Source organism: Solanum dulcamara, chromosome 11 (assembly GCF_947179165.1).
Source record: "Solanum dulcamara chromosome 11, daSolDulc1.2, whole genome shotgun sequence".
Lineage (NCBI taxonomy): Eukaryota > Viridiplantae > Streptophyta > Magnoliopsida > Solanales > Solanaceae > Solanum > Solanum dulcamara.
In genome coordinates, this window is record NC_077247.1 from 10438748 (window position 1) to 10510836 (window position 72089).

Here is a 72089-nt window from a genome sequence, read left to right on the forward strand (position 1 = left end):
AAAGCATCTGCCACCACACTGGCTTTTTTGGGTGATATAAGATAGTCATAGTGTAGTCCTTTAGCAACTCAAGCTATCTATGTTACCTCAAGTTCAGATCCCTCTGACTGAATATATACTGAACACTCCTATGATCGGTGAAGACCTTTCAATGCACACCGTATAGGTAATGATGCCTCAAATTAAGCACAAAGACCACGGCTTCTAACTCTAAATCATGAGTAGGATAGTTTTTCTTGTGGGACTTCAACTGTCTCAAAGCATAGGCCACCACTTTCCCCTTTTGCATCAACACTCCGCCTAAACCAACACCTGAAGTATCACAGTATATAGTAAATCCCACACCCTCCTCGGGTAACATCAAAACTGGAGCCGAAGTCAATAAAGTCTTGAGCTTTTGGAAGCTTGCCTCACACCCGTCAAACCAATGAAAATCCACGACCTTTTGTGTTAATCTAGTCAGTGGAGCTGCAATAGTGGAGAAGCCCTGCACAAACCGTCTATAATAATCGGCTAACCCCACAAAACTACGAATCTCAATAGGAGAAGTAGCCCTTGTCCAACCTCTAACTGCCTCAATCTTAGCTGGATCGATTCTAATCCCCTCTTTGGACACCACGTGTCCTAAGAATGTCACAGAATCAAGCCAAAATTCACACTTGGAGAACTTTGCACACAACTTTTCTTCCCTCAACTTCTGAAGTACCAACCTCAAATGGCGTACATGATCTGCCTCAGTTTTGAATACACCAAGATGTCATCAATGAATACTATCACAAAAGAATCTAACTACGAGCGAAACACTCAGTTCATCTTGTCATTCTATACTTTGACGAAACCTATCGCCATAATGTAGACTTTAAATGAACAACTTAAATTTTGAATTCCATCCATGTAACCCAATTGTATTATCTATCAACATTTGCTCATACATTGAAGACCTTTATAAATTCACGTATCTTAGCTACCATTAATCACCTCTCCATTGATCTTATTGTATTCTTCGTTGAAATTTTATTATACCAGTTACCAAACTCTAAACCACAAAAGAACTTATTACCACACTCGAGTCAAATACCTATAAAGTTATTTCTCAAATCTTATCCAATAATTGTTAACCCATATGAATAACACATAACACTACTACCATAAATAGAGAAAAATAAACAGAACCACATGTCACTAAATTTAATTCTCCACTCTCTCTGAAGATACATTCGGCCCTTACAACCATGGTAAATATAATTTTTCTTGCCTTGTTTTGAAGGCTAAACTACATTTCACTAATTATTTTCATTTATGAATCTAGATTCTTTCAATTCTATCCTAGTGATGTCTCAACACATTCTACGACTTTCCATACAACCACACCACTCACCAAATAGTAGAAAACCGCAACTTAGATACCTGCAAGTCATTATTATCATATCGAATCTATTTAACCAAAAATTCTTAAAGTATGGTTGTGTCCTGATTATAATCCATCACAAATTCTTATTACCATTATGCTCAATAACCATTACCATCATCTCGTAGTCAACTTTCTCAATCGACAAGACACCTTAAACCCAGTAATACCAACCAAATCCAATAGAATAACCAAATTTTATGGGCATTCTCACTAAAATTCTTAATTTCCTTCACACAAGTATACTCACTTCTACTTTATTTATCCTTAATCTTATCATTCTAATATCGATCCACTCACTTGGAGTTTATGGTTAAATTATAAGTCCTCACTTAGAATTCTCAAGATACATTTCACAACCTAAATGCATTAATCATACCAAAATCCACCAGTAAGATCTTTCTTATAAACAATGCTTACCCCAAGCATCCATAGTAGAAAACTAGTTGATTTTTCAAATATGAATGCAATATCAAATCTCATCATATGAGAAGATGATACAACTGGTAACTCCTTAAGTAGTTACTAATCACACTTGATAATCAATGTATTTGTTTTTGTATACCAATAGTACCACACCATGAAAATTTGATAGATCCACCACTAGAATACATCATACCTACCGTAAAGATCATACCTAGATAGTCTACACCTTTCTATCCATTAATTAACTGTCATACATAACCAACGTATTTCAGTCTCCACTCAAAATCGATATCACCCTTCAGTAGGTAAGGTCAATAGCAGAAGTAACACAACCCATAACCCTAACCAAATAATCACAAGTACTGCGGTAGTAGACTTATAATAACCCTTCCTAATATACATCCACCTTATCAAACCGCTGTAGAAATTCTAATCTCGATTAGCGCAGATTCAACCTCATCACACACTATGTAACTCATTCTCTCATGATGAACTTCACTATCTGTAGTTTCCGAGGGCATAGTGCTCACAACATAGTCATTTCCCCAATTATACCATTCTCAATTATAGAACCACTTCAAATATCGGGTAGGTAAAACAAACATCATTCTCGATGCTTGACCACTATCCAAAAATATAAGACGTTCATATAATCCTCCAAACCATTGTTCCTCTTCCTATACCATATCCTCAAAGTACATTATTGAACCATAACCTTACTCACTCTTTTAAAATCACCGTGCATTACAAGTCTCACATACACCCTTTCCATAAGTTTATTACTTTCACCTCCAAATTAGATCTAGACTACATAATGACATTTCAACTATAGGCACATAGAATCAGGCAAGAGTCACCACTATATGTGAGAGAATGGAGTGAGGCAATAGAAAATAGATCGGATCAAGGATGCATGATAGAGAATCAAAAGGTAAAGATATTTCTTAACAGTCTTCATAGCCTCTCGAAAATAAGTACAGATGTCTTTGTATCGATCCTTAAGACTCTACTTAGACTCGGCTTGTATACACATGAGATCTATGAACCTGGGCTCTAATACAATTTTTTCATGACCCACATATGGGTATGATGGCACTATTCTCAACCCACCGAGATAAGTCAGCCTAAAACTCAATGGAAAGTGAATACGGAAGTAATTGAGATAAAATGAGGTTTAACTTATTCAAAGACAAATAAATAATCTCAAATTCCCCAAGACTGGTTGTCACGTATACAATCCACTAATACATTACCGAAGTATGAAAGAAAATACAGTCACAATTTCTTTGTCTCTAGAATAGGACTAAAAAATAATAAAAGAGTAAGAGATGTCCTCTAGATGGATGTAACAGCTACCTCAAGCAGGTCCGGGCTCATAACCTATACAAGTGTAGAAGCAAGGGGTGAGTACCAAACAACATGGTACTCAGTAAGTGGACAACTAAAACTAAGCAAAGCTCAATAGATACAAGTACTCCTGTCCTCCCAATCGAACCTCCTTGACTACAACCTGCATAAAACCAGCCTAACTCTACATGTGTACAATAATAGCAGTAACACAGTCCATGAATACTCATCAATAGTCGCATCAATGAATCATATCAAGTCAATTTTAGCATATACAAATCAAAAAAGGGGTAAACACGAATTCACAAACATCAACAAAATATGATACAATGCAATGAGATGATGCATGTCTGTCCTATCGGTACACATCCGCTGAATTACAGTCTGAAACCAATGGAGGATATTTCTGTCCATGTAACCTGCCACGGAGCGTGTAGCCTGTCCCCTTAATATATATATCTTGTCACGGAGCGTGTGGCCTAACCCCTTTGTTTCATAATACCTGCCATGGAGCGTGTGGCCCGACCCTTTTTATTTAATATTATTTTCAATCTCAACACAATATGTCAAAACCAATGCAATCAATTTATGTTCATATAATTCACAATAATAACATGACAACAACAATAATTTTTCCTATCTCACATCAACCTAGTTATTTCACATGTCCAAAATAAACTCATAATCACAACATATCAAATCCACCAATACATGTCAGTAGATTACCATTTTATACCCCGCATCTCCATTTTTAAGGCCAATCATACATTCAATAACCCAGTCCAATTCTCAGTACTTCCCAGTACACATAACACGGAAATACAAGCATCTACAAGCTTAAACTGAGGTTTAAAAATTAACTTGCCTCAATTAATCAAGCAATCACTCCAGGACTTGAGCCTTCCCTTTTCGTTAGGCCTCCAAATCAACGTAATCTAGTCAAATAAATAATCGCAATAAGATTTTCGAAACTAACAACACCCTTATTACCATATGTCTAGCCTAGACATAAAAATTTAAGCAAATCTATAAACACGTTCCTAATCTTGATGCCACTTAACATGTCAACTCCCATATTTTCTGAATTTCAAAACTAGGGTTAAACCTCAATTAAATTGAATAATCACTTTAAAACTTGAGCCTTGTGTAATTCTTCCGAACGATCAAAATATGTTCAACTACATCATCTTCATAAGAATATGAATCCAATGACATCCATATTGCTATATTTATTTTCGAATAAAACAAATTGGGTCAAAAAGTCATCCCGAGTCATTGAAGTCAAATCTAAAATTTTCTTTCCGATTAGTTCACTAATGATAAAAAAAAACTCACATGTCAAATTTCAGCTAAAACGGATCGTTATTCAACCTCCAAATAATGATTTTATGTACAGAACCCTATAGTCATATTTTCTTAGTTCAGTGTTATTTCTCTACCAATATACCCTAAAAATATGTTCATTATCGCATAAAAATTTAATGAAAAGGATGAGAATAATTACCTTGATGCTTTGGAATGAAAATCTCTATTTTTTTCTTCTCCTTTATTTTTCTTTTCCCCTTTCTTTTCTTTCTTCCTCCGTATTTTTTTTCCAGTTTCTGCGGGTTTTTTTTCTTGTTTATGCCGCCGCTACACATCTGATGGCTTAATTCCATCAGATTATATATATATATATATATATATTATTTTTTTCTTTTCTTTTATTATTATTTATTTCCTTTTTTTTCTTTTCTAAATTAATAATATTCTAAAAGTGACAAACCCTACTAACCTATTTTATTAAATATAAGAAAAGTGGTATAAGTATTAAATAAATTAATACTTTAGCCCACTAATTAAATTAATTCTCTAAAATTATCCTCAACTAATTAACCGAAGTTACTGAAAGGTCCAAAATTTTCAACTTAAAGGGTCTTCTATGAAAGGAGGGGGGCTCATTCTAAAAATGACCTAACGGGTTATTACAATCATAGTCGGAGATTTCTTCCCCACCATAGTTCAGAAACACCGCTGCTAACGACTCCCCAACATTAAAAACTTTTTGTGCACTTACCACAGCTTCATCCACAACATCAATCACGGAGATGACATAAAGATCACTAGGTTGTTTCATCAACTTACAAATATTAATTCCTCACTGTTTACCCAAAATTTCAATTCACCACTCTCCACATCAACCAAAGCTTGTCTGATAGCTAAAAATGGCTACCAAGAATAATGGGCACCTCCAAATCAATTTCACAATCAAGAATTACAAAATCTGAGGGAAAATGAGCTTTCCAAGATATCATAGAGAATACCAATGTGACACTTGATTATTCGGTCGGCCATGAGTAACGTCATAGTAATTGGTTTAGGTTCACCCAACCCAAGATATTTGAAAATGGCATAGGGCATCAAATTTATGCTTGCATCCAAATCACAAAGTGCCTTAGCGAATTGGTACAGCCCTATAGTGCATGGAATTGTGAACCACTCGGGATCATCCTTTTTTACCATAATATTGCTCGACATAATTGCACTACAGTTGTGAGACACTTCTGTAGTTTCAAAATCCATATTACACTTTTTCATCACAAAATTCTTCATAAACTTCATATACCCGAGCATCCCCAATAGCACTTCGATCAATGATAAATTTATTGAAAGAGGCTTGAACATCGAGAGGAACTTTTAAGACTTGATATCCTCATTTTCTTTTTCAAACATTAAGGAAAATGAGGTTTCACTTTTGGCAGTGGCTTTGGAGACAACACCGGTGGAACAACACCCATGTTAGAATTAGGAGACACATCAAAATCAATCTCCGTCGATGCATCTTTCATTTGGTAGGACTGATCATTATTGAGTCCTTCGGCTATCTCATCACTTTTGAATACTTTGGTATTCCTTTTGGCTGAACTTGTAGCTTCATTACTTGGAACATCCTCACCAAAAACTTTCCACTTCTTGTCAAAATAGTCATGCATTACACGTTGCCATTCTTTGAATTAGAAACATTATCACTTGGGAGACCTTCATTTGGTATTGGGTTAATATGAGCTGAGATTTGACCCATTTGAGCTTCCAATTGCTTATTTGACACTGAATGCAAGGTGACTATTTTTCTTAAAGAAGAGAACCAAATTTCATCTCTTTAAACACCTTATCCGAACTTATGACTTTTTTTAAAATTTTAGCAAGCATATCTTCTGTACGAAAACTTTTTGGGTCAGCACTCACCTCCTTATGCTTTTTATGAGGAGGAACATATCTTTCACGATCACCATGAACATACCTCCAAGTATTTCCTCTATCGCGCTAGTCCCTATCTCTCCAACTACTATCGCGCTCTTTGTTCTAACCTTGGTTCCCACTCGGCCTTGGAAAGGTCATTTGAGAACCTCCCACCTGATTTGCTAATTATTGCACCTCTTTATTGTACATGGAATCGAAGTTGGTATCTTTCGGGTCTACTGGAACATTTGCATCCACTGCATTCACCTCTTTGTAACCTCCCCCCATAACATGTTTTGATACCAAATCTAGTCAGGTCATCATTTTAGCCATGTTCTCATCCCTTGCATGGTCCTTCTCAAGCTGCTCTTTATTCATCCCAATATGAAGAGGACATACATGATCTTCTCGGGTATGCCAAGCATGATTAATTTTTGTCATTTCGTCAAGCAAAGCTGAGGCAATGGCAAAGGGTTGGCGCATAAGGCCACCCCTAACAAGATGATCTACTATCCCCTTGTTTACTATATCAAGAAAATGGTAAAAATATTGTAATAGCACATCGTCAGGCAGCTCGTGTGTTGGGCATTTCAGCAGGAACTTCTGAAATCTGAGCCACGTTTCATGTAGTGGTTCCCCATTAATTCTTTTGAAGTTATGAATACTGTCCCTAAGTTTCAACATCTTGGACGGTGGGAAGAACTGATCATAGAATGCTACAGTGAGCTCATCCCACAAGGTAATCGAATACTGTAGTAATTCCTCTAGTCATTTTGGTGCCTCCCCCATAAGAGAAAAGGGGAACAACCATAATTGGATAGACTTTTGTGATATATTTTTGAATAAGAAAGGGTTGCATACATCCATAAAATTCTTGATGTGATCATGAGTATCCTTGTGAATGAGGCCTCCAAAGAACCCTTTCATTTGCAACAGCTGCAACATAGTACCACTAGCATGATAGATAGAGTTACCCACAGTAGGGGGTAAGCTTATAGCAGCAATACTACCTAATTGATCAATATTCACGTCGTGCAAATTTACAATGTCATCATTCACGTCTGCAACAATACTTATATTAACACTCATTTACTTACCTATCAAAGAGAAAAATGAACAAATGATAGTAAATTAGTCCTACTACAAATAACTAGATCACAAACCACTTTACTAAAAGAAATCTAATCACCGTTCCCCGACAACGATGTCATTTTTGATAATGCTTAAACTACACTTCTTATGATTCAGATTGTAGGCGATCGCTAGTAATATAAATTCAATGTGTGAGGTCGGGGTAGATTACCACAAGGATTGGTTAAGAATATACTTCAATTATGAAGTAAGAACGTGATCTAGACTTTTGTAGCGTAAAAACAAGTAAATTGTAACATAAATTAAATCTGTGAATTTCATTATAAAAATTCTGAGAGTTAGCAAGATTCAATATTAAAATTATTTCACCAATTTGATTTGTAACAAGTTAACAAAGGCTTCTAGGGGAGGTGCAAAGTTAAGATTGAGGTTCTAATAAGGGTCAATGTGTAGCTCAACATCATTATTTCTCAATGGATAACCAAATGTTAATCAATCGTATGAGATAGTATCTATCGATCTCTATTCATTTCTACATGCAAGCACGTTCGAGCCTAAATATGCAATCTAGCAAAACTAACATGATCCTTAGCAAAACTTTCTCTCACGAGAGACGTTACAATTGATAAACAAGAATCAACGACCATTTGATAATTTAGTCACTTCAAATCACAATTTCTAGCTGATAATAAAGATCTAACATAGAAATATATTGGCAACCATAATTTATAATTGATTCCACACCAAATTAATAAAATCTATTTCAAATTAACAATTTATGAGTTGTAACAAAAACCCAAATGTAGAACATCAATCTAACTCAATAGAACACCCCCCCACCTCCCTAGAAATAGGGGATTTAGCCACACATTATAGAAATTAAAAAAATTATAACAAAGTAATTATCATCCATTTGATTCATAAAAGTTTGAAAGCCAAAATCCAAAGCCCAAAGTTAAAACCTCTAAAACAAATTCAAAACCACAAGATAGCTTCAAAACAATTTGGTGTATCGCCGAATTCCCCTTCTCTCGCAAAAATGTTGAAGCTTTTAGCCTAGATTTTTGATGCAATTGGAGAGCTGTTGAGGAATTTGGCAACTTGGAGAAAGCTCTTTGCGAACTTTAGCTTCCATTTTTCCCAATTTTGCCCTTTTTTTACTTCTTTTATTCATGTTTAACTCATGATTGATCCTCAACACCTTGCACCTACATTTCACTTTGAAGTTAGTTTTGAGAACAACAAAGGCAAACAAGACACTAATTTCTTATGTTTTAAGCTATTAACACTCAAACTACACTTCTTACGATTCATAGTATAGGTTATCTCTAGCAATATAAACCCAACATGTAAGGTCGGGGTCGATCCCAAAAGGAACAGTTAAGAATACACTTCAATTATGAAGTAAGAACATGCTCCAAACTTTTGTAGCATAAAAATAAGTAAATTATAACATAAATTAAATCTGTGTATTTCATTATAAAAATTATGAGAGTTAGCAAGATTCAATATTAAAATAATTTCACGAATTTGATTTGTAATATATTAACAAAGGCTTCTAGGGAGGTAAAAAGTTGAGATTGAGTTTCTAATAAGGGTCAATGTGCAGCTCAATATCATTAGTTCTAAATGGATAGCCAAATGTTAATCAATCATATGAGATAACTTCTATCAATCGCTATTTATTTCTACATGCAAGCACTTTCGATCCTAAACATGTAACATAGCAAAACTAACCCGATCCTTAGCAAAACCTTCTCTCACAAGAGAGGTTACAATTGATAAACAAGAATTATAGGCTATTTGATAATTTGGTCACTTCACATCACAATTTCTAGTTGATAATTAAGATCTAACATAGAAATATATTTGCAACCATAATTTATAATTGATTTCACACCAAATTAACAAAATCTATTTCAAATTAACAATTTATGAGCTGTAACAAAAATCCAAATGTAGAACAACAATCTAACTCAATAGAGCCCCCCCTCCCTCCCTAGAAATAGGGGATTTAGCCACACATTATAGAAATTAAAGGAATTATACCAAAGTAATTATCATCCATTTGATTCAGCAAAGTTTGAAAGCCAAAATCCAAAGCTCAAAGCTAAAACCTCCAAACCATAAGATAACTTCAAATCAATTTGGTGTATCACCGAATTCCGCTTCTTTGGACAAAATGTTCAAGCTTTTAGCCTAGATTTCTGATGCAATTGGTGAGCTATTGAGAAATTTGGAAACTTGCAGAAAGCTCTTTGTGAGCTTCAGCTTCCATTTTTCCCAATTTTGTCCTTTTAAAAGTTTTTTTCTTTATGTTTAACTCATGATGGATCCTCAACACCTTGCATCTGCAAATGATCACTTTGAAGTCAGGTTTTTGGACACAATAAAGGCAAATAAGACCCTATTTTCCTGTATTTTGAGCTATAAATGCTCAAACTACACTTTTTAAGGTTAAGAGTGAGGCGATCGCTAGCAATATAAACCCAACATGGGAGGTCAGGGTTGAATCCCATAAGGAACGGTTAAGAATAGACTTCAATTACGAAGTAAGAACGTGCTCCAGACTTTTGTAGCGTAAAAACAAGTAAATTATAACATAAATTAAATTTGTGAATTTTATTATCAAAATTCTGAGAGTTAGCAAGATTCAATATTAAAACAATTTCACTATTTTGATTTGTAACAAGTTAACAAAGGCTTCTAAAGGAGGTACAAAGTTAAGATTGAGGTTCTAATAATAGTAAATGCGCAGCTCAACATCATTAGTTCTCAATGTAGAGGCAAAGGTTAATCAATCCTACGAGATAGAATCTATCAATTGCTATTCATTTCTACATGCAAGCACTTTTGAGCCTAAAAATGAAACATAGCAAAACTAACCCGATCCTTAGAAAAACTTTCTCTTATGAGAGAGGTTACAATTGATAAACAACAATCAATAGAAATTTGATAATTTGGTCTCTTCACGTCATAATTTCTAGCTGATAATGAAGATCTAACATAGAAATATATTTATAACCATAATTCATATTATCGAAAAGAATGAGGGAAAGAATCCACGAGGCGAGTGTTCTCGAATAGAAAATCGTGCTAAGGATATTTCCAATACTGATAGCATCTCTCGCTGAAGCAATTGTAACAACTTCTGTAAGCATTGATTTTTCACCTTCTTATCTCTTTACTCGTAGAAGTCTCTCTTGGAGCTATTCCCTAGCGGTGTGTCTTCTTTCTTTTTACTCTAGAATGAAGCCATCTAATTCTCTGCTTAGTGACTCAATCTCTCTCTTTTTCAAGCTCATGCAAAGTGGTAACTACTGAAGGCCTCACACACTCCCTAGAAGTAGGAGATTTAGCTACATATTACAGAACTTAAATTAATTATACCAAAGTAATTATCATCTATTTGATTCATCAGAGTTTGAAAGACAAAATCCAAAGCCCAAAGTTAAAAACTCCAAAACCAATTAAAAACCCCATCATAGCTTCAAATTAATTTGGCGTATCACCAAATTTTGCTTCTCTCGGCAAAATTTTCAAGCTTGCACCCTTGATTTCTAATGCAATTGGCAAGCTATTGAGGAATTTGGCAACTCGCAGAGAGCTCTTTGCCAGCTTCAGCTTCCATTTTGCCCAATGTTGTCCCTTTTTTACTTCTTTTCTTCACGTTGAACTCATGATTGGTCCTCAATACCTTGCACCTACAAATGATCACTTTAAAGTTTGTTTTGGACATAACAAAGGAAAAGGGGGCACTAATTTCTTCTGTTTTGAGCTATAAATGAGTCAAAATTCTTAAATCATCAGTGATCAACATTTTGATAGCGTGGAGGAATTTAGAGTCATTTATGGAGCAAAAATCTATCAGAAAGTAGATTTGGACCATGTGTATTTGGCTTTGAGGTAGGCTAAGGTCTCCATTATTTTGATTGATCTTTATGAGGTATTATTTAGTATAAATTTCTTGTGCTTTAGATTGTATGTGGTGGGTTAGGTTTGATTCTTATATTTTTGGTTCCTTGTCCCGGTGTGATCCTTAGGCTTAGTTGCCTTTATGAGATCTCCAATATAGTTCGTAATATTATTGATGATGCCTTAGTTTGGCCTTTATTAGCCTATTTGAGGTGACTTATTCGATGTTTATGATGGTTGCGGATTTATACCTTAGACTTGAGTTGTTGTTTGATTCGTAGTTGTTGTAGCCATAGTTGGTAAGAGTTTATGAGACTTAGTATTCTTGAATATTGTAGCACACATATATTAGATCCCTGCTGTAGTGGTTTTCACCATGTTAGGCTTGTAAATTATTGTTGGAATCCATTTCTGGATTTAGAGTTAGAATTCCCTATGCTTTCTTATTGTCGTTTGGTAGGGCTAGCTGTGGTTGTATTCTTAAGGATATATTCCTAGTTGGATCTGGAGGTTTTTATTAACTAGCTGAGCACCATTTCCTCAATTTCCTCTTCCTTATAACCCGGTTAGGGTTGATTTTCCTTTTTGGATTTATTATTGAGTTAGAGGAGTAGATTTGAGCCATAGGCCTTGGTTAGAGATCGGTTGTATGTGCTAGTCCTGTTTCTATGCTCTAGAGGGTAAGGTGCTTATGGAGTTGTTACTGTATGTGATTGTGCATGTTGTTTGGGTGTTGGTGATGGCATGCATTGCATTGGATCATTGTTTTCTCATAAATGTAGTCGAACTGGTGCATGCATTAGATCTTGGCATTGATTTGAGAAAGATGGGTTATAACCTAAACTATTTTATATTGATTTTTCTTAAATAAGGGTCGTACTACCTTTATTACTATGACTTTCTGTGGACTAGAGGAATTGAGGATGCGATTATCTTACTAGATTGATCAAGACATTGAGGATGCGCTCATTTTATGATACTGGCCTAGTCGTAGAGATTTTCGATCCTTTCTATACATATTTGACTTTTTATCTGCAGTCACCCCATTAGAGCGGACTTTGATGATCAAATATACAGATTGATGTCCATAATTATATAAGACCTAGATCGAGACCAGGTAGTATATAGGGGTATTCTCGAGCCCTCCATAACAATCCCAGAGAGGCGCATGGGTCCTATTAACTAGCTGGATCTGGAGGTTTTTATTAACTAGCTGAGCACCATTTCCTCAATTTCCTCTTCCTTATAACCCGGTTAGGGTTGATTTTCCTTTTTGGATTTATTATTGAGTTAGAGGAGTAGATTTGAGCCATAGGCCTTGGTTAGAGATCGGTTGTATGTGCTAGTCCTGTTTCTATGCTCTAGAGGGTAAGGTGCTTATGGAGTTGTTACTGTATGTGATTGTGCATGTTGTTTGGGTGTTGGTGATGGCATGCATTGCATTGGATCATTATATTCTCACGAATATAGTCGACCTGGTGCATGCATTAGTTCTTGGTATTGATTTGAGAAAGCAGGGTTGTAACGTAAACCATTTTATACTAATATTTCTTAAATGGAGGTTGTACTACCTTTATTACTATGATTTTCAATGCACTAGATGCAAGGAGGATGCATTCATCTTATTATATTTATCGAGGCATTAAGGATGTGCTTATTTTATAATATTGGCTAGGTCGTAGATATTTTTTACCCTTTATATATAGATTTGACTTTTTATCTCTAGTCACCACAAGGGAGCAGACTTTGATGATCGGATATATAGATTGATATATATATTGATATAAGACCTAGATTGGGACCATACAGGAATATAAGGGTGTTCGTGAGCCCCCCATAGTGATCCAATAGAGATGCATGAGTCCTACTTCCTAGCTGAAACTAGAAGTAGGTGTATATATCTTAGTATGAGGCACTTTGCACAAATAGTATTACTAGTTTTATTGCATGACTTTCATTCGTATATACATTTTCTATCACCACCATTGTTGTTTGTACCTATCGGTAGTATGGGATATTGGGCAATTTTACCTATTTGTGAGTGAACTTCCTGGCACACAAGGGCTCAGGAAGTGTTGTCTTACTATTTGCGAACTTGTGGCGATATAAAGGGTGGTGTTTTGTCTTAAGGTAGTTACTACCCTTGTTCTTATTTATCTAACTTTTTGTGCAGGAATTTAGTTGATACGCTCCTTTGGGCCTTTATGTGATATCTATGTTTACTTCAATTAGTAGGTTTTCACTTAGTGGTTCCCCTTTTCCCAGTGTGTCATCGTGTTTAGGTCTTGAGCTAGCGCTACTAGGTATGTTCTTGGTTTCCTTTCTTGTTTCCTATCTTTCTCTTTCTTATATCTTATGCTTGTTATTGTAGTCTTTTGTATTATTCTTGTTAGTTACTTGTGATATATAATCTTTGCTTAAATGTTCTTTATCTTTTATGCTCAGTCGGCCGATGCCTGTTGAGTTCTACTTTTTGATACTCATATAATACTTCTTCACCCTGCAGATCATAGTATGGTTTTTCACTACAAATTTGGATATCGTGTGGAGCAGCTTTTGGATTTTGGAAACTTGGGTTATCTCTTGGCATTTCGAGTTGCCTATCTCCTTCTATTTTAGGCCTTGGACTAGTCTTTAGTTGGAGTTGGAGAAAGTTTATATTTCTATTACTATTATGGTATCTGTATAAACCTTGTACTCTATTATTTATACCAGGTCTTGGGGGTTATCTTTTTGTACTGGTATTATTCTTCTTTAATTATTATTATTCTTATTCTTCTTATTATTATTATTATCATTTGCTTCTTTCCTTTCGCTTGTGATGGTCTATTGTATATGGTTTTGGACTATGGGGTTAGACTTACCTACTGGTGGATTGATAGTAGGTGTCATCATGACTTGAGAAATTGAGTAATGACAGAGTGGTATCAGAGCTTAGGTTCACCAGTATTGTCGGTATAAGAGCAAGTGCCTAGTAGAATCCTGCGGATCAGTGCAGATACATCCTCATCCTATCTTCGTGAGGCTATAAGGCATTTTAAGGAAACTCTATTCTTGATTCCTTATCATTTGAAATTATTTGATCAATCTCCAAATACTTTTTTTGGAATTTAGTTCTCCTTAGATGGATAGTACGATCTTTTCATTAGGCATGGTTGGAGCTTCAGTATATACTATTCAGGCTTCGGCAGTATCTATGACCACTTTAGCTCTTGTGGATCCTGCATTGGAGATTCCACATCTTGTTGAGCATACACTATAGGCAGGAGTATTTTTGGGAGCATCGAGTAATTCTCATCCTAGAGTTGGATCTGTTGGTCCTCATAAAGGTTCTTTGCCGATTTCCTAGTATATGATTGAGTTTCTTGAGTGGGCCGAATAGACTCCCCCCATGTTGCCTACCAAGAGAGAGTTGATTCAGTGGTTTATTGATGGATTGAGCTTGCCTCTCCATTTAGCATCATAATATTTGATAGAAGTTAGGTCTACCTTTTCCCAGGTGGTCAGTTATGTGAGGTCTATGGAGCATGAATGTGTGGGGACTTACAAAGGTGGAGGTATGAGATCCCGTCATCATTGCAGCAAAGGTAAAATCTCACCTTGAGGCAAGCATCATCCTAGTAAGTGTTTGCCTAACTCTAGACCTACAAGACCCATGGCAGGAGCACCTCAATTTCCAGGCATTCTTATGATAGGCTATGGTACCCACCATGAACAGAGCTCACAACAGACATCTTAGAGTTTCCTATTTGACCATTCATATTTTGAGGCTCATACTAAGTTAATTGGCTCATCTTAACAGGTTGTGTTTTATGGGAAGTGCTATACATGTGGTGAGTTTGGGAATTTGGCTAGAGAGTGTCCTACAGTCAAACATTGCAGACGACAGGCTCGGTAAGACTAGGCTTATAGAGCCCAAGGCAATAAGTTAGAGGTAATGCCCTAAGTGTTGCAATTACTGGTATTGGTGTTCAGTTCATGGCCAGGCACATTCCATCCCATGCTTATGTAGGCCAGACAGAGGACGAGGCTCCAGTATTAACTGCATTTGTGCAAATTTTGTATGTAGGATCTTCCTTGCTTGTAGTGCTTGGGTATTGGGGTTTTTGTACCCATTATTGATTACTTGGCTAATTAGATTCATCTTGTGATTCTTGTGGCTACTTTACTTAGACTTATGTGGGCATTCCTACTTAGCCTGATTATATGCATATTATATGTTATGACAACTTTACATAAAACTATATGTATGTGTTTATCTTTCCTAGGTGATTTCTTTTAGTAGTGGATCATTTTGGTGCTACTGTTATATTGCAGTAGTCGTAGAGTTATACCTTATAGATATTGGGCTTAGTTGATTACTCGAGTGGATCTCCATTTAGCCCTCTTTGAGTTTTCTTGGGTTATTCCTTTTCCCTTCCTAGTTCCCCCCCCCCCCAATGTGCTTAGCCAGTGTGAGGTTGCTACAGAGAGAAGGGTGTGTCAGTAATTATGGCCTTTATAGTCTACTATAGATCTGATTCATGATTCTTCCTTTGTTCGATTCATGTTCTTAGTTCCTAAGGTGGCGAAGTTAAGGTTTGCCCTTCAGATTTGGTTGGGTTGCCTTTTCATGGTAATTTGGTGTTTAAGTATCAGTTCAGTTGTATGTATGATATAGTCTCAGATGGATATGTGTGAGTTGGGAATGCTGGAATGGAATTTGACCTTGTTATTCTAAGTATGGGGATGTTTTAGCTTGAAGTGTCATATAAAGAAGGTTCTATTGGGTTCATGGAAATGGTGGTCTTCTTATGCTTTTGACCGACCAACAAGTAGCAGGAGGGGATGCTTGTGGAGTGAGAGAGTACATATTGATGAGTCTTGATTTATCATAATTGCCTTAGTGTGCTCTTGTGACTTACGGATTTTTAGGTGATTAGTCAATACATTTTGGAAATTCCAGTTACATATTTGTTTTACCTTACATCTAAGGCTACCTTTAATCTTAGTGATTCTGTGTTGTGCCTTGGTTCTACGAATAAACTATTTTTGGTATGTCGATCATTCAAGAGTCAAATTCTTAATTTGGGTCTTCTATTGTAGAGTGCTTTGATTAATTCAGACCTTGGCTTAAATGGATGAAAGAAAATTCTCTTAGAAGGCTCAGCCTCAAGATGGAGTCAAAGTAATTCATGGGATCATCTCTTGGTTTCTTGTCAAGGGTGCAAGGTTCGCGTGTGTCATTGTGGTTAGCAGGCAGTGTTTCTTATGATGTACCTTGCTATGGTTCAGCTTCATTTGAGTCACTTTTGGTGGGTTGATCTACTTACTCGCTACTTGACTGCTTAGCTTTTCTTGTGTTTGAGTGGTTAGCTCAGACTTGCACTAGCAGATCAACTTGTGTTATTTGCTATGATGGTTTGTTTCTATTGGGTCACTTTTGGTAGGTTTAATATGCTAATAAATTGCTTATTAGGTCGGTTTTTCTTCTAGGTTGGTGGGTTACTCATATTTACACTCATGGAGTGGTATATAGACTCTTGGCCTTAGTTTTGATTTCTTTTGAGGTTATATTCTCATATTGGTTTGGTTTTCTAGGAGTCCTGTTGGCAATAGGGTGATATTAGAATTGTCCTAAGTGCAGCTTTTCTTTCCACTCGTGGATTGGTTTTCCCTTAGAGTTTTTAGTTTTGAAGGATAAATTTCAGACTAAAGTTATTGGTGTTAGGAGTCATTGGTTAGATCTTTAGTTTGTGCCTTGAGCTGAGTTACTTATTATGAGTTATTGCCGCTCTTCGATGCTCAGGTGGTGCTTGCATTTCTTGTGTACTTATTTGGGCAGTGTTTAGATGATGCGGGGAATTATTACTGTGGTTTAGGATGGGTAAGATACCCATGATGACTAAAGAGTCTTGAGTATGGAGTATAAAGAAAAGAATTCGACTTGGGAGTTATTTAACATCTTCTCTTGTCTGTTTGTTGCCTAATTCTGAGGTATCTGTGAGGTTTTGGTTTATCTCGGGTTACTCTGTTGCATTTATTTGAGTTTTTTCTTGCTCTATAGAAGTCAATACCAAAAGAGAAGAATTGGAAATTGGGTTGAGTTAAAAAGAAGAAAAGTGAATTTGGGAGTTTTCTATTAGCTTGAGTTCTGGGTTGGCGTTGTCCGACCCGAGAAGGTACCTATAGGTCTGGCGAAGCTTACGGGCCTAGCTTTCTAATATTTTTGTGCCCTTGGGTTCCTTTCTATTCTTTGACTTTAAAGGATGAAAGTCCTTTTAGTAGTGGATGTTTTCATGACCCTCCAGATGATTTTCTTCCATTTTGATCTTTTTCTAATTTAGAGCTTTTCTATAGTGACCCAAGCCATTTATGACTGTTGGCTCTAACAGTTCGGTTGTCTGATCATTCATTTGGGTTTTACGCCCCTTTCCCTATTTTATAGTTCTTATAGTTTGAATGGTTGACTTCAGTCAAATCTCTAAAAAGCGACCTCAAAATGGGATTCTGATGATTCCATCAACTCTGAAATGACAAAATTAGGCTAGTAACATGGTCAGCACGAGCATTGGGGAAATCAGTGCAAGTTTGGGGCTACTTGGAGCTTTAGTCTTTGAAATTTAGCCTAATGATGACCTTGGTCAACATATTTGGTAAACATGCTCAAATGAAAATTTTGTCAGTGCGGTTAGCTCTGAAATGTCGAGTTTGGTCTAGAGCGACCTTTCGTTCATGTCCCAAGGCTTTCGATCTCATTCTGAGCCTCCTCTTGAAAATGGAAAATATTATGCTTGGGTGTGGGACCCACATCATATTGAAATGACCTTGGATGGAAATTTTGACTGTGCCATTGAGTATGAAGCATCAAATTCCATGGGGTAGCATAGTCTGTTTGCATCCACAAGGTTTTGAATGAATTCTGAGCACTCCACAAGAGTTTGGAAATTTACCAAAACCAGTTGATGTGCATCAGCTGGTGCAAACCCATTTTGGTCTCTACATTCGCACTACATAGGCAGCGTTCACGGAAGCCAGGGACCTTGGCCTCCACGGTCAAGGGCATTAGGTTACATTCGCGAAGGCTTAGTGGATTGTCCTCCGCATTCGTGAGGCCCATGCCGCGTTCGCAAAGCATTGAAGTCTTAGCCTCCACATTCGTGGAGGGCAATTCACATTAAGACTAGTGACGGGAACTCAGCCATTTCTCCTTTTTCATTCTTCGATTTTTTCAGCTAGGGAGATCTGTTTTGGGCAATTCAAAGTTCTTAAGATTCATAGGAATGATAGGTTCATGTTGGTATGATTGGGGAAGCGTGCAAGACGACATTTTGAGGTAAATGCTTCCCCAAAGGAGATGCCCTAGCTCGATTTAAGCTTTAATGGTGTTTTTAAATATTAAAGTTGATTTAGGTCATTTTGAGCATTGATTTGTGCCCTATTTTGAGGTACATGCTCAATAATACATTTAGAACCGTTTCACGGAGTCATTTTTTGGATTTCATTCACGACTCCCACAATCTCCATTTTGACCCAATTTTTAATCCATCTCTGAAAAATACGATTTTACTATCAAAACGTTCATAGTGATGAGGTGATCAATATTGTGTTAGCGTGGAGGCATTTGGAGTCATTTTTAGAGAAAATGCTATCAGAAAGTGGACTTGGAGTACGCATGCTCGGTTTCGAGGTAGGCTACGGTCTCCTTTCTTTTGATTCAGCTTCACGAGGTATTGTTTAGTGTAAATTACTTGTGATTTGGATTGTATATGGCGGTTTAGGTTTGATTCTTAGATTTTTGGTTCCTTTTCCTGATGTGATCCTTAGGCTAGGTTGCCTTTATGAGATTTCTAGTCTAGTTGGTAAGATTGTTGATGATGCCTTAGTTTGTCCTTGATTAGCCTATTTGAGGTGACTTATTCGATGTTTATGATGGTTACAGATTTGTACCTTAGACTTGAGTTGTGGTTTGATCCATAGTTGTTGTAGCTGTAGTTGGTAGGAGTTTATGAGACTTAGTTTTATTCAATATTGTAGCACACATATGTTGGATCCCTACTGTAGTGGTTTTCACCATGTTAGGCTTGTAAATTACCTATGGAACCCATTTTTGGATTTAGAGTTAGAATTCCCTATGCTTTCTTATTGTCGTTTGGTAGGGCTAGCTGTGGTTGTATTCTTAAGGATATATTCCCAGTTGGATCTGGAGGTTTTTATTAACTAGCTGAGCACCATTTCCTCAATTTCCTCTTCCTTATAACCCGGTTAGGGTTGATTTTCCTTTTTGGATTTATTATTGAGTTAGAGGAGTAGATTTGAGCCATAGGCCTTGGTTAGAGATCGGTTGTATGTGCTAGTCCTGTTTCTATGCTCTAGAGGGTAAGGTGCTTATGGAGTTGTTACTGTATGTGATTGTGCATGTTGTTTGGGTGTTGGTGATGGCATGCATTGCATTGGATCATTGTTTTCTCATAAATGTAGTCGAACTGGTGCATGCATTAGATCTTGGCATTGATTTGAGAAAGATGGGTTATAACCTAAACTATTTTATATTGATTTTTCTTAAATAAGGGTCGTACTACCTTTATTACTATGACTTTCTGTGGACTAGAGGAATTGAGGATGCGGTTATCTTACTAGATTGATCGAGACATTGAGGATGCGCTCATTTTATGATACTGGCCTAGTCGTAGAGATTTTCGATCCTTTCTATACATATTTGACTTTTTATCTGCAGTCACCCCATTAGAGCGGACTTTGATGATCAAATATACAGATTGATGTCCATAATTATATAAGACCTAGATCGAGACCAGGTAGTATATAGGGGTATTCTCGAGCCCTCCATAACAATCCCAGAGAGGCGCATGGGTCCTACTTCCTGTCCAAGACGAGAAGTAGGATATATATCTTGGTATGAGGCACTTGGTACATATTATATTACTAGTTCTATGGCATGACTTTCATTAATATATGTATTGCCTATCACCAGCATAGTTATTTATACCTATCGATAGTATGGGATGTCGTGCGGGTTTACCTTTTTATGATTGATCTTTCTAGATATACAGGGGCTCGGGAAGTACTGTCTTACTATTTGTGAACTTCTGGTGGTGTAAAGGGTGGTTTCTTGTTTGAAGGTAGTTACTACCTTCGTTCTTATTTATCTTAACTTTTTGTGAAGGGATTTAGTTGATACGGTCCTTTGGGCCTATATGTGATATATCTGTGTTTACTTTGGTTAGTAGGTTGTCGCTTAGTGGTTCCATCTTTTCCTAGTGTGTCGTTGTATTTAGGTCTTGGGCTATCCCTCCAGGTACGTCCTTGGTTTCCTTACTTGTTTCCTATATTTCTCTAACTTATATCTGATGTTTCATATTGTAGGCTTCCGTATTATTCTTGTTAGTTACTTGTGATATAAACTCCTTGCTTACATGTTCTTTACACTTGCTTTATCTTTGGAGCTCAGTCAGTTGATGCCTACAGAGTCTCACTTATTGGTACTCATACTATACTTCTGCACCCTGCAGATCATAGTATGGTTTTTCACTACTGATTTTGGATATAGTATGAAGCAACTCTTGAATTTTGCAGAATTAGGTGACCCCTTGCAATTTAGAGTTGCCTATCTCCTTCTATTTTGGGACATGAACTAGTCTTTATTTGGATTTGGAGACAGTCTGCATTACTATTACTATTATGGTATATGTATAACCCTTGTACTCCATTAATTAGTTTAGTAGGTCGACTACCGACTGATACCAGGTCTTAGGGGTTATCTTGTTGTATTGGTATTATTCTTCTTTGATTATTATTATTATTATTATCATTCGCTTCTTTCCTTCCGCTTGTGATAGTTCGTTGCCTATGGTACTGGACTGTGGGGTTAGGCTTACCTATTGGTGGTGTCATGACCCAACCTAGGACCTAGTCGTAACACGCTGATCGAAACCCCGAAGAGCTCCAACCAAGCCTCTTATAAATATCATAAGCATACATAAGGTAAATTAAAAGTGGAAACATAATAAGAGAGTCTAAACCATGAATAAAAATTAAAGAATATCATATGACAACATAGACTCGAAATATTTGTCCAATTAGATGACTCTACTCATGAGCATAGACGGGGGATAAGACATGTCTCTACCTCAACCTCATAAAAAATGTCTTTGAAAACAATAGCCAATTCGATGACTAGTCCCTGATAAATGAGGACTCACCACAAACACCGCCTGATAGAAAAGCTTAACTAGCCTCATGGATGAATATGATCTTAAACCTCAACCCCTACATTATGAGATAATGTAGGCAAAAGTATGCATTAGTATGTTGGAATGTACTAAGTATGAGGGAATGACATGCAACGTAAATTATGAGATGCAATGGTCACTAAAACACATGATAAGATGAGATAAGTGAAGTCATGAGAAAACCATAATGACCAAAGCATTTAAAAATCATGGCATACGTAAGAGATCATACATATGTGGGATAGGAACCATAACTGACAATAAGATCATGCGAGCTATAACATGGAATACCGTTGTCTCCCCATAAAATGAAGAAAAGGGGAATCTACTAGCCAAGGTAGACTCTACCCCGCTAGGCGGGTCATCCATACGTTATATGTAGATCCAATAGCTAGGCCATGAAGGAAACTTATGGTGGCACGTAGTTTAAGAGACATGAGGTTGCTACTAGGGCTTTTGGTAGTGCCCCCACCTCAATCCCACTTTGTGCTAAGTCGAATCCCACATAATTCATACATAGCATAAAATCATAATTTCATATATCATAGTCATGATCATAGGTTTGAAATCATAGAGTAGCTCATTTTCATATCATACTTGTAATGTGAGAATTGTCCTTTCATCATTATAATGATATTTGCATAATTCATATAGTTAGGCCCTAGGTCACCACATAAGCCCCTCAGTCACCTTACTTCATAATTTGCATGAAATTCATACCTTGAACTTAGAGTAAAACTCAATTGCATAACCAATTGACTTGAAAACATGCATGAACATATACTTTCTATCATCCCATACATAATTGATATAGATTGTTTCATTAGGAAGTATAATTTAAAATACTCATATTTTACATTATGAACCCTAGAGATTAAAATAGGAGAATTCATGGGAAAACTCTTCAATTTAATGCAATAACCATCAACTTATATCAAAATAAACTCATAATCATAATTTGAATCATAATTCATGAAATTGGAATAGATTTCATAAAATTCATAAAATACCATACTTTATTTTGATAGAAAACTTGAGAAATTGATTGGGCTTCATGGATGAAGAATCCATGAATCAATACCCACATACCTTAAGTGAGAAAATCAAATGATTTGGAAGAACTTGAGAGTTTTGATGGAGAGCTTGAGTGAATTAACTTGAAATCTTCAATGGAGTCCTTGAGAGTCTTTTGTAGAGAGAGAAATACTTGAGTAGGTGAATTGTAGAAGAATGAATAGAATTAAAGGTTTAGGTTAATTTATAGAGCTGAATTAGGTCCTAAAAAAATCTAGGTTCATTCGCTAACAATTAGAAAAAAGTCTAAAGTTCCCTTACTAAAACCTAAATTTGGCCAGAAAACCATTGTCAGGTCCGCGACGCGGAGGCGAGCAAGTCTACGATGTGGACTTGCCGCACACTTTACTATTTTGCGTAGTTTCTTTGAAAAATCTATGTTTCGATATACGGGTCCTCAAAATCCACCGAGACTATTTCCCCATAGGTTTTGACCCTCTGATCAATATTCTGAACTCGAATTTCTCAAAAAAATTAAGGATAATGCATTACATGTACGGCCTATTCCTATGTCATTCTTAAGGTACTTTTGATTATTTTGAGGGATATTACTGTACCTCTCCCTTAGGAATATTCGTGCTCAAATGAGATCCAACTAATCTAGGAAGGACATGGAAAAAGGACTTAGAAACCCGACATGGACATGAGGACACTTTGAAAAATGCATAGAACATGTAAGCCTCATACTTAACATAAGATATAGTTCTTCAGAATAATTATTTTCATGAATCATACATGTATATGAATGACATATGCAACTGAAACGTAGGAGTTTAATCGATTTGATCATGAACAACTTAGTACATTTAGGCTTGAGTGGAAAGAAAGAGATACAGACAACGCTTCATCATGTGCAATTCTGCTTCCCATGTAGCAATTTCTACTTGTTGATTCCTCCATAACAATTTGACGGACACAACGTATTTATTACTTAACCTCTTCACTTGCCAATTTAAAATCATAATTAGGACCTCCTCATAAGTCAAATTATCTTCAATAATCATATTTTTTATTGGCACAATATAATTTCGATCACCCACAAACTTCCAGAACATTGACACATGAAAAAATGGATGTACCCAAGCCATCTCAAGTGGAAAGTATAACTCATATGCTATTTTGCCAATACGCTTCAATATCTTATTGGGTCCTATATATCTAGGACTCAACTTCCCTTTCTTACCAAACTGCATTACCCCTTTCATAGGGAAAATCTTCAAATACACAACATCATCTACATCATATTCAAGCTCTCTCTTCCTAGTGTCCGAATAGGATTTTTGACGACTTTGAGCCATTTTCAATCTTTCTTTTTTGAGCCTTACTTTCTCTATTGCATTAACTATCAAATCTGGACCAATCAATGCCATCTCACCCACTTCAAACCACCCCATCGGAGACCTATATCTTCTCTCGTACAAGGATTCTAAATGAGCAATTTGGATGCTAAAGTGATAACTATTATTGTAGGCAAACTCAATCAACGGAAAATGCTAATCCCAACTTCCTCTAAGATCAATCACACATGTCCTTAACATATCCTCCAAGGTTTGGATTGTTCTTTTAGCTTGTCTATTGGTTTGAGGATGGAAAGTGGTACTTAGCTTGATTTTAGTAACAAGACCTTTCTGAAACAACTTCCAAAAATGTGAAATGAATTGAGTAGCTCTATCCGATATAATCGACAAAGGGACACCATGAAGTTTCACAAGTTCACGAATAAACAACTTAGCATAGTCATCAGCTCCATAAGAAGTCTTGACCTATAGAAAATATGTCGATTTGGTGATTTTTAACCCAAATAGAATCATGTGGTCTCCTAGTACGAGGCAAACCCGTGACAAAGTCCATATTCACATCTTCCCACTTCCATGTAGGAATTTTGATTTCTTAAGTTAGACCTCCCATCCTTTGATGTTCAACTTTCACTTGTTGACAATTAGGACACTTAGCCACAAACTTTTCTATGTCCTTCTTTATGCCATTCCAGAAATATACTTCCCTCAAGTCACGATACATCTTGGTGGATCCCAAATGAATTGAATACCGAGAACTATGGGCCTCATTCAATATCAACTCTCTTAATCCATCAATATTTGGAACACACAAACGCCCTTGGTAATATAGTACCCCATCTCCTTCTAAGGAGAAAGCCTCAATAGCTTTTTCGGCAACTGACTTCTTCAATTCGACCAAAATCGAATGATTGTCTTGTTTAGCCTTAACGTCTGTCGTAAGAGATAATTCTGAACCATTATGTATAAGGACTCCACAATCATTGGAATCAACCAAAGCACACCTAAACGTGCTAATCTATGGGCCTTTTTAACTAATTCCCTCTTACCTTCCTCAACATGTGAAACACTATCCATATACAACCGACTAAGAGCATCGGCTATAAAATTTGACTTACCCGGATGGTGCAATATGCTTATGTCATAGTCTCGTAGAAGTTCAAGCCATCTTAATTTTCTAAGGTTCAAGTCCCTTTGACTAAACACATATTGAAAGCTTTTATGGTCGGTAAACACATCAACATGCACCCCATAAAGATAATGGCACCAAATTTTCAAAGCAAACACAACCACCGCAAGTCCAAGATTATGAGTTGGATAGTTCCTTTCATGCACTTTAAGTTACCTGGAGGCATAGTCTATAACCTTACCATGTGGCATCAATACACAACCCAGAACAACACGTGAAGTACCATAATAAAAAAACAAACCCATCTAATCCTTCATGCAATGTCAAAATAGCAGCCAACGTGAGACGATCCTTCAATATTTGGAAATATTTCTCATATTCCTCCAACCATTGAAATTTTGCCTTCTTGTGTGTCAACTTAGTTAAAGGCAAATAAATAGACAAAAACCCTTCAACAAACCTTCTGTAGTATCCGGCTAAGCCTAAAAACTTCTAATGTCCAAAGGAGATAATTGTGTAGACCAATTCTTAACCGCATCCGTCTTCTTTGGGTCTACTTTAATCCCATCACCGGATACCACATGGCCAAGAAATGCAAATTCCCTTAGCCAAAATTCGCACTTACTAAACTTAGAGAATAATTGCTTCTCTCTCAATGTTTGCAACACAATCCTCAAGTGACCCATATGATCTTCCTCATTTCGAGAATAAATCAAGATATCATCAATGAATACCACTACGAACATGTCTAAATATGGCTTGAAAATATGATTCATCAAATCCATGAATATCGCGGGAGCATTAGTCAAACCAAATGACATTACTACAAATTCAAAATGACCATACTTTGTCCAAAAAACCATTTTGGGAATATCACACTCCCTTACCTTCAATTGATGATAACCGGAACGAAGGTCAATCTTAGAAAAGTAACTTGCTCCTTGTAATTGATCAAACAAGTCATCTATCCTTGGAATTGGATACTTGTTTTTTATGGTGACCTTATTCAATTGCCAATAGTCTATACACATTCGGAGTGACCCATTTTACTTTCTAATAAAAAACACAGGAGAACCCCGTGGTGAAATACTCAGTCTTATTAAACTCTTATCCAACAAATCATTCAATTATTCTTTCAATTCCTTAAGTTCCGCTAGAGCCATATTGTAAGGAGGAATAAAAATAGGTTGGGTATCAGGAAGGAGATTTATGCCAAAGTCAATTTCCCTTTTGAGAGGAATACCAGGAAAATCATCGAGAAACACATCGAAAAACTCATTAGATATAGGGTCCGACTCAAGAATAGGAGTTTTAAAATCGACATACCTAACTCGCACAATGTGATAAATGCACCCCTTGGAAATCATTTTTCGGGCCTTAATACATGAGATGAATCAACCTATAACCACTGAATCATTACCCTTCTATTCAAGAATAGGCTCATTAGGAAAGTGAAACTTAACCACACGAGTCTTACAACATATACATGCGTAAGCGGCATATAACCAATCCATACCAAGAATGACATCAAAATCAGTCATGTTAAGTTCAACAAGATCACATAGAATAACTCTATGTAAGACCCATACCATATAATTTCTATAAGCTCTGTTGGCTATTACCAAATCACCAATGGGAGTATAAACCAAAAAAGGTTCTATTAACACTTTGAGGCACACATCAAATCTCACAGAAATGTAAGGAGTAACAACAGACAAGTTGGAACTCAGATCAAGCAATGCATAAAAATTAAGGTTAAAGACTTGTACCATACCCGTGACCACATCGGGAGTCTCATCAACATCTTCCCTAGCGTGAAGAGCATAGAAGCGATTGTTACATTGGCCTCACCTAGGTTAAACTTCAGCGCCTTGCAGCACTTGGCCTCTTCGGGGAGGACCTTCTCCACCCTTGTTGGCAATAAGAGGGTACTCATATTGCTTATAGAATATCTTACCACATCCATAGCAAGCACCCATTTCTATCAAGCACTTTCCTCCATGATTCTTTCAACACTTTGCACACTTAGGAAATGAAAAGTTACTAGCATTCGCGCCTCCTCCTCCTTGAGCTCTAGGGTATGGCACCCTGTCTTTAGCAAACTTCTTCCCTGAGTTTTTGACTTCTTGAGAGCGTCCACTACTACCACCAGTCCTAGCATTAGAGAAATCACCTTCATAATGGGCCCTATTAGAATCTCTCATCCTCATCTCCTTGAGCTTTTTTCCTTTAATTTGTTTGGAAAAAATCATGAGCTAAGATATATCCATCTCCTTAACAAGCATAGTGGTAAGACATTCCTTAGCAACCAAGTCGGACACCCCCGATATGAATTTACTCATTTGAGAACGTGGATCGACAATAAATAAAAAAGCATACTTGGTGTCATGACCTAACCCCATAGGTAGTGATTAGTGCCTGAGTTGGATACTCGTGTACATATGTATTATACCTCATTAAATTGAAACCAAATACCATATGGAGACTTTCTGAAAACATGATGTCATCTCAAGCGTTACCTACGTGTATCAAACTAACCTATCTCCTGAGGAGGCACAATTAATTTAAACATCATAATACACGAGCCGATAAGGTTGTCACTGCATACAACATCCCAAAATACAAATCATACAGGTATAACCAAACACATATACACACAACCCATACATACATCTATAGACCTCTAAGAGTATCAACAGTATCATATGGCGTGACAGGACCCCATCGTACCCTGGATTAAACATATATATATATATATATATCAAAAAAGGGGTCTATACCAAAAGTCTTGTCTCTGAGATAAAGGAGCACTCCAAGATAGTTAAATAGGAATCCTAGGCTAGCGGATCACCACCTGTACCTGCGGGTATGAAATGTAGCCCCCCCATTGAGGAAGGGGGTTAGTACAAGATATGTACTGAGAATATAAAGCATAAAATATAATAGGAAAGATCATAACTGAAGTTGAGAGACTAGGAGAAAAGTATGATATCAAGAACTCAATGTACCTGTGCCTTAGAAAGCAAATCATGCATATCATTATCATACACCATACCCGGCCCATTTTGGGACTCGGTTTCATAATTGTATCATCATATTGCGTACTCGTCCCTCTAGTAAGGGACTCAGTGAATAAAGTTGTGTACACGTATGTCGTACCCAGCCTATCATGGGTTTCGGTGCCATAACCATATCATTGCATCATTATATAATCATATAATGTACCCGTCCCTCTAGTGAGGGACTCGGTGAAGATATAACAAAGTTGTACATGATAACATACCCGACTCGAGACTTGGTGAAAGAGGTAATAACAGTATGCACGAGTAGAATATCATGAGCAACTATATATAATTAGATTATCGTCTGAGACTCAATAGAATAATCAAAATGAACCATCATTTGAAAATCAAGACAGTAGTCATCTCAAGTACTTTTTCAATGTCACTATGGACCATATCAAATGGAGCCTCAAGAATCATAGACATATATCAAGATAATGTGAAATATATCATGGAATCAGAGACATTTGTCATCATAGAGTCTTTAGGAATAGGAGCTTATACAACCAAATACTATTCAACATGGAGAAGGCTCGAGGGAAGTAGCTCAACTACTTTAAGAGTTTTAACATCCAGAAGTGAATAAGGATCATAAATCATGTTCAGAACTTATGAATGGAATTACACCAAAGCTCATATCATTCATCACTTACGTCTAAGACATGCCAAAAAATAGAAGGGATAGGCTTTACATACCTTACATCATCCAAGGAACTCAACTTAATCACGAACTTTTCACAATTAGTATGCCAAACCTATAATCGTAAGAATATGCATGTAATTTAAGAAGGCTATCATATATAATATATATTTATAAATAACTTAATTCTAAAATGAAACGGGCAGCATATCCCCTATATCATTAGGATCTTCCAATTTGGTATATCACCACAACAGCCCAACAATAATTAAATCTCAAAAATAAAATAATATACTTGATTTACTACAATAATCTATCCATTATATATCCCTAAAATCAATGCCTTAAACTTTTATTTCCAACAGAATTTCGACAGCATTTCCTTTCTATTCTAAACAATCCCAATACCTCAATTCAGCTAACAAATTATTAATATCAACATTAACAAAAATATCCAACATTTATCTACAATAATTTAACTAAATCCACCAAAGAATCCATTCAAATCAACATCTAATCCTCAACTACTTAATACAATATATACGACAATTACATCAAATTTCCAACATTCTAATCCATCAAATCTATCAATAAATATGTAGATAACATCACAGACAACTTAAACATACCTTATGTAGTCCATAAACAAGAAATAAACACCATTCAAAGCTAATTTTTGGTTCAAAATGATGACAATAACTTTATCTTCACTTCACTCTTTACGGGCATCGGGATTTGAGGCCTCGAACTTGATCAAACTCCCGTTGTCTCTCTCTAACCTCTACTATTTCTCTCTCTAACCTTCCATAAGCTTCCTTAACATTTTCATGCTATTTTTACCTGTTTTGAGCCTATTTTTAGTGACAAAGGGCGGTGGAGTTGTCCTGCCACGTGTCTACCATGTTGGCTCTCTACTTGGCCAGTCCCTTTGTTCAGTAAAATAGTCATATCTCTTGATCTCGATATCCAATAAATTCCCACGACCTATGGTTGGAAATCTAATCCAATTATATACAACTCTAATTTTATGATTTTTCCCAAATACCCAAATAATAATGGGGTTATGGTCTCTCCAAGTCAGATCACTCAAAAACGTAACTTAAAAACATCTTTTTGGAGGCCTTACACTTGGATTTGGCTCAAGGATCCTTATTGAGTTATATTTAGATTTACATATATTGTCCATATAACTTATCATATGTCATTTTTATAAAAATCCCATCATGTGGACCCCACCTCATGCTATTCTAATGTTACTACAGTAGAATTTCATTCTTTAACTTGTAATATTTGCTCCTCCTCGAGCTCACATTAAGCCATTTGTAGCTTTAGTAACATGAAATTTTCTAGGGTATGACACTTGGATAGCTTAGTAAACTTGAGGGCATAGTCCCTCCTCCCCATATTGGTTTGTTGAAGATTTATGAACTTCAACACTTTAGCCTCCCTTAGTTCAAGAGGGAAAAAATGATCAAGGAAAGAAAGTTTGAATGCTTCCCATTCAATAGGACCTTCATCCACCCTCTCCAATTTCCATTGAGTGTACCAAACTTGAGCAACATCCTTAAGTTGGTAAGCTGCCAACTCTGCTTTTTCTTCAGAAGTCACTCCCATAATGCTCACTATCTTGTAGACCTTATCAATGAAATCTTGAGGATCCTCATCAACTTTTGATCCATGAAACTCCAGAGGATTCACTCGTGAAAAGTCCCTCACTCTTGATGATGGAGTAGAAACATTAGGAGTAATCGCAATACCTTGGCTGATTACCACTTAGGCTAGCATAGTAATGGAAGTTTGAAACTCTGCATTAGTCACTTGGTCTGGTATAGAACTATTTTCTTGAGTAGCCGGGGGATCTTGTGCATCATTAGCATTATTTCCCCTTGGAAATTGTGGCTTTCTTAGAGCTATTTTTCTGAAAATTGCAAATAAAGAACGTTAGGGAAAAGAACTCTTTTTAGCATGACATGGATCATGAAAGAAGTGAGAATTCCTAAAACGTATGTGGCGCGCTTCACAACCATGAATAAGACTCTACTTGATGCGGCATGTTGGACTTCCTAGGATACTTGAAAACCTTGTTCTCTGATACCAAGTTTGTTATAATCCAACATAGGGCCTAGTCGTAACACGGAAATCAAAACTCCGAAGAGCTCTAACCAAGCCTCTTGTACATATCATAAGCATATATAAGGTAAAGTAAACGCAGAAACATCATAAGAGAGTCTAAACCATGAATAGAAATTGAAGAATGTCACATGACAATATAGACTCGAAATATTTATCCAATGAGATGGCTCTACTCATGAGTATGAGCAGGGGCTAAGACAAATGTCTTTGAAAACAATACCCAACTCGATGACTAATCTCCGATAAATGAGGAATCACCACAAACACCGCCGGATAGAAAAGCTTAACTAGCCACGTGGACGAATATGATCTTTAATCTCAACCTCTACATTATGAGACAACGTAAGCAATAGTATGCATAAGTACTTTGGAATGTACTTAGTATGAGGGCATAACATGCAACGTAAATCATGAGATGCAATGGTCAGTAAAACACATGATAGGATGAGATAAGTGAAGTCATGAGAAAACCATAATGACCAAAGAATTTAAAAATCATGGCATACGTAAGAGATCATACATATGCCGATAGGAACCATAACCGATAATAAGACCATGCGAGCTATAATATAGAATCCTGTTTTCTCCCCATACAATGAAGAAAAGGGAAATCTACTTGCCAAGGTAGACTCTACCCCGCTAGGCGGATCATACATATGCTGTAAATGCATCCAAAAGCTACGCCATAAAGGCAACCTATGGTGGCACGTAGTTTAAGAAACATGAGGTTTCTTCTAGGGCTTTTGGTAGGGCCCCCTCCTTAAGTTTCTAAGTCAATTCCCATGGAATACATAAATACCATAGAATCATAATTTCATATATCATAGTCATGATCATAGGTTTGAAATCATAGAGAAGCTCATTTTCATAACATACTTATAATATGAGAATTGTCCTTTCATCATTACAATCATATATGCATAATTCATATAGTTAGGCCCTAGGTCACCACATAGGGCCCTAAGTCACCTTACTTTATAACTTGCATGAAATTCATATCTTGAACTTAGAGTAAAACTCAATTGCATAACCAATTGACTTGAAAATCATGAAATTGACTGGAAAATATGCATGATCATATAATTTCTATCATCCCATACATAATTCATATAGATAGTATAATTAGGAAGTATAATTGAAAATACTCATATTTTACATCATGAACCCTAGAGATCAAAATAGGAGAATTCATGGGAAAACTATTCAATTTAATGCAATAACCATCAATTTATATCAAAATAGACTCATAATCACAATTAGAATTATAATTCATGAAATTGGAATAGAGATCATAAAATACAATACTTTAGTTTGATAGAAAGCTTGAGAAATTGACTGGGCTTCATGGATGAAAGAATCCATGAATCATTACCCACGTACCTTAAGTGAGAAAACCAAATGATTTGGAAAAACTTGAGAGTTTTAATGGAGAGCTTGAGTGAATTTACTTGAAGTCTTAAATGGAGTCCTTGAGAATCTTTTGTAGAGAGAAAAATATTTGAATAGGTGAATTGTAGAAGAATGAATAGAATTAGAGGTTTACATACCTAGAAAGAAGATTTTTTAAGCTAAAATTAAAAATTAGGCTTGAAATCCTTGAACCCTAGCTTCTCCTCTTCAATTTAATTCTTGTTCTCAAATGGTTTTCGGTGTTAATGAGAGTAAAATCCCTTTGGATACTAATAAGGGATGGATTTTTGTCCCAAAATATATTGGGTTAAGTTTGGAAAATGTGAGAAAAACAAACGATGGCCACAATTTAACATCATGAACCTGGTTTCTAGATCTATTTTTCCTAAATTTTCTTTTCCACGATGTGAACACATAGCGCACTCTACTATCTCAAAATTTTATCCTGAATAAAATACCTACCCAGGTCCACAACATGGACGTGGTCCCTATTTTTTTTCACAATTTTTCTATTGGTTCTCAAAATAATCTAAGTTAAAATGATATAGGGTGTTATAGAGAGATATATTATAGACTTTGTTTCTAAGTGCCCGAATTTTCAAAAAGTTAAAGTTGAACATCAAAGACCTTGTGGAGTAGATCAGAATATAAAGCTTCTAGAGTGGAAGTAGGATATGGTCAACTTGGATTTTGTTACATGCTTACTGCGATCTCCCGACAACATGATTAAATTTGGGTAAATGTACACTACATGACTAAATCAGCCTACTTCTTTCCAGTTATGTCTATAGATTTAGTAGAGGATTATATCATATTATACATTTATGAGATAGTCCGGCTTCATGGATTTCCCTTATCCATCATCTTGGATAGAGGTGCTCAATTCACTTCTCAGTTTTGAAAGTCCTTTTCAGAAAGTTCTAGGTTCAAGGGTGAATCTTAGCACCGCATTCCATCCTCAGAGATCTAGTCAAGCAGAGCGTATAATTTATAATCTTGAAGACATGTTGAGATCTTGTGTCATTGACTTTAAAGGTAATTGGCATAATCACTTGCCTCTTATAGAGTTTTATTACAATATCAGTTATTACTCAAGTATTAAGATGGCTCCTTATGATGATATTTATGGTAAAAGATGTAGATTACCAATTGGTTGGTTCAAAGTTGGTGAATTTGAGTTAATAGAGCCAGACTTGGTTTATCAGGCTACGAAAAATGTGAAGATTATCTAAGAGAGGTTGAAAACCATGCAAAATCATCAATAGTCCTACACTGATGTTTTTGAGAAGAGACATAGAGTTTGAGGTGAATGATAAGGTATATTTGAAGGTTTTTCCCATGAAGGGTGTTATAAGTAGATTACGCATTCAAATTCTCGATCGTCAAGTTAGCAAGTTGAGGACAAAAAGAGGTCGCATTAGTCAAAGTTTTGTGCAAAAATCATTTTGTTGAAGAGGAAATATGGGAAGCCAAAGAAGATATGAAAGCCAAATACCCTCATCTATTCGTCCCTCCTAGTGTTGATGTTGAAGGTAACATTTTTTTCCTATCTCTGAGTTAGTGGCTTTTCGAGTGTTTGAGTATTTATGTTATTGCATTTTATTCGTGCCTTGTATAATTCCTTAGCTTTGTCATTATTCGAGAATGAATGATCCCAAGGAGAGTTATTCTAAAACCCTAAAGAATCCTATCTTAGACCCCTTGGAATAGCCTAGAAGAAATCGAGCAAGACCCTTCAAAACTGTGACCCACCACTAAGACCTTATGGAATGTAGAAAGAGCTACAGATCATAGGTGAGGTTCCTAGGTCACTCCTATACTTAATGAAATTCGAAGTTTGAAGAGACTCTCCTATAGATGGTTTCAGTGGCCTGTAGAAGTTTCTACAGACCGTAGGAAGCATCCGTAGAAGGAATCCCAAGACTTAGACCTAAGCCCTTTTCCACGAGCTAATCCTATGACCCGTAGAAGGGACACATAGACTAGATGTCACAATTCTAGTAGCTACTAGAATGTGCAAATTTTCCTACGACCCATGTTTACGATCCATCAAAGGTTCTATGGATTATAGAAGGTCCCATAGACATTACGCATTAGAATCCTTAGTAGGATTCTATGATACGGCATCTACAGCCTACAGAAACTGCTATGGACCAAAGGACAAACTTGTAGATGGCCATTGAGAGTTTTAATGAAGGATAGTTTGGTCTTATGCCACTTTCCAAACATAAAGCCTGTCTTTTGGGACTAATTTAGGTATCTTATCAATACCCTACAAGTGTTTTTCCTCATTAAATCTTAGAAGATTCAAAGCAAGGTTTGGAGAGGGGAAAAATCTAGGATTCAAGTTCATTAATCAAGTTCTTCGATTTTTGCCAAGAACATCATTCCTCTAGGTATGTATGGCTAATCTTAGTGCTGGGTTGAGTTTGTCCTTGTTCCCTACTTCTAGATTCCATTCTTTTGAGTTCAAGCTTGAGTTTAAACTTATTATATCAAGTTTTAGAGTGAGTTATGATACTCTACGTTGAGTTTTTGTATATTATTTATATTGCGATTATTCCCATTATTTAATTCTTGAGGTTACTGTTCATGTTTACATTCATAAGAATTCTAATTGATTACTTATAACTTTTTTTGATTATGCATTATTTGAGTTGAAGAATGATACATTTTCATGTCTTAATTAAGAAAGGAGTTTTGAGAATGTTGGATCACTTTAGTTTTGAAGTTTTTCACCATCGATTTTTTATGCATGATCCCTATCAAGTCTAAATTAGTCAGAGTAATTAAGCAATTGTAGACTGAGTTGAGAAACCAAAAATCTATATTTTAATGCATTCACTGAGTTTGAGAACTATAACTATTTTAAAGAGAATGTAGTGAGTTTGAGAACAATTGAGTTAAAGAGAGTAAAGTCAAATGAGACTCAAGGAGATATGATTTGAGAATTTTCACTGATCGGAGTATATCTGCATTATTGCATATTTTGGGAGTAGTATTAAGCATTGATTTGGGTAAGAGTTTAGATAACTTGAACCCCATAAACTATATAGACAGCATAAGATAGGATTGTTCTATTGGTTCAGGCGACTCCTCACTTTAGTCCCTGATATGAACTTTATATGGGACCCATGAGTTGAGATTGCATCTTCTATCCTTGCAAGGTATTTTATGGATCTAGCAATGAGAGCAGTTTATTGTATCATCACGATGCTCATAGTGATAGATGTCGGTTATAGAAACTCTCCAAAGAGTATATATTATTTTTATATTGAGTTGCATACACTTACTTATATTTTGCAAAGCATTAACTTATTCCATATTTGCATGCTTTATTTGAGTTGAGTTACTTCAATATTCATTCTAGTTAGTATTTAGTTAGTATATTTTCCTTCACCTATTTTACATACCATATATTCTATGTACTGACATTTTTTGATGCTATATCATATCATAATATAGATACAAATGTTAGATATCCTCAATAGGTGCATTGTTGAAAGTCACATCCCTCCAGGTTTTGATGAAGCCTCCCTACTTTCGAAAGAAATCCTTTAGTTTCTTCATTTCCCCAATATTATTTTTTGAAGTAGTCATGGGCCTGTCCTGGTTCATATCCAGAGTCATTAAAGGCTTCAAAGACTGAATAGTGGTTTATTTTAAATTTTTCTGAGATTATTTTTTAAATATTAACTTATATTATATTTAGAGTATTTTTAGACTATTATTTAATAAGTAATGTTTATTCTTTCGAATTCCCTATCTGTGTTAGCTTTTGCTGTGAGTTAAGTCTTCCAATTTATAGTCTGTCAGGCTAAGGCTTCAATTGGAAACCATCATGGTTTTTAGTGCCGGCCACACATAGTATGTAGACTTGGGGCGACATTATGAGCGAGAAATATCTTAATTTGAGGCAGTGCATATGGATTTAGCTACAGAATGACTATCACCTCTCTATTCTATACCACTCAAGTAAGGAGAATGTGGTAGCAGATGCCTTTAAATAGAAGGTGGTGAGTCTAGGTAGTAGTCAAGCCTTCATTTGTTCTTCAGAGTGACCTTTTGCTCTGGACATTCAGTCTTTATCCAATAAGATGATTTTCTTTGATATTTTTAGATTCTAGGTTGTTTCTAGGCTATGTTAGGGTATAGTTGTCTCTATTGAAGCAGATTCATGGTCAGCAATTCGAGGATGATGCCTTGCTGGCTATTCGAGATTGGGTTTCATGAGGTGACTGGACAGGCCACCTCAGATGCACACAATATTATTAGTTTTGATGCCAAAATTTGTGTTGCTAGAGTTGGAGACTTTATACAGTTGATTCTTTGTGAGACCCATGATTCAATATTGTATTCATCCAGGCATAGAAAATATGTATCGTGATTTGAGGCAGCACTACTAGTATAGTGGTATGAGGAGGAGAATGGATTATGTGTCATATTGCTTGTGTCGCCAGTAGGTGAAGGCCGAGCATTTGAGGCATGGTGGTGAGTTTCAGAGATTGCCCAGTACGAAGTGGATCACCAAGGAATTTATTATGGGGCTGACTCATACTACTAAATGTTTTAATAGCATTTGGGTCAATCGATTGACCAAGTTAGCACATTTTTTTCCTGTTAAGTATTCTTTTAGCGCCGACATGTTAGCTTGTGTCTATATTTGGGAGGTATTTTATTTTCATGGGTACCTGTGTCCATTATTTTAGATATGGGTTATCAATTTATTTGTAGCTTTTGGAGGACCTTTCGGGATGAGTTGGATACCCGTGTTGATCTTAGCACAGTTTTCCACCTGCAGTACAACAAGCAGTCAGAGCGTACTATTCAAATTTTGGACTTTGGGGCTAGTGGGATGAATTATTAGCATTAGCAAAGTTTGTGTAAAACAACAACTACCACTCGAGTATTCAAATGGCTCCATTTGAGGGATTATATAATAGGTTTTGTCATTCTTCAGTTGGTTTGTTTAAGGTGTCGAAGACTAGACCGTGTGGGACTGATTTACTTCAGGAAGATTTGGACAATGTTTGGGTGATTAAAGATAGTTAGGTCCACAAATAGAAGGCATAAGATTTATGCTAATCATAAGCGCTGACTCTTGAGATTTGGAATTGGAGACCGAGTATTCCTTTGAGTATCACCCATGAAGGGCGTGATAAGATTTAGGAGGTCTAGTAAGGGAATCATCCAGTTGAGGAGTCTAACTAGGAGACCAAGTACGAGATGCAAGAGTAGCTTCCTCACTTGTTTGAGACTTCACTTATTTCTTGACTCTTTACTTTTGGGGACAAAAGTCCTTTTAGTAGTGGATGTTGTAATGACCCTTTAGGTCAATTTCTCTTTATTTCATTATTTTTTATGTTTAATGCTTTCCTCTAGCGATCCCAAATTATTTATGACTTGATGGGAATGACAATTCGATTACCTAGATTTTGTTTGGCTTTATCTGAGTTTGCATGTTTTGGATTATTTGAAACACGAATGGTTGATTTCTATCAATACTTCAGAAAAATGGCCTTAGAATTCAATTTTGATGGTTCTCTTAGCTCTGAAATGTCAAGTTTTGTCTAGTAGGACCTTTACTTTGGGTACAAAGTGTTCTGAACTCATTTCGAGCAAACATATGGCTTTTGGCCAAAATTGGGCTATGGCACCCACTTTTTGTCGGATGACCTCCGTTGGAAGTTTTGACATCACAGTTGAGTTTGGAATGACTAATTTGGTTTGGTAGCATAGTTTATTTAAGTGCATGAGGTTCCAACTGAATCTGAAGAGTTTTCTAACTTTGTGATCTAGCTGATGCAACAACATCAGGGCACCTCAATTTGGCCTTCACATTTGTGGGCTTGGAGTCGCATTCGCAGAGACCAAGAATTTGATCACTGCATTCATGGCCTCAGTTTTGCATACGCGGAGAGTGTGGGGCTCCACCCTTTGTATTTGTAGAAAACCTGACCCTGACCTTGGGACTGTGTTCGTGAAAGTCAATTTACTGGTCTTTTTTCAGTCATGTTTTAAGCCATTGTTCAATAATGGTGAACTCAATTTTGAGAGCTATAGAACTCCATTTTGGGTGATTTCAATTGCCAGTTACCAGGAATCATTGAGGCTATGTGTTAAGACTTTGGGATAACGTTGTGGGATTGTTTTAGAGGTAATTTTTTATTTCTAATCCTCTACTCCCTCTTTATTGTTGTGTTTTTGAAATTTTGTGCATGAACTATTTTGTGGCTATTTGAGACAATTTGATGAGTCAATTTTGGGATTGTTGGCATGGGACCCACTATTCCATTTTTGACTTGAATTTTGGACCCGTCTTTAATTATTTAGATTTGGTTTCTAAGCATCTGTATTTATATTGTGATCATATATTTGGTAGAGTGGTAGTGATCGGTGGCGGTTCGGAAGTGCAATGCTCTAGAAAAATGGTTTTAGAGCTCTAGCAGTCAGCTTTGAGGTAGACTACAACTTATAGGACTGTAGATTGAGCTTGTGAATATGAATTCATGTTGATTAGCTAGTTTTAGGATGGGTATTTTGGTGGTATAACGTTTATTTTAATGAGAGCATGCCTTAGTCTTATTTTGGGTAGTTTCGAGAAAATTGAGCATGCCTACTTTGACTTAGTGATTGTGCATTTTCTTATGGTGTTGTTTGGTTGATTGGATAGTTTTTGTAACTTTTTATTAGCCTTATCTTAGGAATAGGCTAGTGATTGCCTTAGGCTTGTGTTTTGGAGCCGATAGGTCATAGAGATTGTCGAACGTCGTTTTGGATGGCTTAGCTCCCTGTAGACTGATATAGTAGACTTGGGTCCGATAGCATGAATCCTTAGCGAGTAGATAACTCATCTCTTATGACCATTCCTCCATAACCTCTATTACTTTTTGGCATTGGTGAGTTTCCTTTGCGATTTTGCTCTTGTTAGACCATTTGGGATTTAGCTTGGATTCGATCTTTGAGTGACTGGTTTGCAACTATGGTATTGGATCTTAATTTTCAATGGGCCCTGATGATGATGAAGGAATATTAACCAAACTTAGAGAAGGGGTCAATCCCACAAGGAAAAATGTGTAGTCAATTGAAGGAATATTTAATTACAAGCTACTAGTTTGAACCTGAAATAAAAGATATAATTATAATATGAAGATATTGGTAACAATTTAGGATAGGGAGATAAGAAGGAACAAGGAACAAAACCTTTTCACGCAAGGATACAAGTGGGATTTGGTAATGGAAATCAATCAACACATATATTATTCATTGTATACTAGCTTCATACAATCTCAATTAATCATGGGTAAAGTCATATACGCTTTAGAATCTTAATTATCCACCTATTTCTCTCAAATATAAGCAAAATTTCTTAACTAGTTCGTTCGAAACTAATTAAGTGATAACCCACTTAATTCAATAATAAGCATTGCATGGATTCACTATTTCTAGCTAAAATCTGATATATCAGATGCTATACCTCAAGTTATGCACTAAATAACTTTTTTCAACCTTAATTGACTCTTTCATGCTCAATCAAAGTAATTGGGCAAGTCCAAGGAGTGATCAAATCCACAAGATAGCAATTAATGCATGAGATTGATTAGATAATCAAAAATTTAATTCATAAATGAGAAACATTTAACTAATTACAAAAGCACAAGATTAAAATCAATAACCCAAAAATGTTTTATCTCTAACACAAAATCCAAATCACCATAACTACACCTAGATTTTAATGAAAACAAAGCAAAGAGTTGAAGAAATGATGAAAAATAATTACAAATTAAGCTCTCTATCTTCACTATAATGGTGTTTGTTGTGGAAACTTGCTCACAAAGTGATGCCCAAGCTCAAAAATATCGAAGCATAATATGTCTATCCAAAATGGTTATGCATGAGTGTATATTGTGAATTGGTATTTAATTTAAAGTTCCACAACTGTCCTTGACACTTAGCATATTTATTTTCCACATTCGCAGAGGTCTGTCCGTGTTCATGAATCATTGCCACTTTGTACTCCGTATTCTTGGATGAGGTGGCCGTGTTCGTGGAGCTTACCTAACTACGTCTTTGTGTTAGCAGAATTATTAACTGCATTTGCATCTCATTGTTCACAAAGCCTTCGCGTTTGCGAAAGGGAACTTTCCTGCCAGCACTAAATCATTGTTTTAGCTCCCATATAGCCTTAATTTTCATTATTTTCCATTAAATTTCCTTTCCAACCAAAATATACCTGAAACAACAATATTCAAAGAATAATTAGCCTTTTTTCCTACTTGAGTGCCACAAAATCATAAGAAAAGAGCTCCAAATAAGTGAAATCACCCACTCATCAGGATGATTCCCTGGCTATCCTTATAGTGGTTCAAGTTTCGAGCATACTATCTTCAATCATGGTTCAACTTATGGGAACATTAATTCTAGTCGGGTTGAGACCTAGCAATCTGGTTCATTTAGGATCTTTGGGATGTCTTAGCTGTAGATTCAAGTTTTGAGTTATGTTCTCCCACATTCTATATTACACCTGCTCTTGTTCATAAATAGTTGTATCTCTTCTGTGTACTCATTGGGATATGGGGGTCTGTTTGAGTTATTTACTTTCAAATGTACATAAGTGTACCTTCTGGGCTTATGGTGTCTATTTAGGTTTTACCACACCATCCTTCTTAGACCCGTAAGCTTTGTAGTTATACTTCCATTATCGATTCATCCTTTGATGTAATGAATGGGAACTGACTCTTTCCTTCCTTGCGGAGGATGAATCAAGGCCTAAAGTTAACCTCCAGGTCATTTATGAGTTAATGCATTCATTTCATACTTTAGAGTGTTCCTATAGCGATCTCAAGTCAGTTATGACTATCTAGTACTGATTGTTTGGTTTCATCGTTGTTCGTTTGGGTCTTATACCTATTTCTCTATTTTGGAGATTTTGAAACATAAAAAATTAATATTCTTCATAACTTCTAGTAAACAACCTCAAAACAGAATTATGATGGTTCCACTAGCTCCGAAATGGCCAAATTAGGCTATTAGCATGGTCGGCACCAATATCTAGGATTTCAATACGAGTTTGGACCATTAAGCATTTTACCTTTCGAAATTTCACTTAAGTTTGACTTTGGCCAACATTTTTCAAAAATACGCTCAGATGAAATTCTATCAGATCACTTAGTTCCAAAATATTTGTAGAATTTGGGTTGGTTTCGAGTTGTGCTGGTACTTGTGAGCATGTTGTCATTTTGTATCTGATTATCCATACCTTGTGACCCTATTTATTACTATTTTCTATTGATTTGGAGCATGTTGGCCTTAGTCTATGCTTAGATTAGTGTTGCCTTAGACTTGCGATAACTTCAGCCGTTAGGCCTTATTTTTACTCCAATGTTAATTTGAATGACTTAGCTCTCTGTAGACTGGAATAGCTATCTTTGTTCTAGTAGTTTGAGCCTTAGATTAGGTAGTTCCTCAGCTTGATGACCTTCTACGCTCTTTCCCTCCTCTTTTCGCTTATTTGTGGATGATTTGAGCTTTTAGGTCTCGTTCAGCAATTCAAGATCGAGTATAGGTCAAGCTTGGAAATGCTAACGTGATTATCTAAGAGTGGACATTGATCCATGGTGGTTTCACGATGACAATATGACATAGTATCATTTAGTTACATTTATCTCCGCATATTCAAGGTATAGTCATGCTGCCAGCTTATCCTCTATGGAGATGATTATCTAATCATGGACTCTTGCTACTTTGAGATACATCCGTGGTTCAAGCTCCAGGCACTGGACTTTTTATCTTGTTCATCCATATTGACTACTTGGAGATATCTACTGATTTACCATATCAAGACTGATTCATGGTTCAAGGTCCGAGTGCTAGACTTCTTAGCTGAACTGTTACTATTGGATACTATTGGCTACTTGGAGGGTAATCGCATTTCTAGGTCCGGGTTGCGCTTTTCTGGCTTTGGACTCACCGTTTCTCATTCTTAGTAGTTTTAGCAATTTTGTATAACTGTAGGGCTTATAGGGGTCTACTCAGGTGTTTATTTTAACTTGCACACGAGTGTACCTTTTGCGCTTTGGGGTCCAGTTAGGTTTAGTTAGCTATATTTAGGTCATTTAGTTTCTTACACTCGTGTGCACCTTCTTATTGCCTATCTCTTTCAATTATTTATCTCAAATTCTTTCTTTTCTTACTGACTTTACTTGTTAAGCTCAATCGACCGATTATGCCTACTAGTATGAGGGGTTGGACCTAGATTTAGATTATCTAGATCTCAAGTCCAAAAGCCAAACTAATTCTCAAATTGTGCCAATTAATCTTTCCTTGTTATGCCCTGTACTTTTGTACTTTTGAACGTTTACTTAAGCTTCATAAAAGTTTCCACGTGATCCATATTATCTCTAACGTTATTAAATGACTCTAAGGAAGGAAGGATGTGATGCCCCATAATAGGGAAGGTTGGAAATAGAGTTATAAGGATTTGAAAGGAGTTCGAGGCCAAATAACAAGTCATAGGACACGACTTACTTGCGTAGGCTATCGAATTGGATGTCTTACATAATTAAGATATTTGAGCACATAACGAACCTACGTAGCAAGGATTACATAGGTTCTTAATGTGAGACGGGATTACGAACCCACGAAAAAGGAGTAAGTAGGTGAGGCACCTAATTGGACGCGTGGCAGCACATGGTGAAGATGTGTGGCAGCAGGTGATGCACCTACTTAGGGTAAGTAGGTGACACACCTACTTGAGGTAGACCCCACTATGTCACGTGGCAGTATGTGGGTGGATGCATAAGGTAAGTTGGAGCCCTAGGGGCTGGATACGTATCACCCTTAGGGGCTGCCACGTTTCACCTCTAAGGGAGGATATATATAGATATATACATTTTGATGACTAAGTCATCTTATTCTTTAGCTTACACTTCAGCTTATACACTTAGAAAAATTGAAAGCGAACTTAGAAAAAGTTTAAGAAAACTAGAGAAAGAGAGGAAAAGAGATACGGCCATGGCTGCCAAGGTAAGCCTTTGAATGTTCGATTCATAAATTAATTATCTAAGGTATTTCTCAACTAAGTGAAGGTATTTAATGGAGTAAATTAATAGTTGGAGCAGAAAGGAGATCCAACGACAAGTCCATCAACTTTCGGCAAGCTTCGGAAGGTCGTTTGTTAAGGTATGGCTTGATTCTCCTCTCCCACATTTTGGTAAAGGTTTAAGATGTTATGTATGTGTAAATATGAGTTGGAGACGTGAAAATGTGTAAGTTACTGCTGAAAAAGGTTGTAGGTCGTATAGGAGCTATTTTGACGATATTCTAATGGGTGAAAGTTTGGCTAGTGTCGTTGTTATTGTGGTGTTGTATTGTGAGTTGTTTTGTAGTGTTGCAGGGATGGAACCATGTCTAAATATGGGTATAATTTCTTCTGGTTTCAGCCACATGACACCCCATTTTGTGTGGTTAAGATTTTACGTAATAAAGATTGAAAACCGTATTTTGGAGTCGTAGTTTTGAGCGGGCTGTTTGGGACTTGTTTTGTGTAATGTTGAAGTGGTATAATTGTGTATTGGCTGCTGTTTGTTTTTGTGATATGGTTTTAGTAATTGTAGGTATAATTGGAAGTTCAGATAGGGCAAGTTATAGAGAAGATGCTGCTCAAATTCTGTTAACTTCTAACTAACTAATAGACTAGTCGAGACTAGTCGAGAAAGGTGAATAAGGAATTGGTTCCTATGGGTAATTGGTGGTAGAATTACAAGCTGGAAATTCGAAGGTCACTAAACTTAGTATTACTTTTGTGTTAAATAGGTTAAAGGAGTAGCGAAGCGAGCTTGAATGCGATTAACCCAAAACAGGTATGTAAAGCTATCTTTCTTCTCTTTTGGCATGTCTTAGATGTAAGTTTTATGTATGTGAAATTGGGAGTTATTCCATCCTTAAAGCTTTGAGTATGAGTTAAGACTCTTGTTCACTTCCTACTGATTAGAACTCCTGTAATAAGTTGATTCATTACCTTTCAAGTCTTCAATGTGATGGAAAGTAGTACATGTAAAGCTTGTCTTTTCCTACTTCTAGAATAAATGGACTATAGGTAATATAGGACATGGATTGGGAGGTGACTCCATTTATAAGTTCTAGGTATAACTCGTGACTTGTAGTCACTGTTGAATATTAAAGGTCTGGAAGTAGTTAAGCTACTATTCTTGAGCCATCTATTCTTGAGCCATCTATATAATGAATAGTAAGTGAAAATACCAGCTCTTCTTCATAAAGGCTCTACAGTGATAAATGTTTCCAATTGCATAAGTTGTGTCTCTGATTGCATGAGTTATATTTTTGATTACATAAGTTGTGTCTTTGGTTACATAAGCTATATGGAATTGTCGTAATACATGTCTATGATTCCTGAGACTCCATTTGAGATGGCCACAAGGGCATTTAGAGGATACTTGAGATGACTACTATTCTAATCCTCAAATGATAGTTCATTATGATTGTGTTATTAAGTATCAGAGGATGATCCAATTGTAGGTGATTCCTACCCTAGTTTCCAAGTGATGGTTCACTTGATGACTTCATTGAGTCTAAGATAATGATTTAAATTTTTTATGGTTTCTCATTACTCTGCTCGTGTATGTTGTTAGTACATCTTTCACCGCATCCCATGAAGGGTCGGTCAGGCATGATATATGATGAAATGAATATTTACCGCATCCCATGAAGGGCCACGCACGACTGCATCCTATGAAGGGCTGGGTAGGCATGATATATGATGAAATGATTATTCACCGCATCCCATAAAGGGTCGGGCATGACCGCGTCCCATGAAGGGCCGGACAAGCATGATATATGATGAAATGATTATTCACCGCATCCCATAAAGGGTCAGGCGTGACCGCATCCCATAAAGAGCCGAGCAGGCATGATATATGATGAAATAATTATTCACCGCATCTTATAAAGGGTCGGGCATGACCGCATCTCATGAAGGGCTAGGCAGACATGATATATGATAAAATGATTATTCACCGCATCCCATAAGGGGTCGGGCACGACCGCGTCCCATAAAGGGCCGCGAAAGCATGATATATAATAAAATGATTATTCACCACATCCCATAAAGGTCCAGGTATGATCGTGTCCCATGAAGGGCCGGGCAGGCATAATATGCGATGATATGATAAAATAATGATATCGGGTCCCTCACTCGAGGGCCGAGTACGGTATGATATGTACACTACTCTTTCATTGAGTCCCTCACTAACGAGTCAAATACAATAGATAGGCATGCATATAAAAACATATTGATGTATATTTCATGTATGAGATAATACCATATACGATAATATGGAAACACCGAGTCCCACAGTAGACCGAGAGTGGTATGCGAGGATTATATACATGCCCTCAATCTATAAGATGCAAGTACAATAAATCGTTAAATGTTGTACCTATTTCTTGCATCCCTATTTCAGTAGTTATCTCAGTTATGTTATGTTATGCTTTATATACTCAGTATATATATTGTACTAACCCTCTATTCTCCGGGGGGCTGCATTTCATGGCCGCAAGTTCAGATGTTCATTTGGGAGATCCACCAGCTTAGGATTTCCGCTCAGCCATATTGGAAGTGATCCACTGTTTCGGAGCCTAGTTTTTTGGGTACTAGTCCTCCTATGTATATATTTATTTATTAAGGGGTACGATGGGGGCACTCTCCTGCCATATGTTACATTACTAATCTTAGAGGTCTGTAGACATGGGTGTGTGGGTTGTTTAAAAGTCGTTTCAATTGTGCCTATACGTCGCATTGTAAATGTTTTTATGTTATGGAAGCCTTGTCGGCTTGCATGCCCTATCATGATATGGTACGAATGAAAGAGGCTACATGTACATGAAAAAGTATTGATCCATTGGGGTTTTTGTGAGAAGTATCATATTCTACATAGCTTAATTTGACTATAGCTGATAGATACGTATATGGGGGTCCAGGTCGGAACCCAGTCGCGGCCTATGGGGTTGGGTCGTGACAAAAGTGGTATCAAAGTAGTTTTTCCTTGGAGTGTCTATAAACTTTGTCTAGTAGAGTCTTGTTTATCAGTGTGTTGTGCACCACATCTATAAACAGGAGGTTACAGGACATTTAGAATGCTACCTTTCTTTCATATCTAAGATCGTGCGATAGAGATGCGTCATAGGCAATGAGATTCCCTTTATACTAACATCTGACTGTAGCAGAAAAATGACACTTATGGAAAAAAAGGACTGACGATATTGGAAGTCATAAAGTACGTAGGTAAGCAAAGGCATAAAAGATATATGTCAGGTGAGGTATTGAAGTACGATTGACATGTAAAGTTAAAAATGGAAAGGAAAAGTAGACAGGACAGTGTAACACGTGCAGTTTGAGTTGGGCATACGAGGTAAGTCCATCATTTTATACTGTTATTGATATTGGGTGCCTTGTGTGGCTGTGATATGACATGATATGAATATATATGTTGGCCCTGTGAGGCATTGTTGGCATTTTCTGCACGCAGGTGTTGAGATAGTAAGAAATACAGAGGAAACTCTACCCAAATTTTTCTAGAAATAGAAAAAAAAAGCCTATGTGAGTAGTAAAGTTTAGAATTCATTTGAATGGATTAGAATACGTCCCAACCACATACTACCCTAGAAAAAGCTCATGTTGAAGGAAAACATAAATTTATGAGTTATTAAGGATAAGATTGATCAGAATGGGTAAACGGTTGAGCACTCCTACTCTATAGAGGGTAAATAAAACATAGTAAGAATTGCGAAGAAGGTTAAGAAGTGTTATACTACGGGACTAAATATGAACAGAGTATAATGTAAATATAATGAGGATCATTATGAAAATAAGTAAAGACTAGTGAGAAAGGGACTAAAGATAGGACGTGGTTCGTGTGATAAGAATATAAAGGTAAGTGTGAAATAGAAAAGCGAGTTGTCACGACCCAACTCCATAGGTCGTGACTGGTGCCCGAGTTTGGCACCTATACGTACCCTTAGCCCCACTTAGCATATTAGCAGAATAGACAAAAGTAGAAATCAAAAGAGGGTCGCTAGAGAGTACATGAGAACAAATATAGAACAAGAGGGTCGTTAAGGCCATCACAGAACACAAAGCCCAAAATATATATACATAACCCACATCACAAGTCTACATACCTTTACAGAATGATAGCCTAGTCATATGACAGGACAAGACCCTATCGTACCATTAACCAACATGTACAAATGTACAATAGAGAAGTTAGTACCAATATAGGGCTCCAGAAAAAAAAAGCACTGCCAACCAGTAGGGTGGATGTCCTAAGAGAGCGGATTAGTAAACCGACATCTGCACCTTTGGGCATGTAATGCATCCCCTGAAGAAAGGGGGTCGGTACGGAAAATGTACCAAATATGTAAAGCAAGGATTGTAATAAATAAAGTCATCACCAGAATAGAATGTGCAAAATAATGGCAAAATATCCAAAAATATCAAAATGCTTTTTACAACCCCAGATAATGTAGGTGGAAAAACATATGCCATATCCGGCCTCATTACGGGACTCGGTGAAAAAAATGTTGTCTCCACCCCGTCATTGGCGCCACAGCACAGCATACATCAAGAGTAGAGAATATCTCCATAACAAATCATATCATATCAGATGGCCATATCATATCATATCATCAGCATACGTGTACATGGCACAGCATAACTCTATAAACCCATGTACAGGGCGTACCTACCCTCTCACGATGGGGCACGGCGAACAATGTAGAGAGGTACGCATGATAACAAACCTAACCTGGGCTTAGTGAAATAAGTATTGAGGCATCCACGAGTGGAGTGGTGAGAAACTAGATGTAATTTAAATCATATTTGAGGCTCGATGGGGTGCTTAAAATGAGCTATTATTCAAAAATCAAGACAAAAGTCATATCAAGTACCTTTTAAAAGTTAGTATGGGTTATATCAAAATAGAACTTTTGGGAATCATATTGTATACCAAGGCATTACAAAATATCTTTTGGAAGTCGAGAAATTGTCCATCCTAGTGGCTTTAAGAATAGAAACTTCTTTGGAATCATATGTACTTCATCTATTTGTTTCATAAAAATCATGCCCAAAAGAAAGGAAGATGAGCTTTGCCTCCTTGGGCCCAAAACATGCCAAGAGATAGAATAAGCTTAACACACTTACGTCGAAGACATGCCAAAAGAAAGTATAAGCATTACATACCTCTTAAGGATTACTCTTAACACGTTCGCCTCGTCACCTCTTGAACCTATTTAACATGAAAGTAATACTAAGGTTAATGAAATTTCACTTTCTAATTCCAACTCTACAACCAAGTCTCCATAGAGGTCATTTCCTTATCCATTTCCCTTGACTAGTTCATTACTAGTTCCTAAGTTACCGAAAATCGGGCAGCATCTCCTCTATAACTTAAACATCCCCTAGATTTCAACTCGGCCACCATGTCAAAAACTATACCAACAACAACAACTAGCAGCATATATACAAGTAAATTACTTCAACATTACTCAATACAACTCCAAACCACTATCTCAAAACTACGATATCAAAATAGAGTTTTTATATTTTATTTCACAAAATATTTCACCATACCAAATGGAGGATCGTGTGTCTGAAACCATCAGAACCCACACCCTTTTTAAAACAATTTAAATCCCTGCAATACGCAACCCAATGAGCAGCACCCGCAGAACCACAACGATGACCCACTACTCGACTTTGATTTAGCTATAACCTCTTCAATTTAGTTTGTTTCTAATGACAATCATCCTTATACAATTTTTCAACTTCCAACATTATTTAAGACATTTAAATACCTCATATAAACATCATAAACTCCAATTTGAAAGATAAAACTTTACCTTACCCAAAACTCGCCAAAACTTGCCAGAACTTGCCTTGGAATTTCCTTTAGCGTAGTTGAAACTTCGGGGATGTTTGTTAATGTTTAGGGGCTGCTCCAAAACATAAATTTATATTAATAAAACCTTCATACCTTCGTTGTATGCCCCATATAATTAATTTATAGAATGGAATCGTAGAACTTACCTTTTTCTCCTCCCAAAACCGTAGCTCTTTCTTCTCTCTAGCTTAAGTTTCTCTTCTCTTCTTTTTGTCTAGAACTTTGTTAAAGATAAGATGACTTATCAGATAAAGATGAAATTAAAGTCATAAATTATATATATATATAGGCCACTTTAGGAGAGGATACATGTCATCCCCTGAGTGGTGACACATGTCAAGCCCTAATTGGTGACACATGTCAAGCCCTCATTGAGATAACGCATCAATTCCTCCAAGAACGGGCTGCCACGTGGAATGTGGGGGGTCCACACCCTTGCTCCAGCTGCTTCCATGTGTCACTCTCTAATGATGCTACGTGGCACTCTCTTCTCCCTCTGGTGGGTTTGTAATCTCATCTTAGTTTACAAACCTATATAATCTTTGCAACGTAAGCTTGGTATGTAATCAAATAGCTTAAGTATGTAAGATTTCCAAGTTGGTAGCTTACGTAAATAAGTTGAGTCCTATGACTCATTATTCAGTCTCCAATTTCTTCCGGATTCTTATAACTCTATTTCCAATCGTCTCTACTATTGGGTATCACATTCTCCTTTACTTAGAGTTGTTTGATAGAGTTATAGATTACCCTTCTCACATGGTAACTCTTAACAAGCTTAAGAGTTCTTAAGAAGTCTTAAGAAGCTTGTAGAAACTTTAAGAAACTTTAGGAAACTTAAGAGGCTTACGATCCTTCAAAGGAACTTAAGAGCCTTTCAAGAGGCTTAAGAATGTGTTCTAAGGTACAAAAGTATGGGGTGTAACATCCTTCCCCCCCATTAGAACATTCGTCCTCGAATGTGAACCAAAACCTTCCTCCGGATCTTATACCACAATATGTAGAGTTTCTCTGTCCCATTACCATAACATATACTTTCATCGAGCAATCAATATCAGAGTTCCAAGGTTAGAATTACTTGTAGACGTAGGGAATAGGTACGGATACTTGTATTTCCTTTCCTCTTTCACTTCCCAGGGGATCACCCATCCTAGTACTATTTTCGCCCAAGCACGCTTAACTTCGGAGTTTTGATGGGATCCGGTGCGTTAGTGCTGGTATGATTGCATCCATCCCTTAAGGTCTCCATCAATGGTTCCTCACACGGTCTCAGATACCACGGCTTCTATCTATTTATTGTTGGCCTTGAGATCCATCCATCCCTTATAGGATCTCGTTTGAAGTTTAAGAGTTCCCATTTACATAAGATAGTGTCAGTTGATTTTCTCTTATGCTTGTATTTCTATTTTCTGCTTCTCCCCTTTTAGGGTGTACCAATGTCATCCTCTATTTATTTTCAACTATTCATGCACAAATGATTCTATTCCAACATATTTAACATGTTGCACCATGTCTACTCCCTCTGTTAGATCATCTATACTTTAGGTTGCCACTGTAAAAAACCTTAGTATAATCATGGGGTACTTATAATTCTCGATAAAAAGTACACACTCTATTCCAAGTACTGGTACTCGAGTCATATAACTAATGTAGTAGTTTAGCCGAAGCCACATTTCATTCATCCTAATCAGTACATTACTAGTGCTTATAATCGTGTCGATTCTCTATTCGGGGGCACTTATACTCTGATGACACGTGTTTCACGCTTTGTTATCACTCTCTTTTTTTCCAAAGGATACCACTTGTTCCTTTAATAATTTCACAATGCCTCTATTGTTTTTGCACTTTTCCATTCCCTATCTTCGAGGGATCCCACTATTTCCAAAGTGGAGATACATATACACAATACCTCTTTCTACTTCATGAGCTTTCATCCTTATCGTATACCCGATGCTAACTCCTAATCTTACTCACAATCATATTCTTTAGTTACTTCTTTACTAGGCTCTACGTACTTCCATGATGATCCTCATTATATTCACACTATATTCTGCTCATGGTCAATCCCGGAGCGTAATATTTCTTAACTTTTATTCACAATCCTTACTCTGGGCTAACTCCACCTGGTGGAGCAAGAGTACTTACCCCCTTATCCTTTCTCGTCATTCTCATCCTTAATACCTCGTAGGCTGTCTTAAGATATTCATATCCATCACCATTCTTCTCACCATATCAGTATTGACCTTCTAATTACCACCCACACCAAAATTAACTTATTTTCCAAAGTCAGTTGTACTCCTAGTTTAGTCGGATCTCATTGTACCTATCACGACCCAACCCCGTAGGCTGCGACTGGAGTCCGACCTAGACCCCCGTGTACCTATCTGTCGACTATAGTTAAATTAGACTATGTATAATGTGATACTTCTCACAAAAACCTCAATGGGTTAAAACTTTTTCATGTTCATATAGCCTCCTAGATATAGGAACCAAACATATGAACCTAGTGGGTGATAAAATATTCATACACGTGTAGCCTCTTTCATTTACATTATGTCATGAAAGGGAAAGCCAGCCGACAAGGCTGCCACAACATAATAGCTTTTACAACATATTGCATAGGCGTAACCGAAATAAACTCTTAAACAACCCACACACCTATGTCTACAGACCTCTAAGAATAGGAACGATAACATATGGCGGGATAGGGCCCCCGCCATACCCCTGCATAAACAAATATATACATCACAGGACCATTACCCAAAAGCTAGGCTCCGAAATAGTGGAGCACTTCTAACATAGCTGAGCGGAAATCCTAAGTTGGTGGATCTCCAAAATGAACATCTGTACCTGCGGGAATGAAACGCAGCCCCCCAAAGAAAGGGGGGTCAGTACGATACATGTACTAGGTATATAAGCATACATAACTGAGATAACAATTGAAATAGAAATGCAGGAAACCAAGTATAGCATTTAATAGGGTACTTTACCTGCATCTCATAAAATAAAGTCATGTATACCATTATCACGTACCGTATCCGGCTTGCTCGGGGACTCGGTGTTACAAACACATCATCTATCATGATAGGTATATGCATATTATTAGCACTGTGTGACACACAACCCAATCCATGTATATAGCAAGCACATGCCGAGGAATGACGGCCCGATCCATATGTCATATGATAATGCCGAGGTACGATGGCCCGATCCATATATTACATGATGATGCCAAGGTACAATAGCCCGATCCATAAAATGCATAATAATGCCGAGGTACGATAGCCTGATCCGTATAATGCATAACCTGTCGTGGAACGTACGACCCGATCCTTACATAGCAAAATATACCGAGGTATGTTTGGCCCGATCCATATATATATCATAATGCATATACATGCATACAAACTCTGTAACATATCAAACATCCCTTAGATATCATCATCAAGCATGTTCAAGAGCCCCTAGGTATAAAAGCTTACACATCCCAACACTATTTAACCTATAGGAGGCTCAAGGGTCGTAGTTCAACTACTTCAAGGCCCTTATCATTCAAAAGTGGGTACAAGTCATGAATTACATCCAGAATCTATAAATTAGGCTATATCCAAATCCATGTCCTATAGCACCTTTAGTCTAGTCTTTCTAGAAGCAGGAAAAGACAAGCTTTACATGCACCACTTCCTATCACATGGAAGACTTGAAAAGTAATGACTTAACTTGTTACAAGAGTTCTAATCAGTAGGAAGTGAACAAGATTCTTAACTCACCCTCAGATTTTTAAGAGTGGAATAACTTCAAACTCCATATACATAATACTAACATCTAAGTCATGCCAAAAGAGAGGAAGAATAACTTTACATACACTACTTTTCAGCATATAGAAGACTTGAGGAATGGAAGCTTAACTACTTTAAGAGTCTTAACATTCAGCAGTGAACACGAATTATGAATCATGAATCATGTTCAGAGCTCATGAATAGAGTTACCCCAAGCTTCATACACATATCATTTGTCACTTAAATCTAAGACATGCCCAAAATAAAGAAAAGATAGGCTTTACATACCTATGTCAAAAACATGCCAAAAGAGAGCTTCACATACCTCGTATGGACTTCTCTTAATCACGTTCACGTCGCCATACTCCGAACCTATTTAATATGGAAGAAATGCGAGTATCAACAACCTTAACTTTTCAGTGCCCTCAGTTGCACCTTAGCATTCATGGAACCTATTTCCTTATTCGTCTCCTCGACTAGTTCTTTAATTAGTTAAGGCGTTAACAAAAATTGGGCAGCCAACCAACAACAACAACCTGCAGCATATATACAAGAAATTCACTTCAACATTACATAATACAAACTCCAAGCGACTCGCTCAAAGCTACGATATCAAAATAGGGTTTTTAGTTTCTAGTTCGTAAAACCTTTAACCGTATGAAGCGGAGGATCGTGTGGATTCAACCAGAAGCACCCCTACCCATTTTAGAAAACATTTAGGCCCTGAAAAAACACGCCACACACCTGCAGCAGCACTTCACACGAACAACACTATACTTCGACGACAATTCAACTATAACGACTCTAATTTAGTTTATTTCGAACGTCATGCATATCTATGGAATTTACCTATTTCCAGCCACTTAAACAATGTATAATATACTTCATAAACACACCATAAACTCCAAATTAGAAGGAAAACCCTTACCTTAACCTAAACTCGTCAAACTCGCCAAAATTATCAAAACACGAATTCTGGACAGCCTACTGTCTTGTATTGTCGGTTAGTTTTGAAGGGGTAATTGAGAGAAACAGGATTTTTGTCCTGAATGAAAGTTATAGACATGTGTCTTAGGGTCTCATACAATTTCAAATTAACCCTACAAAATACCAACAGCAGTCCTTGTAGAATTTCTAAAACGAAATCTGGGCAGCAGCTCCCCCATGCTTTCCACCCTTTTTCGAGCAGAGAAAAGCAAAACTGGGTTTTAGAGTCTAAATGAAAGTTATATCCCTATGAAATATATTTCCAAAACATCTTGAATCACTTGAAACTAAGACTTACACAATGAGTTATACTCATTTTACTAACAGCTATATCATTCAAAAACAGGTCTGTTAACAAGAACAAAAACCTCCGCTTTTTCCTAACGATAAATTTTATGTTGTTAAACACCGTCATATCACCGTAGGATACCTTAAATAATTAATTCATAAAAAGAAATTGGGGAACTTACCTTTTTGAAGCAAACCCGTAGGTCTCCTTTCTTGCTCCCTCACATTTTTCTCTCAAGTTTTCCAAGTGAATATGGATGAATATGTAATGGATTAGTCATTACTTGTATATATATATCCCTTTTGGAAGGTGACACATGTCATCCTCTAAGGGCGACACATGTCACAACCTTAGGCAGCTATGTTACCTCATGTAACCAATCACATGCTGCCACGTGGTGAAGTGGGACCCACCTCAAGGAGGTGTGTCACCTACTTGGTCCAAGTAGGTGCATCACCTACTTAGTCAAAGTAGGTGCATCACCTACTTGCTTCTGAGTAGGTGCTATGCCTCCTTCTGCCTCTCCCGTGGGTTGGTAATCTCGTCTTACTTTAGGAGCCTATGTAATCCTTACTACGTAAGCTCAACATGTACTCCAGTGGCTTAGTTATGTAAGTCGTCCAAGTTGGTAGCTTACGTAGGTAAGTCGAGTCCTACGACTTGTTATTTTGGCCTCCAACTTGTTTCAAATCCTTATAGACCTATTTCCAACCTTCACTCTTATGGGGCGTCACGTCCTCCCTTCCGTAGAGTTATTTAATCATGTTATAGATAATCTGGGTCACGGGACAACTTTCAAGAATCTTAAGAAGACGTTCTGAAGCATAAAGGTACGAGGTATAACAGTACCGTGGATACAATCTTTCAAGATATACTATAACCTTATATCTCATCTTTTTTTATTTCCAAAAAAAAATTCGGCATATATTCCTTACTATCCCAAACCTGCACTCAGGAAATACCAATAATGCTTCACAGCACCAATATATATATATATTCATATCACATCCACACAAAGCGCCCAATATCAACAATAGTATAAAATGATGGACTTACCTCGTATGTCCAACTCGAACTGCACCCGTTACACTTTCCTATCTACTTTTCCTTTTAATTTTCAACTTTACATTTCAATCATATTTCAATCTTCTTACCTTACCCAGCATGCCTCTTCCGCACCATTACTTACCTGTATACTGTGTAGCTTCCAATATCATCCATTACTTTCTTCTGTCGATGTCATTCTTCAGCTGAAACCAAAGGTTTGAAAACACGGAATTTCATTTCCTATGGCTTGGCTCTATCGCACGATCTAATACAAGAAAGAAAGGTAACATCCTAAATGTCATGTAGCCTCCTGTTTATAGATGTGGTGTACCACACACCGATAAATAAGACGTTACTAGACACGGTCTGTATACATTCTGAGGCCGTGACTAGTTCTTGAGTTGGCCACCCATACGTACCCTTAGCCCCACTTAGCGTATTAGCAGAATAGACAAAAATAAAAATCAAAAAGGGGTCGCTAGAGAGCACATAAGAACAGATATAGCACAAGAGGGATGTTAAGGCCATCATGAAACACAAAGCCCAAAACATATATATACATAACCCACATCACAAGTCTACAGACCTCTACAGAACGATAGCCTAGTCATATGATAGGACAGGGCCCCATCATACCCTTAACCAATATGTACAAATGTACAATAGAAAAGTTAGTACCAAAATAGGGTTGCAGACAAAAGAGCACTGCCAACCAACAGGGTGAATTTTCTAAGTGAGCAGTTCAGCAAACCGAGCGTCTGCACCTACGGGCATGTAATGCAGCCCCCGAAGAAAGGGGGTCAGTACAGAAAATATACTGAATATGTAAAGCAAGGACTGTAATAAATAAATTCATCACCAGAACAGAACGTGCAAAACAAAGGCAAAATATCTAGAAATATCAAAATGCTTTTTACAACCCAGATAATGCAGGCGGAAAAACATATGCCATATCCGTCCCCATTACAGGACTCGGTGAAAAAAACATGGTCGCTACACGTCACTGGCGCCACAGCACATTATACATCTTGAGTAGGGAATATCTCCATAACAAATCATATCGTATCAGATGGCCATATCATATCATCAGCATATGTGTACATGGCACAACATAACTCTACAAACCCATGTACAGGGCATACCTTCCCCCTCAAATCAGAGCACAGAGAATAATGTAGAGAGGTACGCACGATAACAAACCTAGCTCAGGCTCAGTGAAAGAAGCATTGAGGCATCCACGAGTGGAGTAGTGAGAAACTAGATGTAATTTAAATCATATTTGAGACTCGATGGGGTACTTAAAATAAGCTATCATTCAAAAATCAAGAAAAGAGTCATATGAAGTACCTTTTAAAATTTACTATGGGTTATATCAAAATAGAAGTTTTGGGAATCATATACACATATCAAGACATAACAAAATATCATTTGGAAGTTGAGAAATTGGCCATCCTAGTGGCTTTAAGAATAGAAACTTCCTTGGAATCATATGTACTTCATCTATTTATTTCATAAAGATCATGCCCAAAGGAAAGGAAGATTAGCTTTACCTACTTGGGCCCAAAACATTCCAAGAGATAGAATAAGCTTAACACACTTATGTCGAAGACATACCAAAAGAAAGTATAAGCCTTACATACCTCTTAAGGATTAATCTTAACACGTTCGCCTCGTCGCCTCTTGAACCTATTTAACATGAAACTAATACTAAGGTTAATGAAATTTCACTTTCCAATTCCAACTCTACAACCAAGTCTCCATAGAGTTCATTTCCTTATCCATTTCCCTCGACTAGTTCATTACTAGTTCCTAAGTTATCGAAAATAGGGCAGCATCTCCCCTATAACTTCAACATCCCCGAGATTTCAACTCGGTGACCATGTCAACAACCATACAAACAACAACAACCATCAGCATATATACAAGTAAATCACTTCAACATTACTCAATACAACTCCAAACCACTAGCTCAAAACTACGATATCAAAATAGAATTTTTATATCTTTATTTTGCAAAATCTTTAACCGTACCAAGAAGAGGGTCGTGTAGTTGTAACCAGAAGAACCCACACCCTTTTTAAAACACTTTAAAGCCTTGAAACACGAAACCCAAACAGCTTCACCCGCAGCACCACAACGATGACCCACTACTCGACTTCGATTTAGCTATAACCACTTCAATTTAGTTTGTTTCTAACGTCAATCATCCTTATGCCATTTTTCCACTTTCAACCTTATTTAAGACATGTAATATACCTCATATGAACATCATAAATTCCAATTTGAAAGAGAAAACTTTACCTTACCCGAACTCGCCAAAACTTGTCGGAACTCGCCTCAGAATTTCCTTTAGCGCAGCTGAAACTTCGTGGCTATTTGTTAACGTTTTGGGGCTGATACAAACCACAAATTTATATTACTAACACCTTAATACCTTCTTGGTATACCCCATATAATTAATTCACGAAATGGAATTGGAGAACTTACCTTTGTCTCCTCCCAAAACCGTAGCTCTTTCTTCTCTCTAGCTTAAGTTTCTCTTCTCTTCTTTTTGTCTAGAACTTTCTTGGAGATAAGATGACTTATAGGATAAATATGAACTTAAATTCATAAATTATATATATATATATATATATATATATATATATATATATATACATAGGACACTTTAGGAGGGGACACATGTCATCTCGTAAGTGGTGACACATGTCAAGCCCTAAGTGGTGACACATGTCAGGCCCTCATTTGGCCAAAACATCCCTTCCTCCAATTACAGGCTGCCATGTGGCATGTGGGGGGTACACACCCTTGATCCAGCTTCTTCCATGTGTCACTCTCTCATGCTTCCACATGGCACTCTCTCATGCTTCCATGTGGAACTCTCTTCTCTCCCTCATGGGTTTGTAATCTCATCTTACTTTACAAACCTATATAATCCTTGCTACATAAGCTTGGTATGTACTCAAGTAGATTAAGTATGTAAGATTTCCAAGTTGGTAGCTTACGTAAATAAGTCGAGTCCTACGACTCATTATTCGGTCTCCAACTTCTTCCGGATTCTTATAACTCTATTTCCAATCTTCTCTACTATGGGGTATCGCATTCTCCTTTCCTTAGAGTTGTTTGATAGCATTACAGATTACCCTGCTCACATGGTAAATATTAAGAAGCTTAAGAGTTCTTAAGAAGTCTTAAGAAGCTTGTAGAAGCTTTAAGAAACTTTAGGAAACTTAAGAGGCTTACGATCCTTCCAAGGAACTTAGAGCATTTCAAGAGACTTAAGAATATGTTCCAAGGTACAAAAGTATGGGGTGTAACATGAGCTATGGAACAAATAAGGAAGGAAGCAAAATGACAGTGTAGCAATAAGACATGACATGCGTAGACGAAGATACAAATGCTAAAAGTGACAGAACTACAAAAGACCAAGTTGTAGAAAGATGAGCAACGAGGTAAAATGGTTGCTAGAAAATGACAAGGGAATTTTTAATGGGAGCACCCAAGATAGATGTAATTAATTTTATACGAGTACAAAATGGAAGGAGAATGTATAGTTATGATCTTAAAGGCGTAGTACGACGATGTGGTGACAAGGTAAAACCATTATTGAGGCAAACTTGGCATGTGTTGAGCAAGTTAGGAGCCTGTGTTGGATACACGATAAAGGTAGAAAGGCATGAGGCATAAAAGGGTACTGTGTGTACATAATCTTACCTCGAAAACAGGGAAATCCTTAAGGGACCAAGATAGTATACTTGAGGAACAAGTGGTGCAACATGCATCCCTCAAAACAAAAAGATGATATAGGTTGGGACAAAAATATTACTTCAAGAGAATTTTGGACACTAATCGTCGGAACATAAGTGCTGCCTAAGTAGGAATGAAGAGACTACAAGTATTAACTAATTATTGACCAGAGCACATAGAATGTGGCTTGGGATAAATTGCTACATCAATTACATTACTCGAGTACCAACCATCAGATAAGATTTTATATGATATATCGAGAATTTGAAGCACCTCATGATTGTATTAAGGTTTTATACATGGGTAACCTAAAGTATAGGTGATATAAAGGAAGATATGGATATGGATACACCCTAAAGGGGGGAAGTGGATATGAGATATACAAGTGTGAGATGAAATCAACCGCCATTACGATGTGTTAATGTGAACATTTAAACTGCTAGTGAGATCCCATGCTGGAACAAGTTAGGAAGATCCAAAAGCCAGCAACAGACGGCTAAAAGCCATGATATCTGAGACAGTGCTGAGATTTATTGGTAGAGATCTTGAACAATATGACATCATAGAATGGGTACATACAAAGGGGACGAATACGACAAAGAGAATAATAATGAGTAACTTAAAGGTATTTTAAAGAATAGCAAGGCTACATGACTAAAGATTAGGATGTCGTCATAGAGTTATTAGCTACTGATATTATGACATACATGTAGCCAAGAAGAAAAATAAGAAATCTCTCCTATGATAGAATATGAGGGAACTTTAAGGGTACACAAAGGCAACAAAACAAGTGTGACCCAAAAAAGACTGCAAGTACGTTTTAGTACAATGACATATGTAGAGCAGTGTAAGCCAAGAGTAGGAAAGACTATGATTGGAATTGAACATACTTTCTACAATTGTACAGGAATAATTATGCAACCTATGAATAGTGGTATGCTAAGAACGAGACCGAGTGGTTACTCGATATAAGAAAAGAAGTCGGTAATAGTAATGTGATTGCAATATGATGGGTGATAAGAGAACTAGAAAGAAGATCTGAGTAAAAGCACAATAGAACATGTGTAGAGTGTTACAAGTTGAATAAAGAGAAATTATGTAATAGTTTAAACGAAATTGAGCATCAGAAGCTTGATAGCCTATTATAGGAAATGGAAATCCCAACTTAGAAACGGAAAGCAGTTAATATGGATTATAGTATAGGCTGACCTTGCATTCTACGGAAGTATGAGTTCATATAGGTTATGGTAGATAGCCTGACAGAATTAACCCATTTTATTCCAGCTAGGAAGACACATTCCGCTAAGGGTTATGCGAGATGATATATCAAGGAAACAGTAAGATTTCACAAAGTTCCCACATCTATTATCTCATACAGGGAAGTTCAATTTACAGCTAACCGCCAGAGATTAGGAACATGGGTGAATTTTAGTACAACATTTCTGCCTTTGATTAATGGACAAGCCCAGATGCGATGCAGAAAATTATTGATGAAGTAAAGCTTATTTAAGAAAAACTATTAATAGCCTAGAGTCGACTAAAGTCATATGCAGGTAATCGACATTGACACATAGAGTTTGAAGGTAGAGATTGGGAGTTCTTGAAAGCCTCACCAATGAAAGGAGTAATGAGAAACGGCCAGAAAGGGAAGCTTAGCCCGAGATACATTGGTCTTTATCAAATCATTTGTAGAGTAGGCAAATTTGCCTATGAGTTGGACCTACCATCAGATTTGGAAGCAGTACGCCAGTGTCTCATTTGTCAAGGTTTTGCAAAGGTATAAGTGACTCTTCCAGAACACTTTCCCCTGGATGAGGTCCACATAACAGAAAAGTTATCCTATGAGAAGAAACCTATCATCATCTTGGATCGGGAGATTAGAAGGTTGTGAACTAAGGACGTGACTTCTGTCAAAGTCTTGTGACAAAATAAGAATAGAAAAGGAGATGACCTAGGACACCGAAGAAGAAATAGAAAAGAAATATTTGTACTAGTTCCCTACGTCTACAGGTGATCTAAACTCCTAAATTGACTAGGTTGATGAATAAGAGGTGTATGGGTGACAACCATTATGGAGAATTCCTCAAGTCCTCATAAGACCTTATGAGACTAGTTAACATTTGAGGACGAATGTTCTAAAGGGGGAAGGATGTTATGCCCCGTACTTTTGTACTTTTGAATGTTTCCTTAAGCTTCTTAAAAGATGCCACATGATCCATATTATCTATAACGTTATCAAATGACTCTAAGGAAGGAAGGATGTGATGCCCCATAATAGGGAAGGTTGGAAATAGAGTTATAAGGATTTGAAAGGAGTTGGAGGCCAAATAACAAGTCGTAGGACTCGACTTACTTGCGTAGGCTACTGATTTGGATGTCTTACATACTTAAGCTACTTGAGTACATAATGAACCTACGTAGCGAGGATTACATAGGTTCTTAAAGTGAGACGGGATTATGAACCCACAAAAAAGGAGTAAGTAGGTGATGCACCTACTTGGATGCGTGGCAGCACGTGGTGAAGACACGTGGTAGATAGTGATGCACCTACTTAGGGTAAGTAGTTGACACACCTACTTGGGTGGACCCCACTATTCCATGTGGCAGCATATGGGTAGATGCATGACGTGAGATGGCGCCCTAAGGGATGGACACGTGTCACACCTATGGGATGACATGTGTCATTTATAAGGGAGGATATATATATATACATTTGATGACTAATTCATCTTATTCTTCAGCTTATATTTCAGCTTATACACTTAGAAAAATTGAAAGGGAACTTGGAAAAAGTTTAAGAAAATTAGAGAACGATAGGAAAAGAGATACGTACATGGCTTCCAAGGTAAGCCCTCGAGTTTTTGATCCGTGAATTAATTATCTAAGGTATTTATCAACTAAGTTAAGGTATTTAACGGAGTAAATTAATAGTTGGAACAGCAAGGACTTCCAATGACAAGTTCATCAACTTTCGGCAAGCTTCGGAAGCTCGTTTGTTAAGGTATGGCTTGATTCTCCTCTCCCATGTTTTGGTAAAGGTTTAACATGTTATGGATGTATAAATATTATTTGGAGACGTGAAAATGTGTATGTTACTGCTGAAAAAGGTTGCAGGCCATATAGGGGCTATTTTGACGATATTCTAATGGGTGAAAATTTGGCTAGTGCCTTTGTTATTGTGGTGTTGTATTGGGAGTTGTTTTGTAGTATTTCAGGGGTGGAAAGTTGAGACTAGTCAAGACTAGTCGAGAAAGGCGAATAAGAAATTGGTTCCTATGGGTAATTGGTGATAGAATTACAAGCTAGAAAGTCGAAGGTCACTAACCTTAGTATTACTTTTGTGTTAAATAGGTTAAAGGAGTAGCGAAGCGAGCTTGAATACGATTAACCCATAACAGGTATGTAAAGCTATCTTTCTTTTCTTTTGGCATGTCTTAGATGTGAGTGTTATGTATGTGAAATTGGGAGTTATTCCATCCTTAAAGCTCTGAGTATGAGTAAGACTTTTGTTCACTTCCTACTGATTAGAACTCCTGTAATAAGTTGAGTCATTACCTTTCAAGTCTTCCATGTGATGAAAAGTAGTACATGTAAACCTTGTCTTTTCCTACTTCTAGAAAGACTGGACTATAGTTAATATAAGACATGGATTTGGAGGTGACTCCATTTATAAGTTATGGGTATAACTCGTGACTTGTAGTCACCGTTGAATATTAAAGGTCTGAAAGTAGTTAAGCTACTATTCTCAAGCCATCTATATAATGAATAGTAAGTGAAGATACCATCTCCTCTTTCTAAAGGCTCTATAGTGATAAATGTTTCCAATTGCATAAGTTGTGTCTCTGATTGCATGAGTTATGTTTTTGACTGCAGAAGTTGTGTCTTTGGTTACATGAGCTATGTGGCATTGTCTTAATATATGTCTATGATTCCTGAGACTCCGTTTGATATGGCCCCAAGGTCATTTAGAGGATACTTGAGATGACTACTATTCTAATCCTCAAATGATAGTTCATTATGATTGTCTTATTAACTCTTAGAGGATGATCCAATTATAGGTGATTCCTACCCTGGTTTCCAAGTGACAGTTCACTTGATGACTTCATTGAGTCTCAGATAATGATTTAATTTTTGTATGGTTTCTCACTACTCTACTCTTGCATAGTGTTAGTACATCTTTCACCGCGTTCCATAAAGGGTCAGGCAGGTATGATATATGATGAAATAATTATTCACCGAATCCCTATGAAACTCTGGGCACGACACATCCCATGAAGGGCCAGGCAAGCATGATATATAATGAAATGATTATTCACCGCATCCTATAAAGAGTCGGGCATAACCGCATCCCATAAAGGATCGGGCAGGCATGATATATGATGAGATAATTATTTACCGCATCCCATAAAGGGCCAGGCATGACCACATCCCATGAAGGGCCGAGCAGGCATGATATACGATGATATACTGAAACAATGATACCGAGTCCCTTACTAGAGGGCCGAGTATGGTATGATACATACACCACTCTTTTACTGAGTCCCTCACTAATGGGCTGGATACGATAGATAGGCATGCATATTAAAACATATTAATGTATTTTTCATGTATGGGATGATACCATATATGATGATATGATGCCTATACGATGATATGGTAACACCGAGTCCCATAGCAGGCCAGGAGTGGTATGTCAGGATTATATACATGCCCTCATTTTATAAAATGCAAGTACATTGAATCGTTAAATATTATACTTGTTTCCTAAATCCCTATTTTAGATGTTGTCTCAATTATGTTATGTTATACTTTATAAACTCAGTACGTATATCGTACTGATCCCCCATTCTCCGGAGGGCTATATTTCATGCCTGTAGGTTTAGATGTTTATTTTGGAGATCAGTCAGCTTAGGATTTCCGCTCAGCCATGTTGGAAGTGCTCCACTGTTTCAGAGCTTAGTTTTTTGGGTACTAGTCCTCCTATGTATATATTTGTTTATTCAGGGATACGGCGGGGGCCCTGTCCTACCATATGTTACCATTACTATTCTTAGAGTTCTATAGACATGGGTGTGTGGGTTGTTTAGAAGTCATTTCAATTGTGCCTATATGTCGCATTGTAAATATTTTATGTTATGGAAGCCTTGTCGGTTTATATGCCCTTTCATGATACGGTGCGAATGAAAGAGGCTGTATGTACATGAAAAAGTATTGACCCATTGAGGTTTTTGTGAGAAGTATCATATTCTACATAGCTTAACTTGACTATAGCTGATACATACGTATACAGAGGTCCAGGTCAGAACCCAGTAGCGGCCTACGGGGTTGGGTCGTGTCATTCCTACACCCAAATCCTCTTTCTCAAGCAAGAATTAGACTTATAGGTAAGTCCTTATTTTGATCACAACCTTGGAAGTCAATTAAAATATGAGATTAATTAGAGAATCAAAGACCCCTATCATAAACAAGAAAATATTCATTTAGTTGCAAAAGCACAAAATAAGAATCAAAACCTAAAAATATTGTTTATCTCTAACACAATATCCAAATCCAAAAATTAAATCATTACAACTATGCATACTCAAGCCAAACCAAGAGTTGAAGAAATATCTTAAGAGTTACACATTGAAGCTCACAATCTTCATTCTTCAAGTTGAGTGGTGGCTCACTCCTCCCAAAATTAGGGTTGATGGGCCTAAGATAACGTCCAATATTGAATATCTTCTTTCCAATGTATTGAGATGCCTTTCATCCAGATTAGGGTTTTAAAATTGTAAAAAGACAGTCTTGGGCTTCAGTATAGCCCGTTGATCACAAGAGAGGCCCTGTGGTCGCAGGTGCAACCTTCAATGCTGTGATTTATCCTTCACAGGTGTGCAAAGTTCTCTTGACTGTTGACTCTCACAGGAGTAATACATTATCCGTCGAAGCAGAGTCGTATGTACAACTTATTCCTCAATGGTATGTCTCCTGTTGAATAGTAACTCTTTTACAGGTGTGAATTTTCTTTTGCCAATGTGGGCTCGCATGTGCAAATTCTCTTCCGCAAGTAAGAAAGGCCTGGCAGCTTAGTCCCTACAGTTGCTTCTCTTTTAGCTCCTTTTTTACTCTTTTCTTTGTCAATCATTCTTTCATGGTTTTTCACCTGAAATATGCATAAATCACACATAAGTAGTCTCTTTTAATGATTAGAAGGCACAAAATCACAAGAGACAGGCAACAAATAAGTGGTAAATTTACCACTTATCAACACCCCAACTTAATTTTTGGCTTATCCTCAAGCAAACCAAAATCAAAGCACATGGTGACTTAAAATTTTAGCATTATGATTTCACTTCCACACATCATAATCAAGCACAAGGAACATGACTTCACTTGGTATTAACAATTAGCCCATACATGGAAACTTCTTTCCGATGCCCCCTTCTTTCTTTCAAACCTCATTTTTAAGAATACACCATATTAGAACTAGAATAATCAAGTGACAATAACTCATTCTCAAGAAATGACTCACACTCACTAGTTTCTTTTCATGTACATTTGGCTCAAATTTAGAGTTTCAACATTACCACTATGATAATTCACATGCACTCATAAGAAAGAATGTGCCAAAATCACTCACACGATATTTACCAAACAATGGATAAATAAACAAAAACTCACTCACAAAGAACTTCTTCATGCTTATAAATACCAAACCATAGATTTGCCTTTATTTTCAATCAATATTAACTCAAATAGAATTTACCAAGAATGACATAGGGATTTTATCAAGCTTGTAATGTAGGCTTAGGAAAGGTTATGATAATATTTGGGTATAAGCGACTACACCCTTCTTGAACTCTACAAACACTTTTCACTTGCCTTATTGCCATTTTTCTTTATCTTCTAAATCACACTATTCATTTTACTTTAGCCTAGATGCCCCACACCCAACTTCACATTCTTGGAGGAATTCATTTCTTTCTTTTTTCCAATCTTTTTTTCATTCTTTCTTCTTTATTTCATTCTTTTTCTTCAAGTTTCTTTTCATTACTTTCTTTAGTACATATTCCTCCTTTCTTTGACTTTTTCTTTCCTTGCTCATTTCTCAATCCACTATGTGGTTAGAATCCCCTTCATCCATTTTTATCACACCTCCAGCTTAGGCTTTTAGCCTCATCTCTAAAAAAAATTAGATTTTAAAGAGAAAAGGGTTCAAAAGAGGATTTTTTTTCAGGGGTAAGGCTTGTAATGTGGTTGCCAAAGAACGGTATTAGGCTCAAAAAAAGACAACTAGGGAAACATATAGTGCATGGTAGGCTCTTTCGGTCAAGTGGGCTTTCAAAAATCACAAAGAAGGCCTAAGTTCATTTTTCCGATCAAAAGTAATCAAGATCAACCTTAAAAAATGAATGAGACAAGTTCTAGATGGCACAAGCAAGCATACAAAATTTATTCAAATAATCTTACCACACATGGCATGCAGATTTATCAAGATGGGTCAATTTTTACATCCTTTCACAAGAGCACAAAGCATCACTTTTATCACTACCAATGAGATAAGTCACAAAAAGAGTTATAAGAGTTGTCAAAAAATCATTCTCAATGGCTTTCTTTTGTAAACATTTTGAGGGATACTCACTTTCTATTCACATTGCAAGGCTAATTTGATAGTACCAAACAAGTCATATCCTCCCAAAAAAATAATGGTTTACCCTTAATAAAGGTGTCCCCTATCCATCATTGGGAAAGTTCATAGATCCTTTCAAAATTTGGCTACTCAGACTTCACCACACAACATTCCATGTATATTTTCTCAACCACATGATAATTTTCCCTTAAGAAAGGTTTCACCCTTATCCAACATTGGGCACCACCACTCAACATCATCATAAAAAAAATAAGAATCTACGTAAATAAAACCAAAAACTACAAAGAAAATTAACAAAAATAACACTAATCTAAACACATCTATAATCATAAAACAGCTCGATGAGGGCACATCATCTAACAAAAACCATCAAAACAACATGACAAGGCCACAATGTTAAACATCATAATAAAACTACCTAAATGCTACACCCCAAACTTAAAGAAATGTAGTTTCCCCAATGCATAAAGAAAAAAGGAGGATGGAAATATAAAAAGGGGCTCCCTGAAGTCTGTATCAGACTAGCAAACTTGGGGATGTGGTGCATGTCTAGGACGAGGAGTGTGCCTCCTCCTCATCATCATCATCATCCTCTTCCTTAGATAGGAAGGAATACTCCTCACTATCGTCCATATCAATGGTGGGAATCTTCTTGCTTGGCTAGCCCCATTCGAATATTGATTTGATTCCACGCCATATCTTTACCATGATTTCCCCTGTCTTCTTGTTCCTTTCCTTATTCATTTTGAAATTTTGTTGGAGAGTAGCATATGTCTTGGCCGAGTTCACATAGCCTAGTTCAATCTTGCTAACCGAAGCTTTCATTTTGAGAATAGATTTAACTTGTTTCTTTTTAATATCAAGATAAGCTTTTTTTGTTCTTTTAAATGACCCGACCTAGACCCTAGCCATAACATGGTGATTAGAATTCCAGAAAAACTCCAACCAAGCCTTTTAGCATAGCATTCATAAGCATACATAAATTAAATGAGAAATAAAACTAAATCAAGATATGGAAGAAAAATATCAAATAGAACATAAGTATCGAAATGAGAAAATTGTCAACATAGACTCTTACTAGCTAACATGCCTCTAATACTAAATGGGGGCATGCGATAATCTCCTAGATCACCCAATATGAAAGATAAAGAAAGTCATAGACTTATAATCAAGTAAATTTCTCATCCTCAAAACATGAGAACTCAACAATAAAGCAACAGAATGAACTCTATCCATGAAAGAGAGATGGGTGAATATGATCTTCAGAAGCTACATTATAATACAATGTAGGCAAAAAGAATGTGTTAGCATATTGAATATACTAAGTATGTGAAAATATGCATGAACAATAAAAGTAGAACATAGTCAATATGAATCATGGGATTCAAGACCAATATCTTTAAAACATGAATAAAGTCAAGAAAACATTAAACATTTATCTCATTGGTCAATGCATCAAATCTCATAACTATCATAAGAACTCATAACTCAACTAAAACTGTCACGATCCAAGCCTTGGGCCTAGATGTGACATGGAAAATGAGGAATCCGAAAGTACATCAAACAAGCCTCTTAGCATTCTTTTAGCCTTTCATAGGTAATGACAATAAATAAACAAGCGTAAATCACAATAGTAAATCTTCAACTTACATATATCCAACAATACCTCTAACTTTTAGAATTAATGGGGCTAAGAAAAGTTCCTAGCTCACCCTCAATCATAATAGAAAGAAATGTCATTATAAGTGTCTAAATATCTCAACATATCATAAGCTAGAAAGATAAAGGAGTATTATTTCCAGAACATGGGAAGTTACCAAAAGTAGTCTCCAAACAAAATCTTAACTAGCCATGTGGAGGACAATAAAGAGGAACACCAGTCCCTACATGGTGATATCATGTAGGCAAAAGAGTATGCGTTAGTACTTTTAATGTACTAAGTATGTGGCATGCATAAACATTGAGGAAACATTAAAACATTTATGTAATATGAAACATAATGCAATGCTTGCATAATCAATCATATAGATATCCTTTAAAATATTCCTTTTGTGGTAAGATGACCACAACCGACATTCAAGACCATGCAAGCTATTACATAAAATTCAACATAACCCCATACGTTGGCCGGAGAACTACTTGTCGGGTAGAACTTCGTCAACTTCATTCATTTTTTTTAACTTTAACTTTAAGTTCTTTCATGGATCCATTAGCCTAAGCCTGCAAGGGCTCCTATGTTTGCATATAGTTAATGAGATAAGGGGTTGCTACTAGGATTCCCTTACCGAATCTCACCTCAATGCCCCATTCGGTGCTAAGTCAATCCCACAGAATAGTTTAATACTTTAAAATATTCATAGCATATAGCTTGAGAATTCAAAAAATCATATTCAGTGGAATAGCTTATTAAAACATTTGGTGATTCAAATATGCAAGAATTGCCTTATTTCATAGAGAATCCATCATTCATAGCATTTCATCATTCTTTTATTTCATAAAACTCTCTTTTGATCATATACATTTCTTTCATAAATATTTATTTGAAGTCAAAGCTTTTAAGTCAAACTTTATTGAAAATATAGTAAAACTAGGTGGGTTTAAATCACTTCAACTTTCAAACAAGTATGTAAATGAAATTATGCATAAATACTTTGAAATCTATTAATTAAAAATCATGCGTTAAACAACCCACCATGAATTTTAAGAACCTTCAAAGAGATAAATAGAGAAATTACTTGCAAACCATCAATTCATATATATGAAATCAGTTTGCATCAAAATAGACCAATAATTATTAATTTAAGCATGATTTTTGCTATTATGTAGAAATAAAAATTACCCATAAGAAAGTCTTATTTGAAATCAAGGGATTTAGTTGAAATAATTTTGGACTCCATTGGTGGAAGAACCCATGGATAAACACCACATACCTTAGAGTAAAGCATAAAGAAAATAAATATAATTTATCATATAATCAAAATACTTTAGGCATGAGAGAAGAAGGAATACTCTCATTGAAGCCTTACATACATAGAATCTGAGGGTTACTCAGAATCGAAGGACTTAATGAACCTGTTGAATTTTAGCCTTTTCTTCTTGCCGGAGTATTTTGTGTACTACCCGAATTATATGAACCACTGAAATAGTATTTCTACACTACTAAGAACTAAAAGTATATTTTGAAAATAAGTAAAGAAGTGTATAGAGAGAAGAGTTGCTTGAGAAAGCTTGATGAACAAAATGATGAAATAAGGTGGTATTTATAGATGTGAAGGAGGGACCTAATAATAATTTAAATAATTATATAAAAATTTAATAAAGTATTGTGATTCCATAGGTGGTGTGAAATGGAGGACTATTGATGTCATTTCTTATGTCAAATGGAACTAGATCTTCTATGGTTGGTGAGATGAATCTTCTTTTTACGAAATACCCTTTTTCGGAGCTATGTTTAAACAAAATAACTTCCTAATTAGGATTTGATGTATTCATATGAATTGTATCTCTAGAAGTATGCTTTAATGTCATTTAAGAATCAACTGATTTGGAGCAACCTACAATGAGATATCATTTTTCTTCTACAATTACTCTATTTCACCAAAGCACCAGATCTTGCAAAGATTAATTTATTTGACCTACTTTGCCTTCAAAGCTTAAGCTATGGTCTCATAAAAGTTGTAGGTAATGATGTTGGGGTTATCCCAAAATTGAATCACCGAATATGGACCATTCTATGAAAAGGTATGCCAAAAATACAGAAGCAATATCATTTTTGTCGAGAATTGGAATACCATATACAACGTTTTTAAGGGGTGTTACATTATCTCCCCCTTGGGAACATTCATCTGCGAATGAGACAAGACTTAGTTTGAGTAAAGTATAGTGTAAGACAAAAACCCATCATTAATACGATAGTGTAATTTAAAATATCGTTCGAAATATATTTCATAATTTTGCATGCATATGAAAAGAAAAGTTGGAATGCAAAGATTTCAAGTAATTGAGCAAGAACAACTTAATACCTTAGGATTGAGTAGAGGGGAAAAGGTGAGGGTATCAATTAATCATATTCTCTTCTGCTTCCCACGTAGCACTTTCTTTTTGTTGATTCCTCCAAAGGACTTGAACAGATGCAACTTCTTTGTTCCTCAATTTCTTAACTTGTTGGTCCAAAATTTCAACCGGGACTTCTTCAGAGGTCATGTTTTCTTCAACATTCACTACTCCCAAAGGAACAATGGAATAAGGATCACCCACACATTTTCTCAACATAGACACATGGAACACCGGATAAACCATTGTCATTTCCAATGGAAACTCCAACTCATACGCAACCTTGCCAACACGTCTCACGATTCTATAAGGCCCTACATACCTAGGGCTCAATTTCACTTTCTTACCAAACCGAACCATATCCTTCATGGGTGAAACCTTTAGATACACCCAATCATCCACATTAAATTCAAGATCCCTTCTTCTAGTGTTAGAATAGGACTTTTGACGACTTTGAGCAATCTTCAACCTTTCTCTAATGATCTTCACCTTCTCTAAAGCATCAAGTACCAAATTGGGGCCCAACAAGGTCATCTCACCTACTTCTAACCAACTAATTGGGGATCTACATCGTCTCTCATACATAGCCTCAAACAGCACCATCTCAAGACTTGAGTGGTAACTATTATTATAGGCAAACTCGATGAGCTGTAGATGATCATCCCAATTTCCTTTAAACTCCAACACATAAGCCCTTAATATATTCTCTAGTGTTTGAATTATCCTTTTGACTTGTCCATCTATTTGAGGATGGAATGCGGTGCTCAATTATACCTTAGTATCGAGGCCTTTTTGAAACGATCTCCAAAAATGAGAAGTGAATTAGGTACCACAATCCAAAATAATGGATAACAGCAACCATGCAACTTCACCAACTCCCGAATATACAACTTGGCATAGTCTTTTGCACCATAGGAAGTCTTAACCAGTAGGAAGTGAGTCGACTTAGTCATTATATCAACAATTACCCAAATTGAATCATGAGGCTTCCGGGAATGAGGCAAACCCACTAAAAATCCATATTCACATCTTCCCACTTTCAAGTTGGGATTTCAATCTCTTGGGCTAGGCCACCCAACCTTTGATGTTCGCCTTCACTTGTTGGAAATTCGGACATTCGGACATGAACCTTGCTATGTCCTTCTTCATGCCACCCCACCAATAGAAATCTTTTAATTCTCGGTATATTTTTTTTGAATTGGAATGAATGGAGTATGTAG

At 36.7% G+C, this 72089-nt stretch overlaps 1 pseudogene; it reads right to left on the reverse strand.

The window, feature by feature from the left end:
• Positions 1-50455: 50455 nt before the first annotated feature.
• Positions 50456-50557, reverse strand: LOC129875332 (5S ribosomal RNA; annotated as a pseudogene).
• Positions 50558-72089: the final 21532 nt, after the last annotated feature.